We start from the raw sequence: 72,089 nt of genomic DNA, 5'->3' as shown, positions 1-72,089 counted from the left end.
TTATTTTTTATGCATTCCCAAGTTTATTCTATTGTTTGTTCACGTCTTCCTTTGGCAATCTTTATATGATGAGAGGAAAATCACTTGCTTTCCATGTGATGCTACTGTACCTGTTGTGTTTTGAATTATTGTTTCACCATTTTAGTTTATATATATATATATATATATATATATATATATATATATATATATATATATATATATATATATATATATATATATATAAATGAGACAACAACTTCCATTTTATATTAAAAAAATGCAGCAGAAAATATTTGTCTCTCACAAAGACAAATGAGCAGAAGAGAAATGTGGTTTTTTTTTTTGTTGTTTTATTTAAGCACAGCAGTCTTTTAAGGGCTCCATTTGTACACTATGTCTTGCGGCACGTTGTGAACCCTGTAACAATAATGTACAATTTTATGCTTGGCTTAGAGTGATTGAGATCAGGGGTTAAATAGTAACAACAGAGAGCTGTTGTCATTTCAAGGTGCTGGACGTGTGCACAGATGGCACTGACAGCCATAGGTGGCACCGAAGCATTAGGTATGGGGTGGTGTTGGTGGTGCATTTATGTGTATCATTAATCTATTTATTGATGCATTTATGTAAGTGTCCATGCAAATTACATTCCTGCATCACTGTGTCACATTGAAAGCCTATTTGTACAAGCTTCTGAAGTGTAACTGCACATACTGCTTGCCCTTCTGTCTGTCTGATGTAAGCCTGTGATTTGTATATTGTTAACAGTGGCTATTTAGCTTAGTAGGTTAGATTGTATTGTTAGTGATGTTAGAACTGTAAGTCTTAAATGCTGTCTGTCCATTGTTTGTCATGTCGTTCCCCACTGGTATAACATCCAGGAGGAAACTGTGTGGATGCTGTCACAGCATATTGTTCATTTCTTGATGGGCCAAATGTTGGTGAAAGGTCTTGAATGCAGGCAGATCAGACCAGGTCACTTGGACTCTTCCACTATGAAGTCTTGTTGTAATAGAGGCATTATGCAGTTTAGCATTATCTTACTGAAATATGCAAGGCCTTCCCTGAAAAGGATTTATTTTTTCTTTCAGCACTGGTGGTGGCTTTCTAGATGTGCAAGGTCCCAGTTACATACACCAATGCTTCCCATACCATCAAAGATGCAGGCTGAGAACAAGCTGAATGGTCCCTCTCCTTTTTATTCTGGAGGATGTGAGGTCCATATTTTCCAAAACTAATTTAAAGTTTCAGTTTGTCTGGCCACAGAACAGTTTTGCCCTTTGTCACAGTCCATTTTAAATGAGGTTTGGCCCACGGAAGACAGAAGAACTGTTTCTGGATCATGTTCACATATGACCTCCTGCATTTGTAGATGGCACGACAAACTGTGGACTCAGACAATGATGTCTGGAAGTGTTCCCAAGCCTGTGCAGTAATTACTGACTGAATCATGCCTGTTTATATGGCAGTGCTGCCTGAGACCTAAAGATTATGGATATCCAATGCTGATTTTCAGCCTTGTCTTGTGCACAGAGAGATTTTTCCAGATTCTTTGAATCTTTTGATGAGATTATGTATTAAAGATGATGGGTCTTCACAACTTTAAGTTGAGGAACATTATTCTGAAATTGTTCCACAAATCAGTTTTGCTGATTGGTGATCCTCTGCCCATCCTCATTTCTGAGAAATTCAGATGCTTTTTTAAATACCCAGTCTTGTTACGGACCTGTTGCCAATAAACCTAATTAGTTGCGAAATGTTCCTCCAGCTATTTCTTACCATTATACCATCTCAGTTTAAACATTTGATATGATATCTGATTAATATATGGTTTTATGAAACTGCATTCATTGCATTCTATTTTTATTTACAATTTATACAATGTCCCACCTTTTTCAGCATTGGGTTCATATATATTTCTAAAAAAATGAAATGAAAACTTGTGGAAACAGTGGAAACTTGAGTCAGGTTCTAATAGTACATGTACACTGCTCAAAAAAAATTAAACACTTTTAATCAGAGTATAGCGTCAAATGAATTAAACTTCTGGGAGATTGGTCTGGTCAGTTAAGAAGCAGAGGGGGCTGTTAATCAGTTTCAGCTGCTTTGGGGTTAATGAAATTAACAACAGATGCACTAGAGGGGCAACAATGAGACAACCCCCACAACAGAAATGGTTTTACAGGTGGAGGCCACTCACATTCTTTTCCCTCCTCATCTTTTCTGACTGTTTTTTCACTAGTTTTGCATTCAGCTTGGGCCAGTGAATGGTAAAATGGACGGGTTCTTATATAGCACTTTTCTACTCAACTTTGAGCACTCAAAGCAATTTATACAACATGCCTCATTCACCCATTCATACAAGCACTTCTTTCTATGCTTAAATGCATTCTACAGTATCTTACATTTACATGCATTCATACTCTAACGGTTGCATTGGAGAGCAACTTGGGGTTCAGTATCTTGCTCATGCAGACTGGAGCAGCCAGGGATCAAACTGCCAACTTTCCGATCAGCATGTGACCTACTCTACCTCCTGAGCTACAGCCACTACTGGTAGCATCAGGCGATACCTGGACCCTACAGAGGTCAAGTCAAGTCAAGTCAAGTCAAGTTTATTTATAAAGCACATTTAAAACAACGACGTTGACCAAAGTGCTGTACAAGATCTGTAACCCCAAGGACTATACTAAATAAAAATAAAAATATATAAATAAATAAATAAAATAATAAAATAAAAATAAATAAATAAAAACATTAAGAACAATAAATAACATAAGAAAATTAAAAATTAAAACGTTTAAAACAAGTACCATAAAATACCATAAAACAATCATCTAAAAGGAGGTAGCACTGCAGCCAAATGCCAAGGAAAAGAAATGTGTTTTTAATAGAGATTTAAATGTGTGTATCGTCTGAGCTGTGCGGATATGGAGTTGCACAGGTTGCACAGAAGGTTTGCTGTGTCTCCCAGCACAGTCTCAGGAGCATGGAGGAGATTCCAGGATACAGGCAGTTACTCTAGGAAAGCTGGACAGGGCTGTAGAAGGTTCTTAACCCATCAGCATGATTGTATCTGCTCCTTTGTGCAAAGAGGAACAGGATGAGCACTGCCAAAGCTCTACAAAATGACCTCCAGCAGGTCACTGGTGTGAATGTCTCTGACAAAACAATGAGAAACAGACTTCATGAGGATGGCCTGAGGGCTCGACATCCTCTAGTCAACCTCTTGCTCACTGCACAGCAACGTGGATCCTGATTGGCATTTGCCATAGAATACCAGAATTGGCAGGTCCCATGACTGGTGTCCTGTGCTTTCCACAGATGAGAGAATTTTCACTCTGAACACTTGTGACAGACGTGAAAGGGTCTGGGGAACCCATGGAGAATGTCATGCTGCCTGTAACATTGCTTAGCAAGACTGGTTTGGTGGTGGGTCAGTGATGGTCTGGGGAAGCATATCCATAGAGGGTCACACAGACGTCTACAGGCTAGGCAATGGCACTAACTGCCATCAGGCTGTGGGTCTTCGGTTCCTCCTGATGTATGGCAATGCAATCATGTGGTGAGAGTATGCAGGCACTGCCTGAAGAATGACGTAACTGATACCACTGACTGGCCCCCACGCCTGCCTGACCTAAATCCAACAGACATGTTTCGGTCCATCCACCGCCGCCAGGTTGCACCTCAGACTGTCCAGGAGCTCAGTGCTACCCTGGTCCAGATTTGGAAGGAAACAACATAAAATATTATTTTCTCTTCTACTGATTTTGGCAGAAACAATCATATTTGCAGAAACAATGATATTTGCAGCCCTTTCAAGTAACCTTCTAAGCAATATCTACACCTTGTGAAACTTGTGAAAATTTGAATTTTAAGCTTAAGAAGTGCTTACTTATTTGTCTCTATGACAAATGTCCATGCTTCTTTGATTTGGACAATGAAGAACCTGGTTGTGACCCAAAGTTGTTTTTACAATATAATCATGGGAATTCACTTCTTCCACGCTAAAACAGCAGCCTTATTGCTTATCTGGCTGTTTACTCAGACTCAGGCTCAGCTTTAATGTCGTGAATGAAATGTAGTCTCTCAGGTCTCGGTATAGTAGTAATATACTATAGTATAGTAATAAATAAAATAAAATTTAAATAAGTACAGAAAAAATAAATAATAAATAAATAGATAGCAAAACTAGGATAAGTAAAAATAGAATAAGAATAAACTAAAACTAAAAAGTACAGCAGCATTCTACTATAGCAGAAACACCTTGGAATGGTCTTAAGGTGCAGTGGTGAATAACGAATAGCATCATCCGTACATGTCTGTTTCTGACACAAGATCTCTGCAGCTTGTTGAGAATGCTGTGGGTTTTTTTTTTTTTTTTAACCTCCACATTCTCCATTAATTTCTGCCAGCATTCAGTCCACTACCTTCCTGTTGCATTTTGCATCCAGTTCAATTCTTCAGTTCTTGTGGGCACCTTGAAGCCATGGTCATACCGTATCAACCAACGTACTGTCACATAGAGGACCTTTTGGTTACTCATCTCAGTCTTCTGTGCTCTAGCCTTGGATAGGTAAACAAACTCCCTTCTAAAATCAGAACCCCACAGTCACCGACAGTCTTTTCTTGTGGACTGGAAACACTCCCATGCACCATGCTAACAGTTACTAAAATCTTATTTTTTAATTAACCTTTTGTTCACATCATTGCAAAATGCATTAGACAAAGGTGTTTGCTAAAACTGAATTGATTTTCAGTGTCTGTATGAATGACAATTTGAAATGTGGATTCTCTGACTTCACCTTAGATTTGAAAATGTTAAATGTTAAAAAGTGACTAGTAATGCTAATATAGAGAAAGGAGAGGTTGCTGTAAGTGGGTTTCCTGACACAATAAATTGCAATTAGGTGGACTGTGAATGATACTGGAGGAAGCGTAATGATCGAGTAATAATATTACAATACCAGAATCCGCTTTTGCAGCCAAGTTACAAAGCAGTAAGTAGGGATGTAAAACATCCCAAGGCATCTATTGAAAATAAAGAATAAGTGAAGTGGGAAGGGTAAGCAGATTCCACCGGATCATTGAGACCATGTAGTGTGTGGGAAGGAAACAGACTCCTAAGAAGGGGTATTGATGAATTATGTACAGCATAGACAGAACAGAATTTTTTTTTTTTTTAAGGAAACCAAATTGCTGTTGTGATGTTTTAGAGATCTCCAGTTTAACTGTGAGCTTTGCCGCAGATTTCTGGTTAATTCTTCAAGAGTGGTGAATGATGTAGTTTTCTTCTGGGTGAGGACAAAGCAGCTGAACAAAAACATGACTGTGACGATACCTGATAAGGGAAGTAGTACAGCAGAACTTGAATTCACAGTCTATGACAGAGAACAAAAGAGTTTTAAAAGTGGAATATATGTGTTAGGCATACCCCATCGTCGTCGGACATATTTTTCCACATTTATCTGATGACATTTGATAGACATGTTGGCCCAGTTTCCCGTACAGGGATTATGTCTAATCCTGGACTAAATACTTTTTCCTATTGTGGTCTTCATTGAGTTTTTCCTTTTAGTCTAGGACCATGCTTAATCCATGACTGGGAAACCGGCTGATAATGTTCTCAGGGAAACAGAAACTACTGCATTTTATTACTACTTAGGTCTCCTTAGAACACTGACTTACATCTTTATAGCTCCAAAAGACGCTGGAGTCATTTTCTTTAGGTTTCTGGTCTGTGTTTACTTGATCATGCCAGGTCATGTTTGTAAATGAGACCTAGTTCTCAAACATTTTTACCTGGTGAAATAAAGTTTAAAAAAAAAAAAATCATATCACAAAATGCTGGATTTGTCAATATTACAATCATAACCACATCTCAAAGGTGTTCTGTTGGATTCAGATCTTGACATAGTTCATGACCAAAGGGAGTGTAAATGTCCGTTCAGTGAGACAACAACACCACTGCATTATTGTGCATGAAAGGTTTGCCACTGCATTGAACAAAGTGCACTGCACTGTAAATGTGCCAGACTGTCCTGAACTTTGACCGCAGCACACTATGATGTTGTGTGACTAATAGAAAATAAAGACTGACAGGGGAAATTTCAAGACATTGGAGATTTAGAAATAATAAAACCAAATTATTTGGCTCCAACAATCTTTTTTTTTAATTAATTAATTTATTTTGAACTGGCCAGATTGAGACCTTTTAGATCTTAATTGGATCAAGCTTCTGCTGGGTGTCTGAACAAGCCCAACAACAAAAGGCCCCCACTGGGCCTCATGCCTGTTCCAAAGGTTCAGAGCTGTTCTGGCAGCATGACACAGACCTACACGTCCGTGTCATGCTGCTACGCATCACACAGGTGGGTTTAATGTTGCAGTTTATCAGCATGCACAGCAGATGACAACTGACTATCCTGATCTGGTCTGATGCTAATGTGGTAACAATAACAATAACACATCATTGCTATATAATATCTTTACCATTATCAGTACTTTTCATTACATCAAACCAATCCATAATTGTATAATTTTTTAAGTAAGTAATTAATTAATAATCATTATTAACTAATAGCTAGTTACAGTAGTTGTTTGTGAATTAATATGGCAGGTTTGGTAATCCTGGCTTAATTTTGTCTTTCATGTTTTTCATTTATGATATCATGAAACACCAATTTTTTTAAGGCCACTTGTTAATTACATTGTTTCCACAGAGAGTATCTGGTTGAATTCATGTTTTAATTAAATAATTTTCAGGTATTTAAGGAATCATATGCCTCTGCATCATAAGCAAGACCAATGATAAAAACTTGATGTGACATTTAAGCATTTATGAGTACAAATTATAAACTTTTCTTGAAGGCTGAACTTTGATTTAGTTTAAATTACTCTTGGATTCACAATGACATAAAGATTCTTGCCCACACCTCATCTCTTCTACTCTATAATGAATGATTCAGCCATGACTTTTAGATATTTATATTGTTTAATAAATCACCAAAATCTACTTCTAGTAATAAAATGCTTCATATAAAATTCATAGTTGTGGACAATGGTGCTATTTCAATTGTATAAACAATTATTTTATTTCACCGTGAGGAAATATTGCTGTTTCTTCTGGTGGGGAGCAGTTTAAAACTTTGTGTCTTTGCTTCAATTTATGGGTCCATTCATCATTAAACAATTACATAGGCAAAGAATTCAATTTTCTTCCTCTCATTTCTTTTTTCATGACTTGTGTTTCCCAGAAAGGGCAGAAACATAATTACAGAATGCAGCAACACGCTAACAAAGAAATATCGACTGCTGGCTTACAGGCAAACGTTGAGTGTAAATTGTGAAGGGGGTTTTTGTCGCTAATAATGTTTTTTTGGTCCATTATCCTGGAGATGTATTTCACAGCTGCCTTGCAGTGTGACAAAGGTTTATATTTAAAAAGAAGGGAATAATTCTTCTACTTTTTCAGTCCCTTGAATTTACCTTTGTTTTGGGCGAAAAGACAAAAGAAGCTGTTTCACTAGCAGATCAACAATGGCACAGTGAAAAGGAGGCAGTGTGCGTTGATGCTTTCATAACGTGCAAAAAAAATAATTTAAGCACCAAGTGCTGTTTTTCATTAGGAACACACATTTATTTCATATTAGTGAACGCTTGGATGTTTGTAGAAGATGCATAGCAGCAAATGCATGCCTTCCTCTTTTGCAGCCAGCCACAATTTTTGGACGTTAGGTTGGAACTGGAGTCGGCTCACATGGGAGCTCATTTGGCAGACCAGCCTGCCACCGGGGAGCCTAATGAAAGCACACACAGCCAAGACTTCAGCTACAACCAGCTCCACTCTCCTGTGAAACCAAAACCACACAGCCTTCGTTTTCTACGCTCTCTTTTTCTTATTTCACTTGTATGCACTGCATTCTGTGGACTGTGGAATCTGGTAACCTATCAAAAATGTGGTATGTACTTTAAAAACTACAGAGATTTCAGTGAGCATATGTTGACCCCCCCCCCCCCCCCCTTTTTTTTCTATTCCTGGGAATGTTTGTTTTGCAGATATGTGTATTTATAGAGACTAGAAACATGAGCCCTCCTAATTTTTCATGAAAAAACAGCTTATTGATTCATTCATTCTCAGCCAATGTTTCAGATGCATGTGATTTAGCTATAGAGACGTGTGTGAATGTGCAAGGCTCAATTTATATCTTTGATTCGCTACATGAGACAGTTTCTATAGTACTACTGTTACAGAATAGGGCATGATTTCAGGGTCTGCTCCCATAGCTGCAGAATAAGGTTAACATTTTTAGATTCAAAACAAATGCATCTACTGTAGATTGACCTGACCAGGATTTACCCCACCCTATCACAGCTGGGGTAAGCTCCAGCCTTTTAAAAAAGACAACCACTCCAGTGAGTGGTTGCTGGAGGTCACTGGTTGTTGCTGAATGAAATTAGTGATGCACCAAAAGCCTCTTTACAAGCAACAAAGCAATCATAGATTGCTGCAGTTGCCAGTAGTTTGCAAGGAAGATGCCAACTTGTGTGCAAACGCTCCATAAGCACTCGCTGATGTAGTAAACTGTTTGCTGTAGAATGTTCACCTTCAAGAGCAAAAGTTGTGATTCAGCACTGCAGTCAACACGTTTCGATGGTGGAACCTTTACTTTGAAGGGAAACAGTCTCAGTTTCCAGTTGTACTTTTCACGGTTTCGCTCAGAGCGCAGCTGGCAAGTGTTTGTAGATAAGGCAGAGTGTTCCATATAAACTAAAGGCGGCTTGTGACCAAAACAATTGCAAAGAAATTTTTGTCATCCAGCTGGGGAATATACATTTTCCCTAGTGACTTATGGTAACCATGGGGTCACTTCGGTCTCTAGGCCTGTGTGACTGGACCTTTAGTAATCAACTTCCCAGTGACTGCCATCAACCTTCAGCAACCATTCGTCAACTGGTCATGCAATACATATTTTTCCACATTGACCCTTGGTTGCCAGATATTTTGGAATGGTCTCTAGACCTGTGTAATTAGTCCCTCATTAATTTGATCTTATTTTGCCACCATGGCTGTCACAAATCCAAAATGGCAGCCAAGATAATGTCACACCTATTGAGGTAACCGGTGTTACCACACAAAATAACAAACATACTGAACATCAGCAAGTTAGCATTATCATTGTGATCTTGCTAATGGTAACATTACTGTGCCAGGTACCATCACAACCAATAGACTGTTGTATTTTTTCACTGAATTTATAACCAGTTATGGTACATGGTTATATGTTGATAGCCTTTCTTTGTATTTAGTTTAATCTCCATTGAATCACAAATTTCTGACTTTTCCTTCAAAAAATATGCAAATGAAATGTCACAAAGTAAACATATGAATCAATGCCTTTGATAAGAAATAGCTTCAACCATGTATTATGATCCTCTTTGAAACAATGTCTTCTTTTTATAAAAGCAAAGATTTCTAAAGGAAAAAAAAAATTTTTCCCTACATGTTTTATTGATAGCTGATAATACATGGAATTACCTTTTGAAGTGTCTCTGCACTTTCTGATTAAGAGTTATAGTAATATGTCAGTCTGAGCCAAGAACTGCATTAGTCAAATTAGGCTCAGACTCTCATCTTTTCTGAAAAAAATTTATCCTCACTAATTAGTCTGAAAATAAGAGTGGTCAGATCAGTCAATAACTGATAAGAGGGGGGCAAACCGCCACAATGTGCTAACAGCTTTTCACACGCAATTCAAATGCTTCGGTCCAGTCTAAATGCATTCAATTATAATAAATTGATCAGCATAAAACCAAAAGGGTTATTAGGAACATATCCACAGAAATGCACTTTACATATCTGTCAATTTTATGCATGGCTTAACAAACAGGATGTTTGTGTATTTCAAAATATTCATTTTGAATCATATCTGAGTTGCTATAGTAACATACGGGGCATTAATTAAGACTGTTGCCTAAGTAGGAATGAAACTGAGGTGGCACAATTGTGCAGCTATCATGCTGCCTCACAGCATGTCCTGTGTGGAGCTGTCTGCATGGTTTCCCCACAATCCATACATGGATGTTACGATAATTGTTGCTTATGAACTGAGCGTGAAAGGTTTTATGTGGACCGTCTGTGTTTTTGTTCATATGTTCATAAAAGCTAAGAATTTAGGATAATGAAATCTCGAAAAATATCTTAAAAAGCAAACTAAACAACAACTATTAAAATACGTGCTCACTATATGTTCAACAAACAATGAACAGTATTTAATTAATTGAACTAGGCACTATTGCAATAATTCTAAATTATGATGCCACAATAATTATGTTTGCGAAAGTTTGTAGTATTGTTATTCTCTATAGTAGCATAAAGTGTGTTTGAAAGAATGTGGTAATGAGAAAAATAAAAACATTCAAAGTTGGCTGGCAGAGGTTTGTTTGAAGACTCAAACAAGTCTCCAAAATTAAATTCACTGAATACGTTCTCCTTCAAGTTTTGTTGCTTTTCAGAAGAAAACAGTTTAGAAGACACAAAGGCAAAATAAATATAAAAGCCCATATATGAAGTATAACTGTGTAAGTTGTATTATAAGAAATGCCAGGGTTTTTTTTGGGTGGGGGGTATTTTTATTGTTTTGGTTGTGCTAATGCAAATGTATGACACCTGTGAATTCATTCTTCAAACGCTCACTGCTCATGACATTGTACATATACATATTTTGCTGGGCTTTTTGGGTGGGCACCTTCCACAAGTTAACTTGTTAGAAAGTAAATTTAATTAACATTAGAGGTGGGACTTTTACGTGTTAATTTCGATTAATTAATGAATTAAAAATTTTAACGCATTTTAATTGCACTTTGCACCGTGGAACGTTTCTCACTGCACGAATTCCAGGCATACAGATTATATCGACACATGATGTCCAAATTCAGGGGTCGCATCCTACGTAGTCCTTCGCAGCCCACGAAGACCGCAAAGGCCGGAAGTGAGTGGCTAGCCTTCATATCAGCGTCGCCTGTCCTCACCTCAGCGTAGCTCATGTCGCCTAGCAAATGTGAGTGCGAAGCACAGCTGTGGAAAAGCAGCTGGTTAAACGGAGAATTAACTTTTTCTCCTCTTTGTGGTTTAATTTTAAGTCTTTAACTCAAAATAAGCGGTTAAAAAAAGCATAACACATTTCAACATCAAGGAAAACAGCTGAGCGAATGATTAATTTCCAACTATATTAAGTGAGACATTAATGTTGAATAAAAATATCCAGTTATGATGCTTAACTTTAATTTCAGGAGTTTGCTTATCACAGGAGCACTTCCACCCTTCGTCGGTCTGTGTAGTAGACTGGTGGGAAAATAAACAAAATTTTGAAGTTTAAGCTTATGTATATTGATTCATTCATCAACCAAACTTAAATTAATATTTCTCGTGTTAAATATTGACTGGACTAAAGCATCCGCCAACTCCTGGACAGTCTGTGGTGCAACATGACGTTGGTGGATGGAGCGAGACATGATGTCCCAGATGTGCTCAATCGGATTCAGGTCTGGGGAACGGGCAGCCAGTCCATTGCTTCAATACCTTCATCTTGCAGGAACTGCAAGCCACATGAGGTCTAGCATTGTCGTGCATTAGGAGGAACCCAGGGCCAACCGCACCAGCATATGGTCTCACAAGGGGTCTGAGGATCTCATCTCGGTACCTAATGGCAGCACTGGCGAGCACATGGTGGGCTGTGCAGTGCTCCAAAGAAATGCCACCCCGACACCATTACTGACCCACTGCCAACCGGTCATGCTGAGGGATGTTGCAGGCAGCAGATCGCTCTCTCCACGGTGTCTCCTGACTTTGTCACGTCTGTCACATGTGCTCAGTGTGAACCTGCTTTGATCTGTGAAGAGCACAGGGCGCCAGTGGCGAATTTGCCAATCCTGGTGTTCTCTGGCAAATGCCAAGCGTCCTGCACGGTGTTGGGCTGTGAGCACAACCCCCATCTGTGGACGTTGGGCCCTCATACCATCCTCATGGAGTCGGTTTCTAACAGTTTGTGCAGACACGTGCACATTTGTGGCCTGCTGGAGGTCATTTTGCAGGGCTCTGGCAGTGCTCCTCCTGTTCCTCCTTGCACAAAGGCAGAGGTAGCGGTCCTGCTGCTAGGTTGTTGCCCTCCTACAACCTCCTCCACGTCTCCTGGTGTACTGGCCTGTCTCCTGGTAGCACCTCTAGCCTCTGGACACTACGCTGACAGACACAGCAAACCTTCTTGCCACAGCTCACATTGATGCGCCATCCTGGATGAGCTGCACTACCTGAGCCACTTGTGTGGGTTGTAGAGTCCGTCTCATGCGTGACAGTGAGTGTGAAAGCACCACCAACATTCAAAAGTGACCAAAACATCAGCCAGAAAGCATAGGTACTGAGAAGTCGTCTGTGGTCCCCACCTGCAGAACCACTCCTTTATTGAGTGTGTCTTGCTAATTGCCAATATTTTCCACCTGTTGTCTATTCCATTTGCACAACAGCATGTGAAATTGATTGTCAATCAGTGTTCATAGCAATGTCCACATTAATACACATTAACACACTGAAAAAAAATGTATGTACAGACTATTTATATCTGTATTATTTTGATATTAAATTACAAAAAAACTTTTGCTAGTGTCACTGGACCCCAAAGAGCTGATTCGCTGTCCTGGAATCCCTGACCATTACTTATACATACCAGTATCACAACCCTTATATAACTCCAGTGGTCATCCCCAGAGGCTGTGCAAAAGAAACAGCAATTTATGAATTGTGTTCAACATTTAGGTAATTTGTTCATCTTTGTGTTCAGCTCTACTTAAATTTTATTGCTGTAGCTAACACATTTTAAAAAGGAACATTTTATTTTGAAGACAATTTGCATCTGTTTTCAGCTTATGCCACGCTTGTGAAATTTTCATTGTACAGGTTGAGTAATGGAACAAGCTGAATTGTATTATGTCTTCCTCCAAAGTGAGAAAGGGAAAGTTTACACAGACAGCAGCGGCATTCGAAGAATGAATTCACGGATGTCATTACACATTTGCATTAGCGCACGTAGGACAATGAAACTAGTAAATATCTCCAAAGTGGGCATTTATTATTACACAACTTCTACAGCTGCAAATAAACTACAGTATATTTAATATGCGGATCTGTATGCCCAAGAAAATGTAATACTCCTTACTGTAATGCATAATCTATGAATGCACCTGAGCCTGTCAGTCATTTGATAAGCCCACACCACAACCAGCCAGCCAAATCGAAGTAAAGCACGTGTGGATCTGATAACCAGAGCCTAATACTTGACATAACAGGGAAATGATATAATCTAAGTACAGTAAATTACTTATGTAATCTTATAAAATAAAAACAAAATTACAAAATTAAATATGAAAATAAACATGTACATTCACAGTAGGGAAAATGTTATTGTAAAAAAAACAAAAAAAAAAACACTTGTATATTGATGTTATATTATAATTGATATTTTAAATGAAACAAAATACAAATTATATTTTCCATTTATCTGTCTTACACTGAGTTTACCCTGTACACCAGTAAATGCTTTTTAAAACTTATGATTTAATTATTCATATGAACATTTGGAGTGGATTATTACAGCTGTGTATTACTGTAACATATCAGTATTTTCTAGTGCCGTATGTTGGCATTTGAAAGCAAGTAAATTTCTATAAATATACCAAGTAGAGGCTACATAACTCTGCGTGTTAATGATTTGAATGTTAAAATCTTTGTTAAGTTTTGTAGACTGCAACAAAGAAAAAGGAATTAGCAACAATACACAAATGATTAAACTGCTGTCCATCAGTGAGGCTGAGGAGAAGATGATTATATTTTATGCATTTAGTCAGACACTTTGGTACAAATACATCTTCATTTATTTCACATACATATTTTTTACTTTTACTTTTGAAGTTTTCACAATCTAAATGATTCAACAACAAAATGAAGAACTACCACAACAAAGTCCAAAATTCCTACTGGGAAAAATGATGCAAATGTCACTGTAGTAAAATTGACACATGTAGTTTGCCAACTAGCAAAGGTACAGTTAAAGGAATAAAAAGAGACAAAAGAGGACAAAAAAGTGGTTCATGTAGGTTGTCTGACCAATAATAATTCATCTTTATGACATTCCAGGTGTTATCTTAAATCCTGAACAGTGTTTGAGGACCGATTTTTGCAAAATTCTTAACACTTTTCATAAATAAAATAATCTTCTTTTACTTATATTGATAAATAATGTATATTCATTAATATTTAGGAGTCAATTGGGGAGCAGGGGACAAATACTTAGCCATAGAAGCCCTTCCTGAATCAATGGAAACTTCGAAATCCTGAAGACTGTTCTTGTGGAACATTTAGGATTATAGCAATTTTGGCTAATGCATCCCATGAATATTGCTATGAACTGTTCTTTTGAATCATGTACATACATGTACATAATGAAGCATTAGGTGCACATATGCAAAATATAGAACATAGGAAATAATGGTTTGTTTCATTGATTGGTTCAGTGAATAAGCATGGCGCAAGACTAAACAAAGTAGGTTATAGCTTAGATACAAATTTGTACTGTACATTGTTCAGCTGAGTCTGTAGAGCCAACCCAAAACTGAAGGGTTTTGGGGCATATAAATTTCAAAAAGCTGATAACTGACACTTATTTCATCCAGGTCCTCATGAGAGCAACTCATCCGAGAAGTTTCCCTGGTAGCAACAGTGTAAATCCTTTTAAAACTTTTTGTATTTGAGACACAGTATTCAAGAACTATATCAAGATCCACAGATTTAAGGTAATGCTCATCATTTTATGATGCCCCAGTGTTTTTTCACTACCACTCTCCCCGTAGCAGTGAGAAGGTCAGTCATTCTCTTTTCAAAAAAATACACTGTACTTTGGGCTTTTCCACAATCCAGACTCTCAGATCTATAAAAGAAGTCACATCATTTTCATGTTAAAACGACGAGGACCAGCTTGTCCCTCTGCTGAGTCAACATTAGTGCCATTAGACTTTGATCGAGGCACATACTCAACATCTATATTGTTTTTATGTTTTCCTTTTCCTCTGCTCCAGACAAAAAGAAGCAGGAAGCAAAACAAGACAACTCCCAGGAATGTGAAACAACCCATAGCTGTTGACACTAAAATAGTCTTAAGGTCCAAACCAAGGGTCACACTAGTCGTCCCATTGGCAGTGGCATTGTTGGGATCTGTGTAGTACTGGGTCCTGTTAGCATACAGTGATCCTAGACTTTTCACTGCCAATGATGTCATCAGGGTGTCATTTCCAGCAGTGTTGGAGGCAAGGCAAAGGTACACTCCGCTGTCTTGAACCTCTGCTGACTTGATTTCCAGTGTACCATTGTTATGGACCGTTACTCTACCATGGCTCCTGCTTGTCAGCACTCGACGACGTGGGGACAACCAAGACACAGTTGGCCTTGGTGTCCCATCAGCACTGCAACGCAACATAGCCTGCTGACCCTCATCTACAGTAACTGTTTGTGTTTTATTCTCACGAATTTTCGGTTTGGTACATGTAACATAATAAGACAGAAGAGTCTCCTTAAACTCCTTAAAAGGCCGACCACGAATACCCTCAGGTGTGCTGCATTCTGGCTGTGAATCCCCAAAGAAGATGGAGTGCCTTTTCTGTAGGATCCACATGAGGCGACAATCACACACTAAGGGATTGTTGTCAATGAGAAGAACCTCCAGAACCTCAGGAGACTGAAAAACACCCTTTTCCAATGTGTCCAGTCGATTGTGAGAAATATTGAGAACTCTGAGACCCCGCAGGCCTTGGAAGGCATACTGTTCAATGGTGGTCAGCTGAGCTCCAACTATATGCAGCTCCTGCAGCCGAACCAGTTCCATTAGCATGCCCCCTTCAATGTGCCTTATGCGGTTGTAGGATAGATTGAGATGTGTCAGGTAGGGAAGATGCTTCAGGGCTAGGTAAGGGAAGGTTGACAGGTTGGTGCTGGTTATAAACAGTGTTGTCAGGTTGAGACCATGCAGGGCATTAGCTGGAACATGGTCTAGTGAAGGCCAGTTATCAATTTCTAAGTGCCGCAATCTGAATAGCTTTTTGAATGAGTATGGATGTAAAGTGCTAATGCTGAGGTATCGTAGATGCAGGCTGACCAGGTTGTGAAGGTGAGAAAGAGCCTCAGTGGGTACAACTGTAAGGTTGCACCTTTCTAAGGTTAGTGTCTCCAGGCTTAAAAGTCCACTGAATGCACGGTGAGAGATGTAAACCAGATCGTTGTCACCCACTTCCAAAAACCTAAGATTGTGCAAGTCTTGGAACATATAATCCAGGAGAATGACAATTTTGTTGTCACTTATATCCAGTCGGGTAAGATTGGTTAAGCCTGTGAAGACACCCAGAGGAATGAGCTTGACACGATTGCTCTTGAGACTGAGCGAGTGCATGTTAAACAGGCCATTGAAGGCTCCAGGCTCAACATAACTGATAATATTTCCACTGAGGTCAAGTTCCTCAAGCCCAGGGAAGGCAAAAAAGTCATCAGGGTTGATCATTGTCAGCTTGTTCTTACTCAGGTCCAGGATCCTGGTTTCGGTTGGGATGCCATCTGGGATACTGGGTATGCGCTTGCGGTGACAGACAACTGCCTTGCTCTGCGCTGAACACTCGCATCGTGAGGGACATCCCAAGGTAGAACCCACAAAAACAGCCACGAGGGCCAATCCCAGGAAAGGCTGCCAGCATGAGATGACCGTGTGCAGCATGACTTTGCTCATACTGTCGACCATTCTGTCACGGTTCTGCAAGACAAGAAAAGAACAAAGAGAGAAAGAGAGAGAGAGATTAGCTGGTTCCTCATGACAGACTTCATTTGACCTGTGTTCCAGTAGAATGAATTGTCATAAGTAATATGACATTAAATATAATTAGCCTCATAGCATAATTGCCTAACTAATTTTAAGGCAATCATAGGCAATAATGCAGAGTGAATCTATAGTGTTAGCAAATAAATATTTTTAAAAAAAAAGCACGTTTTAAAAAAAATGAGAGTCATACAGACTCTGGAAAACTTAACACAACCTGGTCTATCTCATTGGATGGATTTATGGATGGTGGTTTTTCATGCAGAGGTATACTCATATATATCATACAGCACATACTGTACAGTAGATAAGCTAACACACTGCTTGCAACAAACAGACTGGGTGACAGGTTGCAATGATGGCAAACCATCCCTGCCTCATTTGGTGTGTCATGGGGTGTGCTAAATTTAAACGATGACAGGAATAATCTGAATTTCACCTCAGGCATTTATGCTGACAGATTATGGTGCAAAGATAAGATGATGACATACTTATCTGAAGAGACACATTATGTGAACCTAAGAAATCCATTCAAATTGCTAAAAATATTTATGTTGCTGTAATAAAGTATTTATATGATAGAACATATTTGTATATGGAAGTGGCGTATAAAAGTCACCTTTCATATTCATTATATTTAAAGTGAAATATTTATCTTCTGATTTAATTTTAATGATATTAATCAGAAATCCAGTATGTCAAATTATTAGAATATTTTATTTTATTCTAAGTCAACAACTATTCAAACAGTCAGAGGAAGCTCATTTTTGATTGTGTCTACAATCTTATTTTTTTTTTTAGTCACTACCCAGAGCTTGTGACCACAGGTAAGAGTTGGAACGTAGATTGGCCTTTAAATCGACAGATTCAGGGTCAGCTCTCTCTTCACCATAGCAGACTACTACAGTGTCAGCATTACTGCAGGTGCTGCATCTGTCCGTGGATCTCCTGTACCACTCTTCCCTCACTCATGAACAAGTCACCAAGATAAACTCCTCCACTTTGGCAGCAACTCATCCCTGAGCTGGAATGGGTACTCCCCCCTTTTCCAGCTGAGAACCATGGCCTCAGACTTGGAGATGCTTATTATCATCCAGCTACTTCACACAGGTGCAAACCATCTCAGTGTGCGCTGGAGGTCACAACTCAGTGCAGCCAACAAAACAACATCACCAGCAAAAAGCAGAGATAAGATCCTGAGACTACCAAACCCTCCATAGATGAACAGAATTGGTGAATGTCTGACTTAACGCTGGCAGTGCAAACCAAGCTCTCACTGTGGTCGTACAGGAACCTGAAACAAATAAGTACAACTAAAGCTAACCAGACAACAGTGTGTTAAAGTACTCAATTTGCCTTTTGCTCAAGCTCAAGGCATGCTAGCATGTGACAGGAGGAGCAAACAGTTGCTACTTTCCTGTCTCTGTTTCAGGAGTTAAGGTAACACCTTTGTTGAATAGATCTTTCAGTTGAACATAGGACAATCAGCAGGTGGAGTTTTCCTCACTCCCAGGAGGATCATTGCTGCTCAGATTGGGGCTTGTATTGTATCAGCTCTCCTTTTCGTGTATGGCATGACCAGGGCATGCCTCAGCTCTGTCAGTTATAGTAGACCCAGCAACGTTTCTAACATTCTAATAACTACCAGTCTGGGAAGTTCCCCATCCAGATGAGGAAGGCAGCGATGGCATTTGAGCCTCTTTTTTTAAAATGACTGGATAACCCCCTGGATATGGAGCAGTACTTTAATTTACGAACCATGGCAAATATTAAGTGAACAAATAGTTCAATTTATTAAAACTACATAAGTGGAATTAAATGCTTTTGAGTGGGGTCCCCTGGGACCCTGAAGCATTAGCACTAATAAAAGCAGAAATAAAAAACAGTGATGTCACATTATTAGAAAAAATTGACCAAATCATAAAAACATACCTCTGGGGTCTGCACAGACCCCTGTCAGTAGAATGAGGGTTAATACAGAATATTTGAAAGTTTACCTTTTTGAATTAAATAAAAAAAAAACAAACTTTTTTTCACAATATTATCATTTTCATAAGTAAGAAAAATGTAAATTATGTAAATAATTTACATTTTTCTTTTCTATAATTTGCCATAAAACCTTTTAAGTATTATTCAACATTTTAAGATGATTTTAAGAGATGTACAACACAACAAAACACAAGTATATTTAATCAAGATTATTTATTCAATCTAAGTATTAATATTTATATATTTTTCTGATATTGAAAGCCTGTTTAATGCTTTAAAAGTCATTAGCAAGATTAGAAAGAAACCAGTGGCTCCATAGACATTTGCCTAACACATGAAAGATCCCCAGTTTGAAACAGGGTGGAGACACAGTTCCCAGGGAAGGTTGCAAGTAAGGGAGCAACTGAATGAAGTTAGCCTGATCATCAATCCAATCCAATAAACAGCGCTTCACTGTTTTGCATGTTCTCTTATGCTGAACCTTTTTTGTAAATTACCAACTCCCCCAGTTTTAGCTTATAATATTTCCTGGATGGCAACATGAAAGGTGAAAAATAAAGGGTATAAATTAAGTTGTAGCTTTAAGACAATAAATTAAAAAGACCAATGTGGTGCAGGAATACATTGCTTCTATGGAGCCCAGTGACTGAAAGAGAGGAAAAGCATTTCAAAAACCTTGTGATTTGTTACTGATTGGTCAAAAGCAGTTGATTGTTGACTGTACTTGTACAAGAAACAAAACAGTCAGGAACACAGAGAGACATACTGGATGTAAAGAAAAAAACTTCCAAACACAAGATCCAAATTAAAGTCAAAGCTATCTACCACTGACACTACTACACATTAAGTGAACACACAGCTCCTCTTTACACACACACACACGCACGCACGCACGCACACACACACACACACACACACACACACACACACACACACACACACACACACACACACACACACACACACACACACACACCTTTAACTCCTCATTTTTTCCCTTTATTTAGGCAGGATAGTCTTATAATTCTAAATCTTAAAACCACTTCAAAATATTCAGCACAATCATAAGTAAATGAAGCTGATAATAAATTTAACATGGCAATCAACCGATCATTTCTAGATACACAGGGCAAAAATGACTGTAACACACACATCTCTAAACAGATTTTTATTGTGTGCAAATCTTTCCACATAATAGCCGTCTTACACACTCTGGCTGTCCACATGAATTGCAGCACAATATGATTTGATGGTTTACTAAGAGGGTGTCTAATCAGAATAATGATTGGAATTCTTTGTAACAGTGCATAATCAGAATAAGAGTGAGCCTGTTATGTGACCTAGTCACCTGCACACTTCTGAATGAGAGAGCCATAGTGCATCAAGTGCACCATCAGTTGCACCCACTGAAGTGTGTCCTGCATAGGAGCAAATGCTGCATAGAATTAGGCAGATACCCTAGGGCTATATCCACAAATAACATTCCAGCTATCTGTTGATTCACAGTGGATTTTTGTGTGGAAATGTACCCCTCAGTGCTGGGTGCACTGCTTATTTTCCCTTTCCTTGCAATTTCCTTTATAATTTAGCTGCAAACAGTGCCATGAATGTGCAGTGTGTTTTGAGCTGTTTTAGTTTATTAATTGTGTGTTGGTCATGCCTGTTTTTTTGGATTTCTTTCTAAACCCTTCTACTAGAACATGTGAATACATCACTATGGACGATCCCAAATGTGACCATCACTGAAAACAACCAGCTGATGTATCCCATTGAACAGCCACAAGGAGTACTACCCTGCATGGAAAAGAAATCTAGAGGGTAAAATCAAGTTAACCAGCTATCATAGCTGCAAAAGGGTGTGATGAAGAAAGGGGTGCCTAAGAAGTATAACAAGCTGTCATTACCTGAGGCCTTAGAAACTGCCAAGAAAAAAACTCTGATAACTGCTTGAAGAGGTATACCAGAGAGATAGAAGCCAGATGCCAATAAACCAGATGTTCTCCATCCAAGATGCACTCTCAGTGTCATGGGAACAATATGAGAACAACTCACCCCCTCACACCAAGACTTAGCATATGGGAGAAAGATGCAACACACAACAACAATACTCAGTAGCATGTGGATCTAAGAGCAGACCACAGTGACCTCCCTGAAATTGATCCAGTAACCATCAGAGTGGCAGACATCGAAGAAAGAGTCTCAAATATGAAGAGTTGGACAGCACCAGGCCCTGACATGATTCACACCAACTGGCTAAGGAAACTAACTGCACTCCATGAGCACCTGGCAGCACAAATAAACCAGCTGCTAATGGATGAGACACACCTGGAATGGCTGACCATAGACCAGACAATCCTGATCCCCAAGAATCCCCACAAGGAATCAGTCCTATCCAACTGCTGGCCAAAAACCTGCCTCAGCACAATTTGGAAGCTGCTGTCAGGTAGCAAAGGTGAACAGGCACATGGCTCCATTAATGAACGGGGCCAATAAAGGAATTGGCAAATACCAGAGGTGCTACCAGCTACTGGCACAGTAGATACAGCATTCACTCGAGAGTGTAAGACCAAATTGATCAACCTGTGCACCGCCTGTATTGGTTACAAGAAAGCCTATGACTTGATGCCTCACACATAACATACCCTCGTGGAAATACCAATGACTATATTTTTACCCTAGATATTTATAAATTTTAATCTTGTGACATGTGAATTACATATTTTATTGAGTGCAGGTACAAAATACATTTCACTGTGCATTGTACTGTGTATAACTCTGCATGTGACAAATAAATAAATAAACCTTATCTTATCCTATCCTATCTCATCTTATCTCATCTTGATCCTGGAATGCGTAGAACTAATTAAGATCAACAGGATCCTAAGAACCTTCTTTAGGAATTCAATGGGGATGTGGAAGACAACACTAGAGGCCAACTTCAAGCCAACTGCACAAGTCACCATCAAGTGTGGGATTTACCAAGGAGATGCTCTGTCCCCACTGCTGTTCTGCATAAGCTTGAACCTTTTCAGCCAGAGGGAAGGTAATCAGAACTGAGGGAACTGCACTGCCAGAAGGCAACATTGCAGACACTGAGGACAGCTACAAGTACCTGGGAATCCCACAGGCAAATGGGAACCATGAAGTGGCTGCTAGGAGAGCTGCAACCACCAAGTACCTGCAGAGAGCAAGGCAAGTCCTGAGGAGTCAGCTGAATGGGTAGAACAAGATCTGGGCAATCAACATTTATATCCTGCCAGTCGTAAGATACCCTGTTAGGATAATAGACTGACCTAAAGGAGGAGATAGAAGCCACTGAGATCAATCATGAGCTTAGTAAATACCTCAGGCAGCAGAAACCCAAGAAAGAAGAGGAGCAAGAATAGGAACCATTATGGAAGGACAGGGCCCTGCATGGCATGTACCACCGGCAGATAGAAGAAGTGACTGATATCAAAAAATCCTACCAATGGCTGGACAAAGCTGGGCTGAAAGACAGCACCGAGGCACTAATCATGGCAGCACAGGAACAAGCTCTGAGCACAAGATCAATAGAGGCTGGGGTCTACCACACCAGGCAAGACCCCAGGTGCCCCTGAGACAATCCAGCACATAGCAGCAGGGTGCAAGATGCTAGCAGGCAGTGCATGCATGGAACACCATAACCAAGTGGCTGGCATAGTATACAGGAAGATCTGTGCCGAGTTCGGCCTCCCGAGGTCAAAATGGGATACGCCCCCAAGGGTGGACACCAATGACCAGATACAGACAGACAAACTTGTGATGGCTAATGAACTGGACATAGTAGTGGTGGACAAGCAGAGGAAGAAAGTCGTAGTGATAGATATAGCAATACCAAGCGATAGCAATGACAAGAAGAAGCAAAACGAGAAGCTTGAGAAATACCAAGGGCTGAGAGAAGAGCTAGGGAAGATGTGGAAGGTGAAGGTAACAGTGATCCCCCCGTGGTAATCGGAACACTTGTGTCAGTGACTCCCAAACTTGGAGAGTGGCTCCAGCAGATTCCAGGAACGACATCCGAGATCTCTGTCCAGATGAGCATAGTCCTAACAGTCCAAGATACTGCGCAGGACCCTCAAGCTCCCAGGCCTCTGGTAGAGGACCCGAGTTAGAAGAAGGACAAATAACGTAAATAGGGTGAGTGGGGAATTTTTTTCCTTTTTTTAAATACAGGGCCAGTTTTTAACAAATTTTATATAAGTTCAGTTGAGTAGTGAGAGAGAATTAACATTTTATTTTGGTTCTACATATATTTTGTTCTACTGAACATAATTTTTATTAAGACAGCTGTTTCATATAAATTATGTTCAGTAGAACAAAATACATGTAGAACCAAAATAAAATGTTAATTCTCTCTCACTACTCAACTGAACTTATATAAAATTTGTTAAAAACTGGCCCTGTGATAAAAATGGTATAAAAAAGCCCCCCGACCTTAGATTTTCAAGCATTTTCATTTTATCTCAATATTCTGGAAACTTCCAGTGACATTCACCAATAGTCCAACGGCAGAAATCCTGCAATGCACTGTGAGATAAGTCTGCATAGTGAAGGTTTTTCTATAATGTGGCCCCTGACCCACATTAGTGCAGGGTTGGTTCCTGAGAGGGGGATGATAACAGCTAATGTTGTCTGACTCAGCATATATCTGTGAACAGACATTTTGCACGGGTGCTGAGGTCACATGAACAGTGCCATCAACCCAGCCATATGTACGCAAATGGCTCAGTGTGAAGAGCAAACTTATAATGCTGTTCATGGCTGTTAAATCATAATTTGCTCTTCTAGTATAACAAATACACGAGAAAACCTTTTTCTTAGTCCATTTCTGGTAAGCATCCTGTTCACATCACAGACTGATTTCTATATGAATCGCCTAAAAACATTCAGGGCACTTCCATCCCATGTTACTTCTTTATTTTTCAACACAGCCTGAGGCAAACTAGTGATAGGATGAGTAGGGATGATGTCTGACTGCCAGAGTGGCAAAATACAGTTACACTATTAGTCACAATTTCACTCTTTCCCTGAAAGGCTTTCTGGTTATAAAGAAATTGCTTATATTTCTTCATCATCAGCTGCACTTGTACACTATATAGACGCTATTAGTCTTGTCAGAATAATAGTGTAACTCAGAACTCTTGACACCGTGTCCAGGTAAGTGAGTGCTACAAGAGGTTTTATCAAAATGGGATCTAAAGGTGAGAGTGTTGCTACTGTATACAGAGGAATTGCAGTTGCTCCCTGAGTAGCTGACTGATGGGTAATTGCAGAATTACAGAAAGTTTATGGGTTTTTTTTTTTTTTTTGGTATGGTCTCGCTACAACAATTTCATTTTTCTTACACTTTTTTTAAAAACATTGTCTTGTGGCATTTCCACAGAGACAACACGAATCAAATGAGTTTTAAAGTCCATTAAGTGATGGTGAAAATATGTAATCAAGAAATTAAAACCTTAAATCTTGAAAAAGTAGCGTTTAGGTTCAAATTATTATGCCTATGACTATTTAAGATGTTCATGTTTCACTAAATTAAACACTGTATGAAAGCAAGGAAGCAAAATAGTGAATAATCAGAAGGGTATTCATACTGTATACTCTTCTAATTATTTACTGTTTATTTACATGTAATCAAGGTCATGTGATGACAAATGCAATGAATTAATTTACTCTAAAACTACAAAGACATTAATATTTCAGCATAAAAGTCCAGCACTTAAAACTGTGAGCTTGTTTATTTAGAACATGATGAAACTGTAGAAGAAAAAGTGCAATGTACATGTATTTACTCTTCTCTAAAAGCAAAACACTGAAGCAAAAAAAACCCCCAAAAAACTCCAGTTTAGTTGTGTAGTGTGTGCAGTTTCCTATGTTCTTTGCATTGATTAACAAAAGTTAAAGACAATACAAATTGCTGTAAGCATGACCATTTTTGAACATAGTATATCCAGACTATAGCTATGGTTCTAAGTGACCTTTTGAGTCTAGCAGACAGAAACTCGTCATGATTGGCTTTGACACGCCTGTTCATTTATTTGTCTGTTACTCCATGAAAACATGGCAGCAGGCAAATTAAGTCTAGCAAATCTTGGGTAAGTTTACACATAATTATCTCTCTCCCCGCTGAGAAGAGCGGACACCCACCATCTATGTTTGATTTCACATTAGTTACCAACTAATTAACCACAGAGCTCCAATAAGTAGTTAATGCAATTATGCAAAATGATTGATTAATTCACTCAATTGTAGACCTTATTGTACAGGAGGCTGACTATATGTGATCTTGGCAAAGGAGGAGAGTAACTTAGCATGCTGTGATGGAAGTGTATTTTGGAAAAGCACAGTTAAGCCTAATAATACTTCACTTTTAAAATCATATGTTTCTGAAGTTATTTAAATGCAGGGTGCTGGGGCATAAAACCTGTCCAGGATTATATAAGCTGTCGGTTCACGTAAAAACCATGAAAATCAATGTTGGTATAATATATGTTTTTTAGACTGTATGTCACCGGTTGACTTTGTAACTGCTTGGATTCCTAAGCTGTAATCCTGCAAAGTGTTGGTTGTAAACATTTTGCTTTGGTATTTATTTGAGGGGTAAGTTTGCACATCCTGAATGGTCACAAGGCACTTCTTATTTTGCCCGAGAATTTCGAGGATTTAGATAACAACTTGGCCTCTGTGCAATCAACCAATGAAAAGCCACTTGTGAAATTTCCCTGCCTCTATCTCCTCTGGAAAGGTTTTCAGACTGTGTTTGATGTGGCCCCCAGGCACTGATCATCGAACATAATGTGATTCTTCTTTACACACACACACACACACACACACAAAAAACCTCTATGTGTTTATGGTGGATGATGGGAGACAGTTGCTTTCTTTACCCAGCAATTATTAACACTCCTTTAAAAAAGCATAATCAAAGTGTCAGAATTGAATCTTTCGACTTCCTTCCAAAGGAAGAGCCACTCCAGAAGGCAGGAAATGGAAGAAAATGAACTCTGACAGTTTGAGCAAAGCTGCAAAGGAATGGGGCAGTGTGCAGAGTAAAGCAATAATAAAAGCAACATTATGTGTAATCATGCAGGGGAAGTATGTGCTACATACTGGGTGCAGCAGGGATGCAGCAAGCACTCTTGTACATTAGCATCTGACATGGCTGCCCTCATGTCAAAGGGTCTAGTTCATTGTGAAGTTGTTGGTTATAATGTGAAAAGAATATGAGACTCTTTCAGAAAGTGACAAAAACATAGTATGTAGAGTTACAAAAAAAAAAAAAAACTATATACACACACTATTACTACACCATGCCTCCACCTACCCTTCTGCATATTTATGTATATTCCCTCTAAGCAGCGTTTCTATAATCATGAAATGGTTCATTCTTGCTTTTTGAAAAAAAAGAGGCTACACAAAAGCAAAGTGTTTGATGGCTTAATTTCCCGGATAACTACAAAATAACAGCATAACCTCATAAGGGTCATTGTAAGGGAAAGTTATTAAATCATCATTTTATTTTAATGAGGCTTATATCTTATAATGATGCTACCCTGAAGGAAAGATGTTATTAACTTGCAGGTTAGTTCACAGTCAGAGTGCGCAATTAACCCACCTTTTCAAAAGAGCATCGGCACGCAATCAAATGGGATCATAATGAGAGGAAAGAGATTGCAATGCTCTTTGGCTTATTCATTATTGAGAGGGTCTTTGCAAAGGGCAGTGAGGCTTTAAGGTGAGCCTGCCAACATGCAAAATAACACTGTACTCCTTTAATAAACCTCTGTCGATCTGACTTCTGATGCTACAGAATGCCTCCACAGGATGTGACCTGGATACAATTAAACAACTCTGCCTCCTTCAATTTTGCCAAACACAAATAATTAAGGGAGGAAAGCAGCAATATGTCAAATCAAAGAAGGAATAGGAAAAACAAGAACAATGTCAGCTGCAGCTGTCTTGTTGACTCCTAATGCATGCAGATGGCAGTGAAACAATCTAAAGTCATTGTTGGTAACTGCTCTATTTTCACAACAATTTTCATAAATTGTTTTCAGCATAGCTAACTGTACAATTCATTAACATATACACTGCAAGAGCAACATAATTATAGTCACATGACAGAAGAAGGCTTTGGGACCTAGAGACCTTAACAGTGAGGATCAACAGCCTTGGGGCAATAGCAGGCTTCTGTGCACAAATTACCCTTCTGCTTGGCTTGCAGAGCGACGTCAAAGCTCAATTAATCCATGTTAATTAGAGATAAACTTGGTAGATTGAGCCAGTTGCTCTTTTTTGGTATCTGATAACCCTTAACTTGGGAAAGAGTCAAAAAAAAAAAAAAAAGACTGCATCAAACAGTCAGATCTCGATTGGCCACCGAAAAAAGCCTCTCAGAGATGAGAGTTAATCCCATCTATAATAACTATTAAAATTCTAAACTTTGGAGAGAAGAAGGAGCTTGTAAAAGAAAGGTAACAAAAACTTGGTAATTAAATGGGAGGATAAAAATAAAACAGTGACAATATGAGAGGGCTTAATACGGTCTGGGGAACAGTACACTGTCATTTCATTACATTTGTGACAAGTGGGGGGAAAAAAAAAAAAAATCAACCAATTTCTCAGTTCATTAGAGACATGTGCTACGTATTAAGAGCTTTACTGCAGTATATTTTCTGAATAAAAAATGGCACCCTCCCTTATCCAACATAAACATTACTGCACCTTTATACCGATGCTGAAGTGCCTTATATTACCACTTTAGCAGGTCAGAATACTTCAACTCTCGTTGCTTGGGCCTAAAGTAGCTTATATGTTCCAGAAATGCTTTAAAGAAAGACACTTATTTTCTTATCTAATGCAATAATCTAGAGACATTTATGAAGAGATCAACAGCATATCATTTACTACCTACAACTTAGCAACCACTTTGACAGATATACTATTATGTACACACTCTATGTCCTATGCATATTCGTTTTCACAAACTCTATATTTGTTGTTTAGCTCACTAACCTACACTGAATAGAAAACCAATAAATGTATAAGACAACACAAGTCCTGCAGTATGAGCATTAGACAGGTATTTATATGGGTGCATGCTAGTATATAATTATACATTATATATAATGAATACACAAATAAAATACAGATGCATGATGTTACAATGTACAGCTATCAGAAACCACATTTTAGATTTGCCATTTTTCACTTCACATTTCAGGTTATGACAGTAAGTCAGTGAAGCCTGGGGAGATTTTCTTTTTTTTCCACCTGCTACTCCCCCTTGAGAGATTAGCCCACAACAGTACCTCTGAATCTGTGAGCTATGCTGGTTCTTGCTCAAAGGTACAACCAGCAGAGTGTGCACTGCTTGCCAACAATAAGACTTGAACCTGCATGCTGCAGGTGTACTAAACCTGCTCCCTAATTCATGTCACAGTATTTTCAGAAACAGGTGAAGAAGGGTAGGAGCGGGAAAATGAAGAAAGAGGCCACTTTAAAGTCTTTTTATTAATCCTTTCTCTTCTTTAATGATTTCATCATAAACTTGCATAACCAGCAAAGACAGTCTCCAATTTTCGTCACTCATCTCTTAAATTTTCACTGACCTAAACTGTTTTCTTAATCAGCCTCAAGTATAAAGAGCATTTTTAAAACGATAAGCAGAACCTTGAGTGAATTTCCACCTTCTCTGGCTTTGAACTAAAAAACCTTGTGAGATAATTTGTGTGAACTGATTAAAATGCATTTGCAGCCGCTGTTAACACATTGTGTGGGCTCCTGAGAGCCCTTGTGCATTCTCTTCTTGGACCCCCGCCCCTCTGTGCCTGGGCAGCCTACATCAGGTCTGAGTCAGGGGGTGTTTCATCTGTACAATGACTCAACAACAGCGAGTTAAAGATGGCATGCACACACCTCATCCTATATTTACATCAATGTTCTCATAAAAACTAAATATACCATAAAGCTTGTAAACACTGAAAATGCTTCATGATAAACAATGAAGCAAGATGAACAATTTGCTATGATAAAGGAAGACACATACTGCTGATTCCATAAATGCCTGTAGCAAAAATTTAGAAGAAAACAAACAGTATGACTGCACCATAATGAAAGCATGAGCTCTCCTATTGCCAAAAGTGCATCAGTTTAGACCACGTAACTCTGCTGAGAGGATGCTTTTCAATATTAAAAAAAGAGACGCTATAAACATCTCAGTCATACTGATAAAATCACAGTATATCATTAACAACATGATATTGTTACGTTTTGCCCAAGCTTTGCAAATTTATCACAAGCAACTACTGTTGTCATTTGTGCATAATGCACCATTCAGCACATCCCGTCTTCAGCACATCCACGAGAGACCACTGAACGAGCTTTTTGTGGCCGAAAACAAAGAAATGCGGAGATAAAATTTTAACCATTTTTGTAACGCACAGAAATTATTCATGATGTTAGCTAAAAGGAACACATGCAGCTCCAACATACCCATGCATCTCTGTGATGTCCCAACAGTCTGTCAGTACACTTAGCAGGAACATCTTGTGTAAATATCTGCAAGACATCTCTCCATCCCCTTTTCAAAATCAAAATGAGTATACAGCTTGATCGTTTTAAATCTTATTCTCTTATGCCACTGTTTTCTCCTCTCATTTCTCACTGTGTTTCGTTTTGTCTCCCAACCTCTCCATCCCTCCTCTTTGGTTTTCTCTCTCTTCATCCAATCAAAAGATCTGGCCTCTGACCTTGCTTCTCAATGCCATTAAAATTCTTTCAGAAACGCAGCTTGTAGCACCTTGAAAAAGACTAGATAGCCTTATTCAGTCCTTGATATTTGCTTGTATGTTTTTCCTCTTTATGTGCTGGTGTGAGGTATATTGTGAGAGGGGAAATACAGACACATTTAACTGTTTAGCCTCACACTGGCCTTTTATACAGGGCGGCGTGTTGTATTTTAACACTTGACCCAAAAAAGTTCTAAATCAAAATACAAACAAACAAACAAAACAACAAAGATTTAGATAACTAAATAGCACTGGATGCATGTTAATTTTTAAGAATCAAATACATTTTTGTTTACTTTTATAAACATCTTTGCATATTCCCATATGTCCAGTGCTAGTTCTCCTAAATGTAATTTCATTATTGTTGTGACTTGCACATTAGTATTACTTCTCTGTTTCTTATGTGGAAGTTTTCTTTTTCCTCCAGGAATTCTCTTCTATTTTTTTTCTTCATCTAAACCAAAGATCTCATGATGGGGATTTTTTTCTTTATTTACTACACTGTATAACCTGTTGAGGCAAAGATGGGACTATTCATATAAGGTGTTTATTTAATATCGTTAAATAATTTAATATTGTTCTTTGGATTAGTCTCAAGTGTCATAGTGAGATAACAAAAAACACAAGTAAGAGGTCTAGATGTTGTCATTGTCATTACTTGTAGTGCAGTATTGAACTCCACTACATGATGTTGCCCATAACAATGATTCTGTATTGGAATAACATAAATGCAACATTTTCACTAATACAAGTTTACAAAAAAAAAAAATTGCTCATAAAGACACAAAGGTTTGCCTCAATACCTCGCTGCATGATTACTACCCAGGGGAATTCAGACAACAGTGCTAATCTCACTGAACAGCTGAACCCTGAGCAGGGGGTTTTACAAAGGAGTAATGGACCCCTCGGAGGACAAATCAAAGCCACAATTTGAGTGATTTGACTGTTTCTATAGCTTGATTATCACTCATCCAACATGGGTTGCTGTGGTCCATGCAAGGAACACAAAACTTTATGGGTTATTGATCAGGTCACATGATTCAATTGATGGATAAAGCCATAAAACAGAATAAAAGATACAGCAGGTGGAAAACTCCAAAATAAGAGTCCTGTTCATTCTTTTCCAGACTTCCTTAATCGATATTGCATTTATGGCTCTTAATGCTATTAACTTTCACTTCGAATAGTGTGAGATCTATTTATTAAAGCTTCCATCATGTTTACAATATACGAGTGGAATTATTCATGACTGCATTTTCTTTTTACTTTTTTATTGGCTGGAATTTCCCACATCAAATACTAATTTAGGGCACGTTAAATGATGACACACATATACTCTTAAATACTCACACTCACATATATTATAATGAATAATTACACCATCAGTCATTTTCTTCCACTTATCCAATTCAGGATGGTGGCAGGGCTGGAACCTATCCCTGCTGTCATAGAGTAAAAGGTGGGGTATGCCGTAGAGACCAACAACCACTGACACTCACAGTCACACCTACAGGCCATGTAGAACTGCCAGTTAACTTAGCATGAATTTCTCTGGGCTGTGGGATGAAGCCGGAGTACCCGGAGAAAACCCACCCAGGCAGTGGAAGAACATTTAAACTCCAAGTCAAGTCAAGTCAAGTCAAGTTTATTTATAAAGCACATTTAAAACAACGACGTTGACCAAAGTGCTGTACAAGATCTGTAACCCCAAGGACTATACTAAATAAAAATAAAAATATATAAATAAATAAATAAAATAATAAAATAAAAATAAATAAATAAAAACATTAAGAACAATAAATAACATAAGAAAATTAAAAATTAAAACGTTTAAAACAAGTACCATAAAATACCATAAAACAATCATCTAAAAGGAGGTAGCACTGCAGCCAAATGCCAAGGAAAAGAAATGTGTTTTTAATAGAGATTTAAATGTGTGTATCGTCTGAGCTGTGCGAATATGGAGAGGTAGATCGTTCCATAGCTTTGGTGCTGCTGCTGCAAAAGCTCGATCACCTCTCTGTTTTAGAAACTCCAGCCAATAGCTGGCTGGTGGATTCATACATGGGCCTCTCTTGTTATGAGTTGACAGTGCTAACCACTGTACCACCACACTGCCACCAAATGATTACAAATGACCTTCACTGTAACTGATTTTGTAAGATATGTATTCATCATTTTAATCTGCCCTTCGTAAGTCTACATTACTGTCAGCAAGACAACAATGCATAGTTTGCTACACACCTGAATGTTCCTATTCTTATCTCTGTCAGTTATTATATCATTATGTAGTACACTTTTACTAAAGCACCATTTTCCCACTAGAATTGCCTGGATACATTTCTTGGTTACAATTTCTAAGAAATTTCTGTGTGAGCAGAAACATCAAAATCCCCCAAAAAACATCAGTATTGGCACCAGCTTCAAAAATCCAGTTTGGAGGCAGGTGTAACATTATCAAAGATAATTAATCAAAGAATAGTAAATCCTTACAGGAATGGCAGACGAAAGACAACGATACAGAATATGATAACAAACTAAGTGACAATAAAACGGTTAAAATTATAAAATTGTTTAAGTGGCTTTTTGGTCTGCTAGAGCTCATGTGTTCTTCACCACATTTCTGAACTGATGATATCTCTCCTTACGCAATCAGGAATTGTGATTTTAAGCTATATTTAAGAAGTGAGACATATAGCATGTACTGTGAATCATACTATCTGAACGCACTCTACAGTAATGACTGACGTAGCTGTGATGTTACCATGATGTAAGTTTATGTTTTCCTTTCAAGAAACAAGCCAAACTTCCGCAACAAAATGTATCCCGCATCTGTGCTTAGGTTTATGAATAATTATCGTGCCATCGTACTTTTCAAACTCAGTACATTTGAATAATTCATTAGGAAAATCCTGGGTGCTCTCACTCTAGCTTTCACCAAAGTCTCATTTGGAACAATTGGGGAAAGCAAGTGGTGGGAGTAAAATGAAAAGAAAACACACACAAAAAAATTGAGATCATTGAATTTCAGCACAAATCTGTCAGAACTTCTTGTCAAAGGCAATAGCCACAGGCTTTGCTCAGTCAAACATGCAAGAGTAGAATTGTGTTTGCATTGCTGGTGGGTGCTCAGGTAATGTCACTGCTTAAACAGGGTTGACTTGTGAAAACAGCACAAAAGAATGTAACCAGAATTTAATCAAAATAAACATGTTCAAGTTTAATTAAATTGCTTTCTCAGTTGCACATTGCCTCCAGAACAAACAATGGAATATGATTACTGGAAACAGCTAAAAAAAAACCAAAACAAAAAACCTTTGAAATATTAAAATTACAGGACTTCATTAGAGTGTAGTACTGTAAAAAAAATACAAATAAATAAATAAAAATAACTACGCTATAATAAATTACTTTTGTTTCAAAGAATATATTCTCAAGTTTGTTTACTTATATTAAACAAATGGCCTTCTTCAGGTGATTGTTATTGTCACGGTATTAGGTGTACATGTCTTGCTGTGAGGGAAACACCCTCAGTACTAATCACTAAATTACACCCAGTCCCTCAAGGATCTCATGTTTATGCCCAAGATGACGACTTTAAAAAAAAAAAAAAAAAACATTATTCTTAAATAATAGATGATGTTTGTGGCCATTTGTTTGCTGAATGAAAAGAGAGTTTATTTTTCCATTTTCATTCACTAAAGGACAAGTGTGGAAGGATGGATGTTACTGAGTATTATATCCAACAACTTCAGGAACATAGATGACTCAAATTTTTAGCACACCTGCTTAAAAAACACAATATTTGAAGTCAAAGTACCTTCGGTACGTATTCAGTTGATGTTACAGTTAGTTTTATTTATTTAACTTTATTTAAACAGGTAGTCCCACTGAGACTCAATGTCTCATTTGCAAGAGAGACGTGTTTCAAACAAGCACAATAAAATTAGTGCTGTCATATTTGTAGATAATCCATCAACTAAGTAATCTAAAAGTTCCTCTACTTTCTCTTACTTCACTTTACTCTGTTGTATGTTTTCTTGTAGTTGCTTTCACAGTGAACACAGAGCAGTGAGAGAGCATCTGGATACACCCAGGGACTGTATCTACACGGCAGTAGTTTAGCTAACAATAGCCCAGGGTGATTAGTTTAAGAACTAGGAAAGGGGTGAGGCGGGAAAACTAATATTCTAACGGTATTCTATCTGTTCAAGGTAACTTCAGGTTGCAAAAAACTTCAACCTCATGTAAACAGACACAGTTGCAAACCAACAATCAATTTATGTACCTTACTGCTTTGTTTACAGCCCATACACATGACTTCAATAATAGCTGGAATCAGATGGTTAGAATAAAAAAGTACCTGCATTAAATGCAAGGCCAAATAGACCGCAAGTTTCAAACAAAGCCTTGAATTTCATGCAGCTACGAGCATTATTATGCTCCTTTGCCTGTGATGGCATTTCTATAATTATGAGAAATAATTATTTCATGTTTACTGCTTTCCACCATTTCTTTAATTGAAAGAGAAAACAAACGAAAAATAACCTATAGGCTATTCATGCAGAAATCTAGTATTTCATAGAAAAGCTTATAAAAAGCTTAGCAAATTCTCAATTCAGCATCATCTGAATAGTGAAATAGGTTTTATTTTTGTAACTGTTACAAGAAAATGACAGGCAACTTTTTCTAATTTGACTTAATGACTTCTTTCCTTTGTTCTGTTACTCTCATAAACTGAAACCACATAGAAAGTGTGCACTGTTCCTTTAAAAAAAAAAAAAAAAAACTGACATACTTTAAGACAATCCACCAAAATCTTAACAGATATTTAATTTTTGATATGAAACGTGTCTTTATTTAAAGACCTTTGATTGATGAAGCTGATGTGATATTTCACCTTTGTTCATTATATAACTGTACTACATAAATGTAACTGTAATATATATTCAGTCTGCAGGATCAGGTCAAGATGTTGTCAGATGTCGTGGAGAAATGGCAATTTTATAAATTACCCAGAATATCATTACATGTCAATATGTTGGTTTCATCATTTGGCTATGGCTCTTTGGTACAATCATACTTAAACACTTAACAATGCATTACACTAGTGCAAGTTTTTGAGTCACAGTACTTTCAAGATCATATCATGAAAGAAAATGAAAAATATTACTAGTGGAATATTGAAAGTTAACAGTTTTATATACTTACATACCGTTGAATGGTTTAGGGAGAGAGTACTTAACCCCATTCAGGACATAGTTGCCAAAATTCAGGGGTCAAAATGTATTTTGATTATTTTTATTTGTTTTATCTAGGAACCTCCGATCTGATAACTGACCCAGTAACATATGAAAATTAGAGCCAACCAAAATTTCAATCATCATTTTTAGTTTCACTGACATTCATTTTGGGAGCATTTTGGCAGTGTTAGCTCAAGCTAACGCTACATGTGGAAGAATCAGCTGAAGAATTATCTCAGAAATTTACAGTCACTGAGATGTGAAAGCGCATTGGAACGTTGTGTACTATATGAGCAGACAATAATGATTACAGCAAATAAAACCTGTTTCAATGTTAATGTTGGGCTGCATGGGAAAATTGATCTTAGCAATTTTAAAGGTTATGCTATCAGCTTGCTTTGAAAATTTTCCCAAAATTATATGAGGGAAGCTCTTTGGTGATCTGCCCAGTGTATCTGTGCCATATGTCTAAATCCAGCAGAATCAGATGATCTGATATCAATCTAAGTGTTTAGAAGCGCTCTGTCAATCAGTTCTAAAATGGTATCAAATGTCAGCATCATTGTAAAAACACTTATTGATTTTCAGGGACAAGGGCAGCCATTTTAAAATTTTGATCTGATTGGCGTCCTGGCTCTGGCCGCCCTGGCTTAAAGACAGAATATATAAAAGTGTTTTATTTTATTACTGATAAAAAAAAAAAAAAAGGGTAGATGGAGGGTAGAAAATGTCATGTCTGTGATTTTTTTCAGTTTTACTCACTAGTGTAAGCAAACTAGTAGGTATAGGAAGCTGACTGGGTGCTCAGTCCAGCTCAGTATAAAGGTGATGATACTGGCTCACATTTTATATTTATCTAGTCACAAGTTTGCAAAAAATATTAACTTTAAAAGATAATTACAAAAAGCATTTAAGAAACAAATATGGGGGTCAATTTCTGGTGTTTGATAAACTCATGGTATATTTTAGATGATAAGTAACAAGAAAAAGCAGCACAGATAAATACTTCTTGATTTTATGTCAGAAAATGATAAACAGTAAAAAATGAAGAAACCAAAATACATATTTAGCAGAGGGTTTGTGATCGTTTGTGGTCCAATTTGGCCGAGGAAGTAGATTTAGAGACACTTACCAAAACAATTCTGTATTCTTCTAGTAGATGTGTGGAGAACTGCGATTTCTCACAAGCACTTCCTCGCATTAAAAGTTTGTTGCTACCTGGAGACCTGGGCTGGGTTTCGTCAAGGGTCTGTTTGTTAAAGATAAGCCGAAACCGACTCTACTGCAGACAGACCCTTTTGCAAAGAAATCATTAACATGGCCATTTCTCATGGCACTTCACTGATTTCACCCAACGTTTTCAGTATCCTGAACACTGAGGATGTCTACTTAAATTAATGACTTTCTTGACTGCTTGCAGGCAAGTGATGGGGAAGTTTATAATCTTTTAAGAAGGCTGAAAGGCAATGCCCAAAGGAGGGAATGGCTAATAATGTTTTATTATAAAAACAGATTAAATTAATCTTTGGATTAATCAGTTGCTCTATGGACTCACCTACAAAAATCTTATTATACTACTATCACAACACTACTATTACTGAGACAGTCTTTCAGTAAGCAAATTAATATCCATGCACCTCCTTAAACCAGTAGCTTTAATATATTTTCCCCAAAATTAAATTCATATTTATGTTTGGATGTCATTCATTGTGTTTGTTGGTGAAACATGTTTAAGATCAGCAACAACAACAACAAAAAAACCTATGTAGGATCGCTCTGAGTAAAGATATGGATCATGAGCTGTGAGATTATCTGCTGTGGCAGCCTTTTTCATAAGGCAGCTACACTTTATAGCCTCAGTCGGGTCAACTCTTGCTACAGCTCACAGTCCATCTGCTGATGTGTGCTGACAATATCACTGGTCCTAGTACAAACAACATTGAAATACCTTCACACCTGTTTACTCACTCAAGAATTAAACTAATTGTACTCTAGCAGAGACACAGGAACACTTATTTTCCTCTCTGAGCGCTTTGGCCATGTTTGTATTCACAAAAGGCTTAAACCTGACTTGTGAGCAGATTCAGCAGGAATATTATTACTAAGCAAACACAACAATGAATTTGAAACCTTTTTTTTTTTTTTAACTGTAAATTAAGCTTAAAGCTAATGAAAAAAAATTACAAATTACAGAACTGTATGTTAAGAAATGGAATGAGGCATTTATGATTCATTGACTGGTAAAACTAAATTGTTATGTCTAGCACAAAGAAGGGGAAGACCACTTTGACACAACTTAGATTTCACGTGTCTCCACTACAGGGAAAGCACTTTGTTTTTAATCTAAAATTCCAAGTATCAAAGTGATACTTGTAAAGTAAACTAGTGGACTGATCAGACCAGGAGGATTGTAGTAAATTTCAACATAGATAGTGACTTATTGTCATGTCCTGGGCCGTTGGCCCAGCGTTTTGTGTTAATAGTTTATTTCCTGAGTTTGTCCTCCCTGTATGTTTGTCATGTTCCCAGTGTTGTGACTTGTCTGCGTGTTCCTTGGTTTATCACTTCCTGTTTTATTTTGCCAATGTGATTTCCTTGTGCTTTGTGTTTAGCTTTGCTTCCCCTGTGTAATTAGTTTCATTTGCCTCACCTGTTGTTCCCTGCTGTTTCCTCTTGCCCTGATTACCCATTGTGTATTTAAGCCCTCAGTTTTCATTTGTTCTCTGTCGCGTCGTTGACGTTGTGTGTCCGTGTGTTTCTGTGTTCCTGTGTTCCCGTGTTCCCTGCGCCTGCCCTTCGTCTCCCTGTGCCTCCCTTCCAAGGTTTTTGTATTTTTGTGTTTCCCCGGTGGAATAAACGCCCTTTTAAGTTACCCCTGGAGTCCTGCGTTCTTGCCCTTCCTTGCCCGTTTCCTCCCCGGCCATGACAGAACGACGCGACCAAACTATGGACCCCGCAGATATAAGGACCCTCTCTGAGCAAGAAGAGAAGATCCAGGAGCTCAAGGATTTCTCCGAGAGAATTGTTCAGGCCCCCACCAGTCACCACCGGTTAATACAATTAGCTTTCTGTTGTGGACTTATTTCGTCCTCCACCTGGCTCCTCACCCATCCTGACACCGCTTCACTTGCCCATTCAATAATCATGCTCCGAAAGAACCTACAATATGAACTGCACAATATTGGCCGCCCAGTCCAGGGCAGGGACTCAAATTTTTTTCTTCAAGCCATCACTAATGCACCTCTCCTGCAGCCAGACGGCTTATCCTCGTCTCCTCCTCTCCATGGCCCCTCATCGCCACCGGCACTGCCTTGCTCTCCGGCCCTGCCATCTTCCATTCCACTCACCTCTCCCCAAGACCCGAGCGGTATAACGCCGCGGACATTGTCACCGCTTCACGCACAGGCCACCACCTCCGTGAGTACCACCGGGCTCGATATTATTGCGGCAAGTGATGAGACTTTTTCCCACTCCACCGTCGCGCAGCCCGACCTCTGTTGGCTGCCGCAAGATGTAGAAATCATTGATTCTCCTCTGCTAGTGGACATTCTGGATGCAGAGAATCGTGCCTCCCACTCCAACAGAAAGCGGAGGAAGCAGCGCACCCGGCATCGTCGCGCTCCCCCACGGTCGCGCTCGCCCCTGTCTGCTGTGATGCCAGCTCGTCTCCAGGAGCCCCAGGTTCCGCCAGCCTCTGTGAAGCTCTCTGCACCCGTTCCTGTTTCGCGGGTGGGGGCAACCACGGACGGGCTGACCTCTGCGCCCGTTCCTGTTTCGCGGGGGGAGGCAGCCACGGACGGGCTGACCTCTGCGCCCGTTCCTGTTTCGCGGGGGGAGGCAGCCACGGACGGGCTGACCTCTGCGCCCGTTCCTGTTCCGCGGGGGGAGGCAGCCACGGACGGGCTGACCTCTGCGCCCGCTCCTGTTCCGCGGGTGGGGGCAGCCAGGTCCAAGCCTTCACAGCAGTTTTCAGTGTCGTCCACAGTGCCTCTTCAGCCTGTCTCTCAGTCAGCTGTAGCTCCAGCCACCTCCCAGTCTCAGTCAGCTGTAGCTCCAGCCACCTCCCAGTCTCAGTCAGCTGTCGCTCCAGCCACCTCCCAGTCTCAGTCAGCTGTAGCTCCAGCCACCTCCCAGTCTCAGTCGGCTGTAGCTCCAGCCACCTCCCAGTCTCAGTCAGCTGTCGCTCCAGCCACCTCCCAGTCTCAGTCAGCTGTCGCTCCAGCCACCTCCCAGTCTCAGTCAGCTGTCGCTCCAGCCACCGCTCAGTCTCAGTCAGCCTCTGTAGCTCTCCCCGCTTCACCTTCCCCAGAGCCAGCTCTCCCCGCATCAGCTCCCTCAGCCTCAGCTCTCCCTAGCTCTCAGTCTGTCTCCACGCAGTCAGCTCTCTCTAGCTCTCAGTCAGTCTCCACGCAGTCGGCTCTCCCTCAGTCTGCTCCCACGCAGCCAGCAGCTCTCCCTCGCCCTCAGTCAGCTCTAGCTCCAGTCGCTCTCCCTCGCCCTCAGTCAGCTCTAGCTCCAGTCGCTCTCCCTCGCCCTCAGTCAGCTCTAGCTCCAGTAACTCTTCCTCGGTCCCCAGTGTCAGCTGTTTCAGTGCCCTCTCAGTCAGTTCCCTCAGCCCCTGTCTTAGTTCCTTCGGTTTTGGTCCCAGTTCCCTCAGCTCCTGCTCCTTCTGTAGCTCCAGTTGTGTCAGCTCCCTCTCAGGCCCCAGTGTTAGCTAGCTCTCGGTCTGTTTCCACGCAGCCAGCTCTCCCTAGCTCACGGTCTGTTTCCACGCAGCCAGATCTCCCTAGCTCTCGGTCTGTTTCCACGCAGCCAGATCTCCCTAGCTCTCGGTCTGTTTCCACGCAGCCAGATCTCCCTAGCTCTCGGTCTGCTTCCACGCAGTCTGCTCTCTCTCGCTCCCGGCCTGCTTCCACGCGGCCAGTCGTCTCCCGGCCTGCTTCCACGCGGCCAGTCGTCTCCCGGCCTGCTTCCACGCGGCCAGTCGTCTCCCGGCCTGCTTCCACGCGGCCAGTCGTCTCCCGGCCTGCTTCCACGCGGCCAGTCGTCTCCCGGCCTGCTTCCACGCAGTCCCCTGCACCTCGGCTATTCCTCGAGCAGCCCCTGCTGCTCAATAAAGCAGCAGTGTGCCCTGTTCCGCGGTCCCAGCCTACGCATCCGGTGCCTCACTATGTAGGCCCCGTTCAGCCCATGGGCTCAGCTCACTCCAAGCCGATGGGGGTCTCCGCTCAGTCCGAGCCAGGGGGTCCCGCTCAGTCCGAGCACTCCGCGCCAGAGGGTCCCGCTCAGTCCGAGCCGATGGGGGTCTCCGCTCAGTCCGAGCGCTCCGCGCCGGAGAGTCCTGCTCAGTCCGAGCCGCCAGAGTCCTCAGAGTGTTCCGCTCAGTCCGAGCCGCCAGGGGGTCCCGCTCAGTCCGAGCCGCCCGGGGGTCCCGCTCAGTCCGAGTCTTCGGAGTGTTCCGCTCAGTCCGAGCCGCCAGGGGGTCCCGCTCAGTCCGAGCCTCCGGAGTCTTCGGAGTGTTCCGCTCAGTCCGAGCCGCCAGGGGGTCCCGCTCAGTCCGAGCCTCCGGAGTCTTCGGAGTGTCCCGCTCAGTCCGAGCCGCCAGGGGGTCCCGCTCAGTCCGAGCCGCCAGGGGGTCCCGCTCAGTCCGAGCCGCCGGAGTCTTCGGAGTGTTCCGCTCAGTCCGAGCCGCCGGAGTCTTCGGAGTGTTCCGCTCAGTCCGAGCCGCCGGAGTCTTCGGAGTGTTCCGCTCAGTCCGAGCCGCCGGAGTCTTCGGAGTGTTCCGCTCAGTCCGAGCCGCCAGGGGGTCCCGCTCGGTTCGGACCTTCCGAGTTTCCTGTGTCCTTGACCGCCCTGGGCTCAGGGGAGTCCGGGCATGTTGCGGCTCTGGTGTGTCTTCGTCGTCGCCGCCGCTGGGGGCGCGGTCGGCCTCCAGTGTCTTCTCCTCGTCTCCGCCGCCGCCGCTGGGAGCGCGGTCGGCCTCCAGTGTATTCTCCTCGTCTCCGCCGCCGCCGCTGGGAGCGCGGTCGGCCTCCAGGGTCTTCTCCTCGTCTCCGCCGCCGCCGCTGGGAGCGCGGTCGGCCTCCAGTGTCTTCTCCTCGTCTCCGCCGCCGCCGCTGGGAGCGCGGTCGGCCTCCAGTGTCTTCTCCTCGTCTCCGCCGCCGCCGCTGGGAGCGCGGTCGGCCTCCGGTGCCTGCTCCCCGTCGCCGCCGCCGCTGGGAGCGCGGTCGGCCTCCGGTGCCTGCTCCCCGTCGCCGCCGCCGCTGGGAGCGCGGTCGGCCTCCGGTGCCTGCTCCCCGTCGCCGCCGCCGCTGGGAGCGCGGTCGGCCTCCAGTGTCTTCTCCTCGTCTCCGCCGCCGCCGCTGGGAGCGCGGTCGGCCTCCGGTGCCTGCTCCCCATCGCCGCCGCCGCTGGGAGCGCGGTCGGCCTCCAGTGACTTCCCCTCGTCGTCGCCGCCGCCGCTGGGAGCGCGGTCGGCCTCCAGTGATTCCTCCTCGTCCTCGTCGCCGCCGCCGCTGGGAGCGCGGTCGGCCTCCCTCGTTGGGACTTTGCTTTGTGGCCCCTTGGCCCCTGCGGCCTCCTGTCCTGTGTGTTTTTTGTTTTGGATTTCCCACTGACTCCCCTGAACTGTGGACTGTTTTTTCCCCTGCTGTTTTTGTTTTGTCATAGCTCCTGAACTGTTCCTTGTTTTGACCCCCTGTTTTGGACATTGGAGCTCTCCGGCCTTGTGCTGTCGCTTTTTATTTAATACGTTTGTTTTTTGTTTTCTCATCCCCATGTTTTGCTCTGGTTTTTGGACTGTTATTCAGCTTGTGCCATTGCTTTTCTTTGTTCTGTTCCTTTTGCTTATTGTTTTTTGCCCTTGTGCTCTTCCCTTGCTCCAGTGCTTCCTTGTGTTTTTGGGTTTGTTCCTGACTTTGTTTGCTCCCTGGCTGTTTTTGTTTCGGGCCCTCCTTCCTGGTCCCCCGCCTCCCGCCCTTGTCTGGTTTTGTTTCTGGTTTTGGCCGTCGGGAGCCGGCCTTTGAGGGGGGGGGTACTGTCATGTCCTGGGCCGTTGGCCCAGCGTTTTGTGTTAATAGTTTATTTCCTGAGTTTGTCCTCCCTGTATGTTTGTCATGTTCCCAGTGTTGTGACTTGTCTGCGTGTTCCTTGGTTTATCACTTCCTGTTTTATTTTGCCAATGTGATTTCCTTGTGCTTTGTGTTTAGCTTTGCTTCCCCTGTGTAATTAGTTTCATTTGCCTCACCTGTTGTTCCCTGCTGTTTCCTCTTGCCCTGATTACCCATTGTGTATTTAAGCCCTCAGTTTTCATTTGTTCTCTGTCGCGTCGTTGACGTTGTGTGTCCGTGTGTTTCTGTGTTCCTGTGTTCCCGTGTTCCCTGCGCCTGCCCTTCGTCTCCCTGTGCCTCCCTTCCAAGGTTTTTGTATTTTTGTGTTTCCCCGGTGGAATAAACGCCCTTTTAAGTTACCCCTGGAGTCCTGCGTTTTTGCCCTTCCTTGCCCGTTTCCTCCCCGGCCATGACACTTATTTTGCCATGGAGTTGCTGCTAGTTTTTTTTTTCTTGGTTGTTCTTCCTTTGTATTCTTAAGTGAGTTCATCTCTCATTTAAAAAAAAAAAAAATACGTGTTCAATGTTTCTATTTTTTCCTTTGTGCTTATTTTGAAGTTACTTAACTGTGTTTATCTGTGCTTTTGACCGTGTACCTAACCCTCAGTAGTTTGACTTCATGGTTTCTTAAATAATTCTGTGCATATATAATCCTGCATCTTTCCCTCTAAGATGTCAAGTTTGCCTGCTTTTGTTCTCTCGTTCTACATTTTCCCCTATTATCCCCCATGTTTCTCCATGAGTGTTGGTGCTGCTCGTAGTGGATTTCAGTTTCCTCATTGATTTCTCTTTTTTTATTTGATTGACGCTCATTTGGATTTAACTTTGTTCATTTGCTTGTTTAAACCTGGACTCCTTAACTGTTTTTTGTTATTATGCTTCTGTGTACTAAGTGTATTAAAGTAACCCATTTCTGCCTTCTACCTGCTCTAGTGCCTTTTTCATTTTAGTCAGTTTTGTGAACGTAACATTAGAACGGCCAACGCAGGTCATGTAACTGTTAAATTTAAATTTATGTCAGTGAAATTAACAACAGGTGACTTAAAGTGGGAACAATGAGACAAACACCAAAACAGGAATGGTTTTTCAGGTGGAGGCCACTGATATTTTTCCCTAGCATTTGGCTAGGGTCAGTGTCACTACTGGTAGCATGAGACAATACCTGGACCCTACAGAGGTTGCACAGGTTTGCTGTGTCTGCCAGCACAGTCTCAAGAGCATGGAGGAGGTTCCAGGAGTTACTCTAGGAGAGGTGGGCAGGGCCGTAGATGGTTCTTAACCCATCAGCAGGACTGGAGGAGGAACAGGGTGAGCACTGCCAGAGCCCTACAAAATGACCTCCAGCAGGCCACTGGTGTGAATGTGTCTGACCAAACAATCTGAAACTTTAAAGGGTGGGCCAATATGAACATAAAGCAATTAGTTTAACATCTCTATGTTTTTAAAAATGTTTTGCAGTCATCATCCCCCTGCAAATGCGATGTTACATTTTCTGTTTGTAAGTTGCTCATAGTCAAGTCAACGGTGACAAATTTCTCATTTTAAACATTTTCATAATATTCACCTTAACTTAAATCCATACCTTGTTAAAGCTTATCTATATTTAGAAAGATTTCACAAGAATTAACAACTTCTTGACGAAATGACTTCTCTGCCATTGCTGCAGTTGTTGCAGGACCCCCACATTATTTTATTGGCATCATTTCAAAAAGCCAAATCCATGGTGGTATGAGAAAACAGATTTTTTGCTCATTTGCTATGAATACATTCTAGTTTGTGTTTTTTTCCCTCAACCACATATTATCCTTCAAGAAACAGACACCCAGACCGGACAACAACTTAGCCCTGAGTGAACTGAAGCATTTTCAGTACTGATCTGTTTTTGGTTCCAGTGTAAGTATGCACAATCATCTTTGCTAAAAATAACATTACAATCCTGTACTTGTTTGAAGGGTTTGCAGGGTTGCTTCCAAGGACAATGTCACGAAGATGAAAAAATTCAGGGGAAAAGGTTATTGGTTGCAGTCTATCGGGGGGGGGGCATGACAACACAGCCAGAGGGCACTACTGTGGCCAAATTATCGTCCAGATGGTCTGAATAGGTATAATTTCCAGCAATTAATTATTAAATGTCCATGTGCACCACATGGCCAGGATCCCTAAAACAGGTCCCCTGTTATTATCAAATGGATCAACTAAGATGACTGCTTTGATGCATGAAGTTAGGGTTTAAAAATTACTATTCTTATAAAAGACACATTGTTTGTAATGTAAAACAACATATTTTTCACATTTTATATATTTCACTATCATTAAAATTACTTTGCATATTAAACATGCAATGTAATTTTACTAATGGCATCACTGGTAGCACGTGCAAGCGCTCAAAAGTAAGCAGTCTCTTCCTTGTTGCTGAGAACATCCCGTGAACCTGGAAATGACACACAATGCAGCGCACTCACTCAGATGTTATTGGCATAAGAATCAGCCCCTGCTACTTGACTCCTTTTGCCAGATTGGGTCACATTTGACATCTCATATATTGAATGACAAAGACCCATTATATGATCTGGCAAATCTAAAGGGTCTTCTGAAGTACTTAAAACCTATTTTCTTTAGACAAAAGTCAGTATATTTAGTTGAGCTAGTAGGAGAACTGTCTGTGGTTTCTCATACAGAATTCTAGTTTTATTACTAGTTCACATGTTTCTAGCTGCCATAGGGAAAGAAGCAGAGTACACCCTGGACAGGTGGCCAGTCTGTCGCAGGGCTAACACAGAGAGACCAACAACCATTCGCACGCACATTCACACCTGCAGTATGGGAAATTTAGGATTAACCACCACCCCCGCAACTCTGAATTGGATAAGCAGAAGAAAATGGATGGAGAGATGGATGGATGCTCACATGTTTCACAGTTAGAGATTGCACATTGCAGTCTGTACAGGGGTGCAAAGTGCAGTGAAGGACAAAGAGTGAAGGGGGGTATTATGGAAATTATTTATAATTAGGGGGTGCAAGTTAAAACAACACAACAAAGCACTGAGCTTGTGTGATCACTCAGTCACTGAGTCATAAATGCAAAATACAACCATCTGTACATGCAAAGAAGGTCAATCTTACAATAATGGGACTTCACTTTTTGACAGTGAGCATGACTAGCTTTGTGGTATATTTTGTACATGGTCTTATTCTAATGACTAATTTACATATTTACACTTTAAGACACTGCTGTGGCAGCCCTGTTCTGTGTAGCAGGCCAGAAAGAATTGTGATAAACACAAAGACATCTTAATTCAAAATATTACCCATAGCTTAAGAGAAAGGCAAACATTGTCTTGCCCTCTCTAATATAAATTACCCTGATGAAGCAGACCACAAAATCAAGAAGGTATGCATTTTTATGATCCCTGGAGGCCAGAAGATGTGACATTGTGAAGAACTGGTTATTTAGCCTTGTGCAACTGAGGGTATTTTATTTTATTTTAAGAAATCAGCTTTTAAGGGGATTCATTAAATGTGTCATCCACCTTAATGTCATATTAGCATGAGAATACCATAGCCACAGAAATGTGACTATAGGGTTGAGGCTAAAAGGTGTTACGTGGAAAGCCGACATCAGTGAATTATTAATTATATGTGTGCTTTGTTAGTCAACACCTTTACAAACACTATTCCAAGATTTACACGGACAAGACATGGGGCCACACCTCAGTGTTAAGATGATCCTTATTAAAAGTGCGTGTGAACTAAGTGAAACATTAACCTGAAAAAGGCGAAGCTCAATAAATTACTCATTACTGACCTGTTGCTAAAAATGGAAAACCTGAAGACCTGTTATCAGCATGAGCTGAGTATGTACAACTTCTTAAAAGCTCAAAACTAATGAATTATAATATCAGCAGGTGTCTTTTTATTCCCTTCATTAATGCATATGAAAGCAATTATCTGTTCAAAATGAAGGATTCCTGATGTCTTGCACACACCCCATGGCCTTCAGTTTTGTGTTTTCCACAATGATGCTGTGATAATTCGCTTTCACCGTAAGAGCTTAGTTTTTGCTCAGTCACTCAAACAAAAGTATCGAATTGACTCATCAAATTCTCAAGGTGCAGCCGAAAGCAATTACGGAGCATCTGGGTGGAAGAGCTATAGCCAAGGCCTTTTTCTTACTCTGGCCCTAATAGAGGCTTGGCTTACAAACAAGATGAATCATGCTCTTCTTTTCCTTAAGCCTCAGCATTCTGGTGAAACCTTTCAGACTAGCATTGTATACTCATAACACCTCACTGCAGGAGACAGTGGGAAGATTAAGCCTAAACCAACATGCAGAAAATGCCCAGTTTTAAGGCCAAAAAAGGCTCTTGGCATTTTTTTTTTTTTTTTACACTCAGTTACATTTAGTTGCTGTTAAAAACACATGCATCTTTTGTTCAAAGAGTTTTTAATGTTATTTTTCTTGTCACATGTTAATAGGTGTCTGACTCATGTAAACAAACACTACAGTTTAAAAGGTATGTAGAATGTAGAAAAGATGAATTAATGACTCAGTGTACTATTGTTCCCTGCTGCAGCATCCTATTCTTCATCTGCTCCACATCAACATATGAGTAATAAGATAACACGATGGGCACTACACATAAAAATTATGTTGTAAAACGGAGGAAGCACAGCAAGGCAACGAGACACAAAGCTTATTTCCCACAAAGGGCACTTGCCATCATGATGTTTCTGTAAAGTTTGGTGTCACTGGCACAGATTTAACAAGATGACATGGATTTACACCCATCTGTGTCTGAGTCAAAAAATAAGCATTTGTCTGAAGACAGACAATCTCACAGCGGTGCGCACAGTGTTTCAGGCAACCAAGGGAGCAATCCAAAACCCTGCTTAAAGCATTAAATATAAAAGCAATATTATAAATCTCACAAACAGTAGAAAACACAGAGCAGAAACGAGGATTATTGGACTCCAGGCATCTAAATTAGGCTGCAGAATGATTTTAGCACCTCATCTAAAGTAAACGTGTACACAATCCAAAAAAAAAAAGAAGAGGATTACATTGAAATGAATGAAGCTATGACTTCTTCTGACGACACATCCCTCTTTTTTATTATCAGTCGGAGATTATATTCACAAATTAATCCATTCAAAGTTTTGTGCTTGTAAGATTAGCAATGCAATACACAACTTATAAAAGCAGTGTCTATATAAATTAACTCCAGTGACCTTAACAAATTGGAGACATACTTCTGTTTAATTTTTTTTTTTTTTACAAAAATATAAAGTAAAGATGTCTTACCACAGTAAATCAGTGAATAGCCATCTGATACCAATGTTCCACAAAGTAAACTAACCCACAAATAGTCCTTTAGAAAACACGATCCTCCGTTTCATCTTGTGTGTTTTCCTCTATCTTGGAGGGAAAAAAAAAGTATCAGTGATGAAGAAAACTGAGCCACAATTGACTTGGTCGAAATTGATAAAAAAAAAAAGCCAAAAAACATCTGCATTAGTTATTCAGTTTTCTTGCACTTTCAAATAAAAACATCAAATAAACTTTGCAAACACTACCCACTACAAGCAAACAAAGAAGATTCAATAGGTCTGTTTGTCTGCTAATGCAATCAGAGGCTGCTAGCTAGTTACCTAGTCTGGTTAATTAACCCCCAGAGGTTTAGACAGAGCAGAGGCTGCAATCTCGATAGGCCTACTGGGCTCAATCAAGACCACAAACTGAACATTGTATATGGCATAAAACTGTTGTAGTAAACACATTCTCTTCTCTCTGCCAAACCCTGGGGAGCTCTTAATCAAACCACAATGTCGGTGCCTGTGCACAAAATGAAGAGAAGAATGGAGAGAAAATATCTAAAAGTGTCTGAACTTACAGGCTTTTGGCCTTTTATTTGACATCCACTGTGACATTTTAGCTCCGCTTCCCCAACTGAGACTGTTTTTACCACAAGAAAGCACAATATATTGTGGGGATTTTACTTCATCTTTAATTATGCGCTTCACCTTGTATGCTATTTTTTCTCACAGATTTTGCATAACGCAATTAGGGCAATTTCATTGATCTATGTTTCATCATTAAACACAGATTGTACTCATTAGCAATCTGCTCTAATGTAACTGTTCTCCCATTTAAATGCAATGCTACAGAAATCATGGGCACGGTCTGACCAAACAGACAGACTGACTGTGCTGTTGCTGAAAAATGCAGACTTGTTCAATTTTTAGTTCAGTTACACTAACGAAAGACTGACTCAAGTTATTGAGGCATGCTGAGTTATTTAAAGCGCTTCAAAAGTGTTTGGAAATTTCTAAAAAGCATGACTGCAGAACCATGCCTTTATTATTATACTAGCACAGCCCCAGGACCTCTTGTGGTGGTGCTGGGTCTATTCTGGGTTGCAAATTTCTGGGTGGAGCTGAGGGAGACTGGTGGAAATGTGAACACCTTGCCAATGCGCTGCACAGCTATTTAAATCTGCGTTCTTATTGACCCGTGCTGCTGATCACTTTGCCTGTGTCTATGCCTGTGCAGTCTCCACATCATGCACCTGGCCCGGTTCCTTTTGTTTTATCCTTTGCACTTACAACACGCACCATGTCCCTTCATTGCTTACACGACTTGATAGCGACTTGTGGACTTTCTGTTTACATCCATTAAGTTAAATAAATATTTGTTCATTTTTGTTAATTTGGCAGTGCATCTTCCTTCTTCGTTTTGGCATGGAAGGAAATGAAACTGATGAAGAATAAAAGGGCACGGGATATTAGAAGACATACTTGTGCAATTTATTGTGAATCTATTCAATAAAGGTTTTGTAGTAAAAGAAAAAAATAGTTGGTAATTGACATGGGCTGAATAACAGTAGCCATTTCTCTAATTTCTCACTAAGTACATAAGTGCTAAAAATCCCCAAAAGACTATGTTTCTCTTCAAAATATTACTGGATGTGAAGCTATGAAATGGACAGGTGGGGAGAGGAAAACAGTAAAGGTTCCAGTAGAATCACCAGAGCTAAACAATTATCCTTAATCAAGACTTTCTTGTAAATCATGACAAGGTCTTGCCCCCAAATTACCCAAGACAGGCACAAAATAAATATTTAATGCCTTTTTTTTTTTTTTTTAAATGATGAGGCTCAGTAGCAAGCATGCAAAACTGTGTTCTGAAGATCTCCACAAGTTGGAGAGGTGGGGTTAGGACAGCATTGAGGATTCCAGTGAAATACAAGCTCACTGACCAGAATGACTAGAAGAAGGAATCTTCATGCAGTAGCGTTAAACAAAAGTTTTATATTACAATTTTGTCATAAAAGTTTAGGTTGAAATTAACAATTTAAACCACATTAAAATCACCAAAATGGGAATGTGTGGAAGAGCCACAAGCAAGACATCCACAGAAAACAAGCTGTTTTAATTTGATCAGTGCTTTGAAAGAAGTGGAACATACTGTATATAATTGTATATTATTTGATATTCTCCAATATTTCTAGCTTTTTAAATGTGCAGTCTTAGCGTTAATATGAGCGCTGCTTACAGGTCTAATGTCATGCAGAATTACCTTTGTATGGAGCATTTTACTTTAAAATCTCTACACCTATAAGATGGTCTAAGTTGTACATATTGTATTGTATAGAATAAAGAAAATACACAATACTGATACACTGATAAGAATAGCACTCTGACATGTGGACAGGAGTAACTCAGGATCGAAAAGCCTGTTCTTAGTGTACAACCATCTCAGAAAGACAAATCATCTAAATGATGATTTGTTTGCTTCCTCAACCTCCCTCCTCTGGAGACTCTGGGGATCTCCAATAATGCATTTCATCCTTTGTTTCTTATAACCAAGAGTCACAAATCTTTCAGCCACAGGGGGCTTTGTCACTTGAATATAAACAACTGCTAAAATAATGCTTAATAACTGATGCTAGTAGTCTCTGGTTAAAGAATGTGCTTACTATTTTTAATCCACTTTCACAAATTTCCCCTAGGCTACATTTTAAAAATCCCAACAAATTCTCTCCATACCAAATATATCAATCTGTACATTTGTAGATTTACAGGTTGATATATTTGGTATGGAGAGAAATTTGTTGCTTTTAAAGAAAACCTCTTATTTCTATTTTTGAACCTGTCCTTGTAGAAAATTGGGGATTGGATGGTGTTGAAAACAATTTACCCTCCTGGGCCAACAAATGCTACCAGTGTAGGTCTAGGTGTTCTTGCAATTCTGTAAAACAGTTTGGTTTTATTTAATTTTTAATCAACAGAGACATTATTTTTACTGTTTTTTGGAGCATTTCATGTTTTTTAAAGCTGTCACTAGGAATCAGATAATACGTTATTCACTTATTATTTTAAAAGCAAAACCAGCTCTCTCTGTTATAGATGTAGAAAACATCATTACTATGGTACCATGCCTAAAAAGGAAAGGAAAGGAAAGGAAAAAAGAGAGAGATACCTGCAGGAATATCAGATTTCTTAGATTGTGGGTACACAGATCTGTTAAATCTGCCCTCTACTCTGCATGTAGCCACAAAGTAATTAGCACACAGGCAGATGGTTGTTTATGGAATGTGTAATTTCTTTGTAGTTACAGTGTGTAAAATTTTCTCTACTAGTCGGTAGTAGAGTCGTCAACTGAGTTCTGTTTTCGTACCCCTCCCAAATCAAGTGCATAATCCTAGCTATGGTGACTGCTATAGGACAATCATGTTTTAGTCAGCCAAGAGAGATCAAAAACATCAAATTTAGATTGTATCTCACTTCTGACCGATGACAGCAATACTGAGGTGAGTTGTTGAGGATATGCTGAAATTTTCTATCAGTAAGCACTGCTATTCCAAATATATTTATTAATTTTAACTTTTTTAAAACAAAATACAACCCAAAAGCTCAGCAGTACATTCTATAGAAAAATAAATAAATTATAATTAAAAAAAAATAATAATAATAATCAGCAAGCACTGCTATTCTTGCTGCTGTTAGCCTCTGTTAGCTGCTTTGTTAGCTGGTGTTACTGAAACTGTCTGTGAAGGGGATGCAACATTATTGGACTCTGATGCTCAGTGAATTAAGTCTCATGATGAAAGAATGTAAACAAACTGTTTATTGGAGGGAAACTGTGATTTTTAGGATACTCAAGCCTAAGATTAGCTGGTATAATATGAGCAAATAACCAGCTGTTATCAGTTATATGGGCCTCCGATGGGAGGGTCCAAATCTAACCTGCTGACAATAAGTAACAATACCGGAAATAAATAAATACTTTTCCCATACAATAAAGCCCCAAAGCCCCAACATACCTGACAAACCTCATCCTAACTGATCTATTTCTTGTGATGTGAGCACAATGTTAGCTGACTGACCATTTGAGTTACACTAGAAATAACAGAAAGAATGCAATTAAACATATTTTGCATATATAATATGGTGAAGAAGTAACAACCCTCAGTCATAAATTTAATGTACGTTTTTCAGTTCCTCTAAGATCCCCAAAGGTTTTATTTGGGATCTTTGGCACAGTTCAAAGATTACTTAGAAAAGACCAGCTTCATGAACTAACATTAGAAAAATATTAAAACGGATGTGGCTCCTTTTACAAGTCAGCTAGCCAGTTTTCAAAAGCCAAACACTCAAAGGTTAGATTTTTTTTTTTTAAATCATGGATAATCAATGAGCTATAACAGCTTCCACAAGTCTAAGCCACGCCATATGTAGGATCTAGTCAGCATACAGGAAAGAAAAGGACAAAAAAACCCATACCCAAAAAAAAACAAAAAAAAAAAAAAACATAAAAGGTTTAGTGTGTGTGCATGAGGACAGTTTCCCTGCAAATGCATTGATTATCACTGCTAACGAAATTTATACTTATCTTTTATCAGCTCCCAAAGGTGAGGTTAACTGATTTTATAAAGGCTGTTAAGAAAAAAAAATCAAATTGTCATCTATATTATGGGCATCATTAGATATAAGTCAGCCATAGATCAATATAGTCTTTATTCACAATATTACACAAACACAGCCAGAGACATAAAAACTGTTACGAGGGTACAGCAAGAGTTGAGACAAAAAACAAAAAAAAAATTCAGAGCTTCGTCTTTAGCCCCCTTCTATGCTCACTTTGCAATGCTGCTGCTTAGTTATCATATCTCACACAGTCGGGTTCAAGAATGCAATGCTGCCTTTATAACTGTCATTTCCAGGTGGATGTTTCCCACAAGCTAGAGGAAAGAAGAAACATTCTTCCTCTCTGTGACATTCTGTCCCCTATGAGATATAACACCTTCCATCTGTAAGGGAAAAAAAAGAAAGAAAAGAAAGAAATCTGATTTGCCGAACAGTTACCTGTCCGACAACACAGTGGCCACTGTTCAGACCTGTAGATTTGCTCTCAGCAGTCATCGGATCACACCTTACAGCTCCAAGCCCATGTTCTCGCTCCTCAAGGCAAGACCACTTTGACACTCTCATTCTTTGCCTTTTTTCATTGGCTTCTTGACTATCACAGCTATCTGTAATGGCCAAAAAGAGGAATGACTATCTCTGTATTTCTGTACTGGAACAAACAAGAAACCTCTCATTGTTCCCCAAGTGTATCCCTCACAGTGAAGTGTTTAACAGTGACCAAGGTCACTATTAGTTCTGAGACTGTCTAAATTCTAAATCTGAGATTTGGATGGCTGTTATCTTTTGTCCATAATAGCTTTGGAATAATAACATATTGTAATATAAACTGTGATAAAACGAGCCTCAGTTTGCCCTCCTCAATGTGATCCATCAGCTGTGGCAGGGAACATTGTGCCATATTCACTCCTACAGATGAGATTAGGTCGCCACTGAAAGATGCACTCATCCACCTGCGACTCCTCTCTGGAAATGTCACTGTGACACGAGAGAAACTCGAAAACCTTAAAATGTTAAGGAGTTCTTTTACGAACGCTTGTCCCAAAAAAAGCTTTTCCCATTACTTCGCAGCAGTGAGAGAATTCGGAAGGTGTGTGGTGTTTCTCCCACATTCAGAAAATGAACTAATGCCCAGCTAGCAAAACAAGACATCATGATTATTGGAGTCGTACAATCAGCCCACAAATTCTGTGCTTCTGCACGAACTGACTTGAGTTTTTGCCATTGGCATAATGTAAACAAACAATAAACATGAGCTGGGAGTAGATACAGGTATGAGCTAAGTTCTTTAAATCTAAAAATGCAAATGCACTCTGAAATGTAAGGCTGTTACTATGGAAGTGGCTTTATGGTATTGGTGCATTTGTCACAGTGATTGAATTTAACCTATGGATTGTAAGCATCGGATCATAATTGCCAGCAGAAGAGCACAACAAACCATCTATTTGACTGAGACATAATTTCCATGTTCACCCGTTGATGAAGCAGTTAGATATATATACATTCCTTCTTTCACTGATATACAAAAAGTTAATGATGAAGCTAAGCTGCAGGAGATGCTTTCAGACACAACTATCAAACAGTGTTTCCTGTTGTGTTTTAACTTCTGGATACCACCTATAGGATAAATAGCAAAATCCCAATCTGTATTTTTTCTGCGTAATTTCCTGGCCCATTAATGCTGGAAAACATATATATTTTATATTGTGTGTGAAAATGATAATCACTGAGACATACTGAAGAAATTGCAACATTCATGATGCATACATGATAAACTGCATAAATCTATTGGAAATTCTTTCTCTTTTTTCTACTAGTGAGCGCTGTGCTTTCTCATTAAATCAGCAAGTCTGTTTCATTAAGTGTTTTATGACTGACTGTAGAGGCACATCAAAACAACTAAATATTTCCAGCGGAGATAAGAAAATATGAAAACATCAGGTTCAGGTACTGTTAGCACTCAGTGGCATTTATGTGATTAGTAGACGTTGAAATTATCAGCTCTGCCCACTGCCTGAGAGCAGCGCCCTGCCTTAAAGATCTTTCCCATTCAATTTAACGGCATGTTGCTCATGTCCTCTTTAACTATTTGGCTGTGCCATTTTGAGGCAGCGCATCACTTCTGCTTTCTCATTGGCCAGGACACTCTACAGTCCTAGCTGAAGATGGGTGACCGTTACCTCCCACCCAACTCTGCCGCTTCACTTAGCTCAGATTTAATTAACTCCAACCAGGCTTACTCCCAAAGTGATAGCTGCAGAGGACTGCCCATTGGGGATTTTTGATCAAGCAGTGGACAAGAATACAAACTAGGGCTTCAAGCAGTAGGAACACTGAATCACAACCTGGTGATTGTGATGCCAAGGCTAGTGAAATGCATACTCTGCTCTGTGGACAGAAGCTTTCACATCCACACCCAACCCTTTATACTTGTGGCATCCCTAGCCTCACTCCTCTCAGATCCCTCTCTGATATTTCACTCTTGTGCTTAATTAGGCCCCACACTTAAACAATACTCTCAGCCTCTGAGGGTCTGCTTTACCAGCACAAAGAAAGAGAGCAGTGGAAGAGAGAAAGGGGTGGGAGATGGTGGGGATTCATATTCAATTCACACAAAACTACCAGGAAAAACAAACGAAAAAAAAACTCTCTCTTCTGCTGACACCCCATTATTCACCTCTGACTCAATGGCACCCCTTGTGGGTGTAAACCAGATGACAAACACATGCAGAGACTGGGGTTGATAATACATATAATATGTGTTCGACATAGCAGTGTGGTTTAATGCTCTATTTAAAGGGATGTGAGAATGTCTTCATTTAAAATGACTCTGTCCGTATGTTCTAGCCTACGTTCTTCCTGGATACCAAGTGATCCATGAGGACTCCTCCACAACAGTGTCAGCAGCACTTGACAAATGTGCTAGCCCTGCAAAATGCTTGTACAAGCACAAACATATCTGGACTATTTATCTTCCTGCTGGAAAATTTATCAGAATATGAAAGCATATCAACCGCATCCATTTTGTTTGGAATCAAATCTGACAATAACAGGCAGACATTGGGAAGATGATAGATGGCAAAATCTAGAAGAAAACAGAAAATGGCAATTTCACACTAAAATTATTTTATGTTTAATATCCGGTTGGTTTCCTTCCAGCTATTCACATTTCAGTTGTGCAGAAGCAATTCTGAAGTTTGATGTCCCATGAAACAACTGTGGTCAGAGATACATCACTGACTCAACCTCAGTGTAAAATATTTTGCCCTATGGATAGATCACCTTTCTTTAGCTCTAAAATTTATCAAGTATACCATGCAAACAAATAAACTCTTCTCTGGCATTTGATGAATGCACAGCTGTAAATGTTTGTGAGTTTACTGAGGGTGCTTTCTGTTTTTTTCTTTTTCTTTCCACGAAATGCGAGTGTGTCTGTGTTCCTCGGAAGACGTGTCCTGGTCTTGACCTGTTACCCAGCTTGTACAGTTCTTAGAAGAAGATATATTTGATGTCTGTGAGCCTGATTATGTCTAAGAAGGTTGAGCATAGCTATTCTGAGAGAAACGCTTTTTTTTTTTATCCTTTTATTTCAAATGTAACTGAAATTAATTATCTAAAAAATTAAACAATTTTTTTTTTTCTGGTCTGTATCATAACATTCCTGTAAAGACTGTGCATGTGTGTGCATTTAGCAAACCTAGCATCAGAACAAGGAAGAAAGGTGATTTTAATTGACTTTGAATGTGGCATGCTTGTTGGTGCCAGACTGGCTGAGTATTTTAGAAACTGCTGATCTACTGGGATTTCCCCACACAACCGTCTGTAAGGGTTAGAGAGAATGGTCCAAAAAAAAAAAAGGAGAAAATGTCCAGTTCTCGGGGTGAAAATACCTTGTTGATTCCAGAGGTCAGAGGACAATAACCAGACTGCTTCAAGCTGATATGAAGGCATCAGCAACTCAGTGTTGTGCATCTCTGAATGCACAAAATGTCAAACCCTGTAGCAGATGAGCGACAGCAGCAGAAGACCACACCAGAAACCACTCCTGTGAGTGAAGAGCAGGAAACTGAGACCAAAACTGGAGAACAGTGTGTTGGAAAAACATCATCTGGTCTCATGAATCTCAATTTCTGCTGTGACATTTAGATGGTAAGATCAGATTTTGGTGTAAATAACATGAAAGCTTGGATCCACACTACCTTGTACCAAGGCTTCAGGCTGCTGGTGGTGTATTGATGATGTGGGGGGATATTTTTGTGGCACACTGTGAACCACTTAGTACCAACCCAGCTACATTTAAACACCACAGTTTATTTGAATATTGTTGCTGACCATGTCCATCCCTTTATGACCACAGTGTACCCATCTTTTGATGGCTGCTTCTAGCAGGATAACACACCATGTCACAAAGCTCATATAATTTCAAATTGGTTTCTTGAACATGACAATGAGTTCACTGTGTTCAATGTTCATGGCCTCTGAAGTCACCAAATTTCAACCCAATGCAGCACCTTTGGGATGTGGTGGAACGGGAACAGACCAATCTGCAGCAACTGTGTGATGCTATCATGTCGATATGGACCAGAATCTCAGAGGAATGTTTGCAGTTCCTTGTTGAATCTATGCCGTGAAAAATTCAAACAGTTCTGAACACAGAGGAGGGTCCAACCAAGTGTTAGCAAGGTGTAACTAATGAAGTAGCTGGTGAGTATGTATTTTTTTTATTCACCTTTAACTGAGCAAAATGTGTGAGTAGCCATTATCCAACTTGATAATTATAATTCATTACTTCACAGTTCTGCAAATTATGTTTAATCTCACCTTGACACTAACTACAGTCCCTCTAATGCCCTTAACACAGAGCTGATTCTTGAATGACAAAAGCAACAGGATTCCTAACTGTGCTGTTCTAACACTTACTGTCACTGTAGCACTGTACTGTATAGAGTAAGTGGCACATTTTTCACTCTGTCTGTTCTCAGTGAACAGCTTGAAGCCTTGCTGGGCACATTAATCCTCCAGGATGGGGCCCTTTAGAATCATTTATTCACAGTGAGAGGTAAAGCACAGAGAAGTCAAAGGTCATTACTTGGTCAGCCCAAGCCTGGAGCATTTCCATCAATGTACTCTCTCCATCTGGGTATGAGGCTACAATGACTGAGGCACATATTACTGGGAGTAGCACTTTCTGCAAAATTGTGGTCACTGGTATCTCAAGCAATGCTGTTGCAGTTGGATTAGCATGTCCCATATGCTGTTGAGTGCTTACAGTAACTTGAGTTGACAAAATTCATGCAATTACATTTAAAACCTAAATGCATTGCTCCAGCAGCATATGTATTGCAGTATTGATCAAAAACCTTCAGCAAGAAATTCCACACACATGCAGTTATGTTATTCAGGGTCAAGCACTGTAGTACATAAGAACTCTAAGGCTAAACTCTCTCTGCCAGGAAGCTTCCTATTCATAAGATGGGAAACAATAACAGCATGAGAGAGTTCCAGAATATTTAAATAGCCTGAAGAACAATTCATGATTTCACATAATTACTATTCATGGATGTCTACTCAATATGGGAGGAATATTGAGCTTTTCTTTGCAAAGACTGGGTTTTCAGTGGCACAAATTCATTCTGTAATGAATGTGGTCCACTCACATATATACTGAAACCTTTTCAACCAGTTTGCAGAGTAAATCAAGTGTTTCGAATTATTTATAGATAGAAATGATTTTTAGTTTTGTCAAATGCTTAAAACTTATCTAGAGTTCCATCTCTTGTCCTAATGTAAGTATTGAAAAATAGAAGGAAAAATGCATTCACTTAAAGCTTACAGAACCTGTCATACTGTGGTTTGAGGTACTTTCATGTCTAAGAACTTTCACAGTATTCTTGTTATAAACAACAAAAACAGTGGTGCTGTTTTCTGTAGTTCATAATCCCTTGTTCTGTCTCCACCCATCTTCCATTTTTGGCATTGTTTGTGCTTCCACTATAACAACTCATCTCCATGTGCTCTCAGTAATTTGCCATTACGGTTGCCTATGGGGCCATAAAGCAGAAACATTGATTGAAATAGACAATGATAACTATGGCTGGGTTCTATCTTGGTCCACAGGAGTGTGCACTGAGGCACATAAAAAAAGATATGCTTCTTCCTTAAAGTAATTCTGATTGCAATGGGAATGGCTTTAAATCTATTCCAATTGAATGTGGATGTGCAATTTGTTTAGTGATTTTCTTTTAAAGTTTCCTTTCTGTTTTTTTGCCTTTTGTAAATGAAGAAAAGGAAATGGAAGAGAGGCAATTTACATGTTTCTTGGGTTGGATTTAAACTCAGACTGACTCACTTAACCATGACGACACCCTAAACGTTGTGTTCCAGCTAAAGATGTGAAATGATATAGAAGACCTCAAATGTTACCTAGTGTGGAACAGGGTCAATTCTCAAGTCAGACACTGCCACAGGGTTTTCCCACAAACATTACTACTTTGCTATTTTTATCCCCTGATTCAGGAGAACTGTAGAGTAGCAGGGGCAGAGGAGGTGCAGGATCGCAGAAGGGTGCTTTAGTCAACAGACTTAGCCTAATGTATAAAATGTATATATATAAAAAAAGAAATTCTAAACATTTTTAGCACCGTGCATTAGAGGGGCTCTGATACTCAAGTGGCATGATGAGCCCTACACTCACAAAGTCAGAGATACAGGTTAAAAAGGTTTGTCTGGAGTTGTAATACACTTGAATTGTGCCCTCAACTTTAAGATCTAATGCTTTATATAACATTCCATCACATCCTCATAGAAAGCGGACCATCTGGAGAATGCAGACTTGCTCTGAAAAGTTCTTTTCCAAGTGAAAACGGAGCCACATCTCTGTCATCGCATTGCACCTCAGGCAACATCCTCACTCTCCATCTGAGTGCAGTAGAAATCTTAAGTGCTAGAGGACTATTTGAAAACCTTAAAAGCACACATACTTGCCTTTGTCTCCATATTACTTGCTTTACCCTTTTACATAATCATACAACATTCATTCAAGTAGCGAAAAAAGTGAATTATTTTTACTCAAACCAGATTCCACCCATCAGTTAGGTATGAGCCTTTCTGCAAAAGTATCAAAGGTTGATATTCCTACCACAGTTATTACCACGGTGCAACTGTGAGATGGGTGGGGGTAAGCAAAGATGAATGTACTCATTCAGCACTCCACCCCACCATTCAATTCAGGGGAAGTGTCCTTGTATGTGTAGCCGCTCTTGAAGGATATGCTTGTCTGACTTCTGAAGCTATGCATTGAAGGAACAGGCAGCAAGCAGACAATCACAGAGGAGCTGAGTGCGTCCATTAAGGTTGTCAGTTAGCATGGGCCTTGATTAATTGCACACTGCATAGTTGCAAATTAAGGTAGATCTCAACCCCATTCCCCCCGCAAATAATTAGGTAAGAATAGATTGCCAGAGAGAGAGGAGGGTGAATATCGGGTGCCTGGTGTCACTCACTCTGTCTTACATGCAATAAAAGCTCTTACACTGTGTTAAGCATGGGCAATAATTGTGTGTGTAAGTATCATGAGGAGTACTGTATATTTGTGCAAGGGTGTGGTTTGTGTGAGTGACTGAGGGTGAAATAATGGTGCTGATGGTGAATGCAATTATGTCTGCCCTCTGTGAACTGAGAGTAAGCTTTGTGAATAGAATGTCTGCTTGCATATGCAGGCATTTTTTTTTTTGTTACTGAATATGTGAAAAGAGAAAAAAAAAAGAAAAAAAAGAGTAATGCCAATATATGTAGAAGTGCATTGCAGATGGCACTTTTATCTTTTAAGTAACATTACTGGAGCTGTGGTTACACATGTATTTTCAATGTGACGTGTACCTTTTGATCATGCTGGGGTGCATTAACTGTCAAGTTCCACTGCGGCTTTTAAATCCAGTGCTGGTGTTGAATCCAACACAGCCACAACCTGAATTCAACTAACACTGGACTCTGGGGAAAGGTGAGCACAATTTTAGCACAATCGAGACATTCTTGTTCTTGCGTCAGCAAAGCTATAGCCCACAGTCAACACTCCCAACACTCTGCAACAATTCCTCAGCGGTGACACAATCCCACCAGCTATGGCCTTGATCTCAGAGCAACAATCTTTTCTCTCACTTCAGTGATACTAAAAAGTCTGGCTCTTTGTACCAATCCACTATTAATATACATATAACACTGTCTGCCATATTTTAAGTCCGCTATCTCCTGTCCATCCAATGTAACTAATTTGCTTCAGTTTTAATCAACTCAGCTGTCTTCACTTGCCCCAAAAATGACTCATGCTTCATTTCCATTCATATTTAACTCCAACCTGAGTCAAGATTTCAGGCTTCAAAATTTTCTTCAAGTTTCTGGCTTATGTGCACGAGGTACATGCTGCTTGCAATGCATGCCAGGTATAACTGCATATGAATAACAATGTATTTTATTCCATCATTTTTTGTACACTTAGGCTATATGCAGGATGAGTAAGAGAATATTTTACATTTGTTGCAGTTATGTCTTATCATTCTGCTTGGGTGGGCTGACTTACTGTAAATGCATATACTGTATGTAGGCATCTTTATCCTACTGGGATGAGTTTGTATGTATGTCAGTAATTATTCATTTAGACTGCATAGCTATAAAACTGCACAGCACGATTAAAACCAAGGCTAAGTACACAGCATGTAGCATTTGGACCGATACGGTAAACAGAAAGCACTGGTCTGATGTGTGAGGACTGGACAGTGAAGGGGATGCATGGAAAGATAATTTTTTTTTAATGTGTTGATCCTGCAGGGAAGGACATTGAGCCTTCTCCCAGCTGGACCGAGCTTAATCTTCTTACAGGCCATTTGTGTGGAGTCCATTAAAAATGGAGTCTCCCTTTACAAAAAAGCCTTTTCTTTAACTGTTGGTTAGGCTGCTCACTTGTACGCTCCCACGGGGTTAGGTAAGTGTTTACACACACACACGTGCGCGCGCGCTGTGTATGCGAATATATGCCTTCTGTATCTGTATTTCTTTTGATCAGGGTCAGTCCCTCAGAATAGCAGTGGTAATTAACCTTAACACCCACATACTCATTTAATCTCTGTTCCTAGTGCATCATTTTCTATCCTCCCACACACCCTCTGTGACTTTTAATATCAAACAATAAAGCAAAAGAGTTTATGTACTATAATCAAGTTCTATGAAAATAAATCTCAAGATTGTTGATTCAGTGTTATTAGGTTACTGAATGCTGAAGTGACCCAACTACACATACACCAATTCTTCGCCAACCAGTGTTTTCATGAAATATTAGTTAATAGAAGCAATTTTTTAGAAGGCAAGAGCCAATTTTGTCTTCAGTGGATGCCAACTGCACACTGGCAGCAACAATTATATCTTGACAACAACTGATGTATGGTCACAGAGGTAAAAGAAAATTCTGTAGCGAGCCAGGCTGTAGAATGATAACGTCTAATTACATTTGCCCAGCATCTAGTCAGCTAGTTCAGAGTTAGGTCAAACAAAGGGGCAAAGGGTCAACAACCTCTGCCTTCACTGTCCTCTTCTATAAGAGGCTCCATAGAGAAATGTTTTGAAAATACTCTGCCCTGATATGGCCCAGTGGTGATCAGAGAAGGGGAAAAGGGTCAGAGTCTGTCAGACTCTCGAGACAAAGCCACTCACAGCACTCATAGCTGTCTTTTGGGAAGAGGTACTCGATAAAAGTAAATAGGGCATGCGCTGCCAATTTATAGGCATAAATCAGTCAATAGTTGGAGGGCAAATTCTGATTAGACAGGCCTGACCATGCAACATTAAAGTGTGGAAAGATGCAAAGCAGTCTGTTCGAGACATATTTCATTAGAGGATAAAGCCCACTGATTTTCTTGGGGAGTTTCTTGGGGATGTTATGGGTTTTTGAATTGGGGCTGTCTTTGTCATGCTACCATGTCTCTTTTGCTTTCTCATAAAACAACAAGCTATTTGCTACACAGCCAGAGCTTAAAAATCACTGTCAACAGATCTCAGCATGTGTTTTTCAAACACTGATCAAATGGCTTTTGAGATGTGGATTTCCTAGGAAGTGTACATTGTTTTTGTTTTCCAATTTGAGCAGTGGGTATAATACACCTTATCATAACACTGGAACTATGAACTTCAAATTATAAAAGAAAAAAAAATGTTTATATATATTGTGCCATAGATAGAGTGTTTGTAGGACAGCATGGTGAGAGTCATGCAGTGTGACAAAAATAAATACAGAAGATATGCCACAAGGGAGCACTATAATAAAAGAACTGCCGGGACGAGAGGTAGATTATGGCTTAGCTTGAACATACTACAGTAAGATGGTCGTGCTCGTTGGTGTGTGCGTATTTGCGTATTTTCTGTACTTGGGTGTGCTGTGTCTGTCCTGTTGACAGGGCCAGAGCCAACCAAGATGCAGCTTGAATTCTTGTTGCTCGATCAAAGTCCCTGGAGTAATCTCTTATAAGAACAGAGCGGGGACAGGCAGAAGGATGCCCATTTCATTCTGCAGTGTATTAAATCCCTACACTCACAAACCAGTATATTCCAGTGTGGCAATGTAATTTTGTACTGCATGTGGATACAACAAGCAAAGAAAAAGGGGAAAAAAAGTATTCATAAGACTGGTGCTGACACTAAACCAAGATTGGAATGAAGAATAAAGGATGGCAATACGCCTCAGTGATTGGCCAGTGGAGGAACTCCCCTGTGTCCAAGTAGATATGTCTCTCCTTCTCATCATGGCCGGGCAATTTTGTCCTGGTTATAGCTCCTCCATCTTCTCCCAAGCTACTCCTTATATCAGCATTTCAATTTCCTCCCTTGTGCAGGCACTGAGTACTAACCTACTTCAGACTTTCTCTGAGACCAGAGAGAGAGGCAGCGAGAGGGAGAGAGGGAGAGACGACAGAGAGCGAAGCTGAGGAACTGCTTGGTTCTCTCTTCAGTCCTGTTTCCGGTTTCCCCAAGGTGTGTGGATGTAGATTCAAATAGAAAAATGCCCAAAGGTGATGTTGTGGTTAAGATGTCTGCCTCATGAACTACATACACCCGTTTTCCCAAAAGCCTGCCTACTGACAGTACTTCCTCTCCTGTGTCTCCTCTATTGTCAGGGACTGACTAACAACTACAAATACCTAAGAAAAACAGACAAGTAACTGAAAAACTCGTGTCAAAGAGAAATAATTGATGTTTGCTTTAGGCATATGGCAGTTAGGCTTTTGCATGATGTTATCTGTCTCCAAAAATGCTGTACATCTCAATGGTCATTTATAATCATTTCCTGAAGTAAATTTCATCAACCTGGAAAATAAAAAGCACAAACCCAAGTTACATTTGATCAGATCAATTTGATTGTATTTTATTAGATTTGCTAACACGTGCAATCCCACCTTTTCAAATGCCTACAACTGCACTTCTGTGATATTAGGTAATAACGTTCAAAGAGGAGACTGAGAGAAATGTTCCTGACATAGCTACAGTAGCTACAGTAAGCCACCTGGAGGCTCTGAACATTAGGGGACTCTATCTTTCTTTGCATCTTCATTCACCCTAATGGTTAATGCCAAGACCAATAACTTTCCTCTACATTATTGTTCTGAAATATGTATATCCCTGTTGCTACAATTCTTTCCTTCCCACTTCTTTGGTTGCATCTTTCATTTCTGCAGCCCCTTGACAATATTTTTGCGTCATTCTCTATTTTCAGTTTTCTCTGACTGCTTGCTGTGTATCACTTTTTTTTTCAGTGACCCAGTGCTTTCCCTTCCACTGTGAAACCTAGGAAATGTTATTCTTCCTGTTGCCCAGTAGTAATGAAACATTTATTCACTTATAAGATTTCTCCCTCCAAATCTTCCTTTGAAGTTGTCCTTAAAAATACTTCTGCACAAGCTCGCAGCCTTACATGTCCCCTAAAGGACAACAAACAGAACCAGAATGGAGGCAAGACTTAATCAAACGCTACTTTGAATGTGCATCAATAGTGAGGACTTCATCTGTAGTTGGTCGCTGAGACAATGCAGCTCTAGAATAAAAATGTTAACTGATTCTGCAAAAATGGTTGAACATTTATATAATGTGTAGGGGCCTGCTGAGCGGTACCGCTCTATGTCTTCATTTAGGTTGTCACACATCCTATGAACCACTGTATTTACCCAACCAGTTGGGCAACAACTCTGTTCCATTGTAGTTCTGAATTAAATGGAACTTTATGGAAGTACTACTAAGTGCTACTAAGATATTGTCAGACCCCTAAAAGCACACTGATAAATTCAAATGCAAATTATGATCTCAAGAAGAAAAGCACTCTTTCGTGTGGTACTGCTGTAAGTGTACCGCAATACATTTAACCCCTAGCCTCCATCACTTCATGACTGAGATGCAAGGAAGTAAGATGGAGGCTACTTATCTGCATCCACAAAACCATTTGGGACTATGAATGTCCTCATACCTGCTGCCACAGCCTCCAAGTGCTGCCTGAAGTGATGTGAAGGTACTCTCCCCCTATTCTCAAAGTGGGACATTGCTTCTCCCCAGAGAATGTAAAGCTCCTAGCAAGTGTCTGCTTTTTTCCTCAGCTGTAGTGTCTCTCAAAGTCTGCCTGACATTTAAAGGATTTGAGCCTTAAACTATCAAAGGGTGGCATGGCTGGGACTGTGGGAGAGCCGTGGCTTCAGCCCTGAGTTTGATCTGGCTTGGGGCAGTATGGGTCAGTATCCCAGATTAGGCCTGCTTTGGGAGACACTGCCTCAGATAAACCCATAGAAATTCAGGTATAGCAAATAAGTCCTAGCAGCTTCTTGGCCTAGATAGACAGCTATGGGGCAAGGGTCTGAATTCATTACTGGCTAACAGATGCTTTATGTGAGTAATATGGTCACAGTGGGTGTAAGCACTTATGCCAAAATTGTAAACTTGATCTCATTCCCTCATTTCTGTCCTAAACTTTTTTCCACAACTTGAACATAAATGCACTGCATGTAAAATACAAACAACAGATTTCCTTCTACTGAGAAAGTAGAGAATATGTGTCTCATTGCTGAAGAGGTTTTAATTCTTAGCAATTCATAAGGGGTTAAAAAAAAAATCACCTGAGTTGACTTGAGTGATCATAAAGAAGTGTCTATGAGAGAAAACTACAAGATAAAAAAAATATATATGTGGACGAAAAGGCACAACAATATTGTCATCTATCCCTGTAAAGCCTGGTCTCAACCCTGGCTTACATAACATCATGAGAAACAGCTCCAACATCCACCTTTCTCTCTAAAACACAGTGGAACATGCTGCAGCCTCCCAGATCAAAACCGTGTAGAATCCTAATGACCTCTCTGAGCTGTACTAGACTGAATCCCACTGATACTATACTATAGCACTCTGAGTTACAAGTGAGTCAATCCTTTTCTAAAACTCTAAGCTCCTTACTAGCCTCATCCTTCAGGAATTCAGTGTCTTAGCACATCATCAAATAGATTTTTATAACTTTAAGCTAAGGGAATGTATGTGTGTAGGATTTTTAATGCCAACTGACAACTACAGTATCATAAATAACAGAGGTTGCACAGGATGGCTCATCAATACGTGCTGTTGCCAGAAGGTTTGCTGTGTCTCCCAGCACAGTCCCAAGAGCATGGAGGAGATTCCAGGAGGCAGTCACTTACTCTAAGGTCCTTAACCCATCAGCAGGACTGGTATCTTCTCCTTTGTGCAAAGAGGATGAGCACTGCCAGAGCCCTACAAAATGATTGCCAACAGGCTGCTGGTGTGAATGTCTTTGACCAAACAATCAGAAACAGACTTCAGGAGGATGGCCTGAGGGCCCAAAGTCCTCTAGTGGGCCCTGTGCTCAATGCTCAGCACTGCAGAGTCCAGTTGGCATTTGCCATAAAATACCAGAATTGGCAGGTCCACCACTGGTGACCTGTGCTTTTCCCACATGAGAGCAGATTCACCCTGAGCACATGCGACAGATGTGAAAGGGTCTAGAGAAGCTACCATAAATGTGTTGGGTCATTAATGGTCTGGGGAGTCATATCCATTGAGGGGCGCACAGACCTCTAAAGGCTAGGCAACAGCACCCTGACTGCCATTCGGTATCGGGATGAAATCCTTGGACCCACCGTCAGACCCTATGCAGGTGCAGTGGATCCTGGGTTCCTCCTGCTTCTTGACAATGCCTGGCCCCATGTGGCGAGAGTATATAGGCAGTTCCTGGAAGGAATTGATACCACTGACTGCCCCCTGCACTCACCTAAATCCAATAGAGCACCTCTACGACATTAGGCTTTGACCCGTCCGATGCTGGCAGGTCACACCTCAGACTGTCCAGGAGCTCGGTGATGCCCTGGTCCAGATATGGTAGGAGATTCCCCAGGACACCATCTGTTGTCTCATTAGGAGCCCAGACGTTGTCAGGCATGGATACAAGCATGTAGGGGCAAACTACTGAATTTCATTTTGAGTTTCTGCAATAAAATTTCAGCAAAATAGACTAGCCTGCTGCATCATTTTTTCACTTTGATTTTCAGGGTGTCTTTGAATTCAGCCCTCTGTAGGTTGATAATATTAATTTCCATCAAACAACGTGACACCCTTTCATTTGTAACTCATTACCCAGTCCATATCAGTATAAATATCCAGCATTACCCCCCCCCCCCCAATATTTTTGAGCAGTATATTTTCATACCATGTAATAACAACTGAATCTCAGCTTTCATTGGAAAAAGACGTCCTTGACCAGTATCTAGTTATTTCTATTTCAAACAAAAATGTGACATCAGAGCTGTTAGTGCTTTATGAAAGTGACTGTGGCACATGTGCACTTAGTAGAAATAGTCTCAACAGTCTCCATGGCAACAAAAGACCAACTTTCTAGATTTCCAAAAAAGTTAATTATCTGTGTTATTTCCAGTTTGGATCAAAATAACTTGGTCTATGTATACATACACAGTACTACTAGTACTACTACTACCACTAATAAGAATAATCACCCTTACCTGCACCAAGGATAGTAGAATAAAAGAAGAGAAAGAAATTATTAAGGCCTTTAGGAAAATATTAAAAACACAACAAATATCAGTGGTAGAACTATATTTTAACTATTCTTCTTATCTTTTACACCTCAGAAAAAATACAGAATTCTTGCATCTCAAAATGAATGCATAATGGCCAGAGATACACACAGATTCCCATGATCACTTTCCTAGTAAACACCTTATGACACAGTGCAAACACATAAGAAAGCCTTAAGCTTTCGTCGGTGGAGCCACCCTGCACAGTTCTATGTGACAGTGGGATTTAAAGGGTGGTTAACTCCTAATTGGACTTTAGTGACTGCTGATGAACCAAACCTATTTAAAGATTAACCCATAAAGAACACTTCAAGAGATGGAATTTAAACCCTCCTTAAAAAGAAACATGGCAACTAAATATGATTTTAAAGCCCGCAAATAAGTAGTTTAATGATTTAAAAGCTTAAATGGTTGTTCGGTGATAGTCTCTATAAAAAGCTTTGGCCAGCAGGTACTGTATATATCATGTGGATTTACTCTTAACCATTAAAATATAGATGCTGAGGATCACATTTTACAGCAGCCCTGGCCCAGTCAGCTCAGCCAGGCAGCCTGTAACCAATGTGGAGAGTGGAAAGTGAGTGTATAGGGTGAAAAATTACACCCTCACACCTGTACTCACCCATATATCTTTCATAGAGAAGTTTTTTTTTTTTTTTTTGAATGGAGTATACCAAGAGCAGATAGAAACACTGGATTGAGATGTGTGAAGGTGGGCATGTGGGTTGGTGGAGCAGTGAGATTTTGCACTCTGTCTGGGCATCCTATTGTGTTGTCTCCTATGACTGTTGTGACAATGATAATTCTTAAGGAAAGCGAGTCATTCACTATTCTTTATTGCGGTACTGAATTTTCTCATTTACATTTCCTAGAACTCAGAGACAGGCAGAACACCACAGAACATTACCTCCAAAGGTCATAAAGATAAGTCGGGGTAATTATTTTGTGGGTTTATGAGTGATAAGCACGTTGCATGCAACTCCGGCAAATTCAATCAAACCAATCATGGACGATAATGCGACAATAAAATAATTAATCGGCAAAGTTTCTTTGTATACCTAATGATGAGACAACAATTATATATTCCACGCAAACACTGGAGTTTTAATAAGAATGAGCAGTACCGGATGTAATTCAACAGACGCATACATAATTAACAAAAACAAAAAAGTAATAAAAAAAATAGAACAGTGCTCTGGCACTACCTTTTACATTTCATTCACGTCACAATCCTCTGGGATATTTGCACTTTTTAAAAAAAAAAAAAAACATATTTAAATGAACAAAACACCTTTGTGACTTCAGTTTTTGATTATGCATCCAAATTAGTAAATAAGTTTACTTAACATTTTTCATCAAATGGCTTCCTCCTGATGTGGCTGACTTCACTGGTCTCTTCTATAACAACAAAGTAAATAACATCAGGCTACTCAATTCATTACTGTTCTATGAGCAAAACAATATTAATAAATTGATGGCAAGTGGTTTGGACTTCTTTCCCACTAGTATAACTACTTTGGCAAAAAAAAAAAAAAAAATTAAATATACAGTACATATTAAGTTGCCCAGAGTCAAAGCAAAATGATTTAGCTTTGAATGATTGTGTGATCAGAGAACAGTAGTAGGCTGCAGTAATTTCCAGCTATACAGCGCCAGGTCAACTCGCCTTCCATAAAAAGCCTCTTGTGGTCTGAGAGAGAACCCAACAAAGCGTTAATTACCCGGGCAACAGTGGAGAACAAGGTAAAAGGCGTGTTAATGAAATACTAATAAGGTTCCAATTTGAGTTCCTCGGCTTTTCCATTCTCTAAAGTGATCTCAAGGACTTCAGTTCTTTCATAGCTGGTCTCTGTTATTTCTAATTACTATCACTCACATGACAGAAGGCAGTTTAGGAATCATTATTTCTGGCAAATGAATCCTTTGTGTGTTGTCCTTTCACGGAGGACACACAGACCGGTTTACTGGAAGTCAGAGAGAGAGACAGCGACTGAGCTCCAGCTAAAGTCCTAAAAAAAGCACTGCGTCATTGTCTCATCAGGTATTTTGCTTCCTCCATTGTTTTTGTCAACAGTTGGGGAAGACAAGAACCTAATTTTTGAGGTCTTAAGAGGGAGAATGTTTAATGTTTTAATTTAACTACTGTAGTTTGGACAGTAGCTGCATTTCGGTAGGACATTGAGGCAGGGCTAAGTGGATGCTCATTTTCCTTACAACTACAGAAATACTTGACTTCAAGTCTTCTGAGTTGTCTAGTAACTGTAAATCTAAGGTTAGGATCTTCAAGAAAGGTAATGGAATTTCCACTATGAGCATCCTGCAGGACCAAACAGCCATTTCACAAGACTGTGCACCACAAACAGATAACATAAGTCAAAAGGAAACTCTTCAACTGTTGGAGTGGAGCAAGTAGAGGAAAGCAGACAGGGATGGGAGCTATTCTCAAAGACATTTGAAGATACGGCAATTTCTCTGAGGCAATCATTTGATGCTCTCCTTCTGTGATGGCTGAGTGTCACTACTTTTGCGCTCCCATCACTCAAGTGCATCCAGCACTCCAAGAAATTGATTGTTGGAGGATAGGGCTGCAATAGTGCACATATAAGAAAGTATACATCTATCCTGAAATAAAACAGTTTCTTTTAGCACTGTGCAACTCTGTCTAAAGATGGATTTCTTGTTGATGGCTTCAGTATTAGCTCAGCACTGTGATGCAGTGATTTTATTCTATTTATTCCCCACTTGACACAGTTGGAATAAATGACCAGTCGTTGTGCCATATTGAGAAAGTAAGACACACACAAACGATGAAGAAAAACGCTTCAAGGAAAGAATAAAAGCAGTTTTGCTGCAGAAAGGTCAACTGGTCAACAAGTCATTTTTGAGATCTCCAGTCTCACCAAGTACACGAGCATGTTTCTTTGTGTTTAAAATATTTTATTCTACTAAGTCCTAAAACTTAATAACCACCTAACCTAGACTAAATCGCCATGTTTCTTTAGACAAATACAAAGATTATGATATTGATTTATATAGTATGTGTATATTGTCAGCTCCAGCAGACCCTTAACAGCTGTCGTACTATCTGCTCATATTACACAGCTGAGCTCTGTGAACCTCTCATCCAGTACAGCTCCCCCATATCAGGTACAGAAAAGGATTAGTTCAGCAAATTACTTGCCTCCTCTGAGCAAGTCCCCAGTAATAATTGCAGGTGCCACTGCAATGATTAAAGTATACTGCACAGCGAGAGGTTTTATTTTTTGATACCATACGCTATGCACTGAAGTGACTGAAGGTCAGAGAATGACTAGTAAGTAACATTTTTCAATTACTAGAGTCTTATGATAAACTGTCTTTAAAATCATTCATTCTCTCTCTGTAGGGTCACGTGGAATTGTTAAAAACAACAAAATCACATCCAATAATTTCTGAATCACACCATCAATGCCTGCACGTCACAACTGAATATTTTGATTTTCTTTGAAAAAGGAGAATAAACTCTTAGACTGGGCTAAATTGTGAAAGTCAGAAACGCAGAGTTCAGTAAGTCATATAATTAGACCCTTAAGACTCTTTGTTCTCTGCTTTCTGGCTGGCACAGTGTGTCTAGAGACCCTGCATTGCTTTCTTTTTGTCAATATGAATTATTTTTTCTCATGCTCATTTTTTTTTTTTTTGAAGACTTGTTGTGAACACAGATATGCAGTGATTTAATGCTGAAAAGGCTTCCAGTAAAAGCCTTTTAAACCTACTGTTCTCGCTCTCTTTTTTTCACCCTCTCCATTTGGCTCATAAGACAACACTTGGGCAGACAGTAAGACTGTGTTTGCAGTACTTGCACAGTTAGTGGTCGATAATAACTATGATGATAATGGGATTCTGGCTAGTATCACCCACAGCTGATGGCATAAAATGTGATTATCGTTTGACATTCAAGAATGGCAAATGGTACCGTAAGACTGTCACTACAGCTGTCTGCATTATCATTACCCCACCCCCCACCCCCGGAAAGGGGTATTGTTTTTGGTACGTTTGTCTGTCTGTCTGTTTGTTAACAATATTATAGCAAAACTAGTCTGATTTACACCACATTTGCATAAAATATGGCCAGTGACCCCTTTAAATGAAATTTTTGCTATAATTTGGTCAAAGTAAAAGGTCACATTTTTCTGAAAATGTTGTGAACATGATAACTTCATAATTTCATACCATAAATGCATCTACTAAAAATCTCGGACGACTTAGTTCTTACCATAATAATGCCACAGAAAGTATTTTCAGGGGTTTCAATTTATGATTATTTTAGCATTTCATATTCCTGGTTCTTACTTAGCCATTTGCTAGTCACTAAGACTCATATGCACCCCATTAAGATCTAATGAGATGTGGTAATTATGTGTTCTAGAACTTCCAGGGGATTTGTGCCACCTAAAGATTCTTCTGCCAGGAGGCTGAGGCACAGCACTGGCGGCTGACTTTTGTTCAGTCGCTGAAAGCATCTTTTCATGCTTGAATTTGTTTAAAGTGAAGCTGGGCCGATCCAGATTCTGGATTCATGGGCTCCTTGAATTTAACATTTGAAACTCCATTTACATTCAGTTTACATTCAGAAAATGAAAGTTATTTTAGCTTAGCTTTTTAAACCTTGGAAAATTATGGGCATGGACAATAGGACCTGTGTGTTATCTCGGTGATTGTTTGGAGAGTGGCAAACATTCAAATCAGCTGAAACAAGGTTTATGTATCAACCTGTTAGATGGAATTATTTCGCTTTTGTATTTTTCTAACTAAAATAAAACAATTTTTCCTCCTCTTGACATATCATATTTCAACTTGATTTTCTAATAGATACTTTGAAATATTGTTTTACAATAATAAGAGGAAAAAAAATCAGCCCTAAATAATTGATTACATGACAAGCTGTATTTAAGAATAGTGATTCTTTTACTTAAACCCAGAAACAAATGTGAAATACAAGAAGTAGGCGTCATTTCCTACAAAATGC

At 39.9% G+C, this 72,089-nt stretch overlaps 1 protein-coding gene across 1 annotated transcript; it reads right to left on the bottom strand.

Moving 5' to 3' along the window:
• Positions 1-13,908: 13,908 nt before the first annotated feature.
• Positions 13,909-36,107, bottom strand: LOC115786765 (leucine-rich repeat and immunoglobulin-like domain-containing nogo receptor-interacting protein 2). The gene is made up of 2 exons (XM_030739152.1): positions 36,062-36,107; positions 13,909-16,826 (listed from the first exon to the last, which is right to left on the bottom strand). Exon 2 carries the CDS (start codon positions 16,812-16,814, stop codon positions 14,973-14,975), a length of 1,842 nt encoding a protein of 613 aa, XP_030595012.1. The 5' UTR covers positions 16,815-16,826; positions 36,062-36,107; the 3' UTR covers positions 13,909-14,972.
• Positions 36,108-72,089: the final 35,982 nt, after the last annotated feature.

The sequence above is a fragment of the Archocentrus centrarchus genome, chromosome 10, assembly GCF_007364275.1.
Source record: "Archocentrus centrarchus isolate MPI-CPG fArcCen1 chromosome 10, fArcCen1, whole genome shotgun sequence".
In the NCBI taxonomy this organism is placed as follows: Eukaryota; Metazoa; Chordata; class Actinopteri; order Cichliformes; family Cichlidae; genus Archocentrus; species Archocentrus centrarchus.
This window is presented reverse-complemented; position numbering and strand designations above follow the sequence as displayed.

Excerpts from the sequence above, each read along its gene's own strand:
- LOC115786765 (XM_030739152.1), bottom strand. The coding sequence starts at position 16,814 with ATGGTCGACAGTATGAGCAAAGTCATGCTGCACACGGTCATCTCATGC.